The following is a 68,691-nucleotide window of genomic DNA, read 5'->3' as shown; positions in this document are numbered from 1 at the left end:
AAGAGCAGCCTTGGGATCCTCTTTGATTAGAATAACTTTGGATACTTTGTGATGATGACTAATAGTGATGATTATAATTATGATCTCAGGTATTTCCTCTTGGAGGGAGCACTTTTGGTTACTAATTGGGTTTATTACTAAAACTTGGCTTAATACTAGTAATAAATACTTGACCAACTAAAAGCAATTGCTTTAACCTTAACTCTACATATAGCTAGTCCACTTTAGCCAAACGGGATATTTGATGAGTATGTTGATGTGTACTCACCCTTGCTTTAAAAATCACCCAACCCTAGGTTGTCTCCATTGCAATCAGTGCTCAGGAGGACATGCAGGCAACATGGAGGACTTTGACGAGTTTTAGGACTACGATGAGTTCTAGTTGTGTTAGTGGCAAACCCCCAGTCAGCTGCCTGTGAAGGTCTTATCTTCTACGTTTTGTATTCCGCACTTTGATCACGTTAATGACTATGTTATGTTAATGACTTTGTGATGTCTTGGACATCTTGATGTAATAAAGTACCTTTTCCGTAATTAATTTGAGCAATGTGTGATGATGTCCAATTAGGTAATCATTATGTACGTGAGTTTCTGATGCTGGCACATACATGGTTCGCATTCGGTTTGCCTTCCAAAACTGGCACATACATGGCACCCAACGAACATGCCACTCTCGGGAATTCTCTAGGCGCGCTTTGCTATAATTCACCGAACTGTCCGGTGTGCACTGGACATGTCCGGTGAGCCAGCGGAGCAACGGTTACTACGCGTCAACGGTCGACTGCAAAAGTGAACAGTAGTGAACAGTGCGTGGCAGAAGTTAGAGCGCAGAAGTTAGAGGTCACCGGACATGTCCAGTGTGGCACCGGACTGTTCGGTGCAGCTATAGGACAAGGGTTCCAACGATCGTCTGCTCCAAAACCCCAATGGGCATGCTGACGTGGCGTGCACCGGACACTGAACAGTGCATGTCCGGTGCGCCACCGGACTGTCCGGTGTGCCCATTGCCAGTAGACTTAGCCAACGGCTAGGAAGTGGTTGGAGGCTATAAATACCCCCAACCACCTCATTCATTGGCATCCAAGCCTTCTGAACTCCATATTCATTGCAAGAGCAAAGTCCAACACTCCAAGACACAATCAAAGCATTCAATCCACTCCAAGTTCCAAAAATCAACTCTAGTGCTTAGAGACTTGTGAGAGGATCATTTGTGTTCATTTGTGCTCTTGTTGCTTGGATTGCCTTTCTCCTTCCCCACTCTTATTCTCTTAAGTGCTTTGTAAAGCTAGCAAGAGACACCTAAGTGTGTGTTGGTCCTTGCGAGGTCTTAGTGACCCAATTGATTAAGGAGAAGGCTCATTCGGTCCAAGTGACCGTTTGAGAGAGGGAAAGGGTTGCAATAGACCCAGGCTTTGTGGCCTCCTCAAAGGGGACTATGTTCTTTAGAACCAAACCTCGGTTAAACAAATCATCGTGTTCATTTGTGTTGATTTCCATTTGATTTGTTTTCCCTATTTCCTCTCTCTAAAGTTTCCTTGCTAATAATGATTTGAGTTTGCTCCCAAACGTCATCCGCATCATTTGAGCAACTCATAGCAAGAGAAACAATCTTCCAAACTCGGATTTAATTCTAATGCTAACCACGGCCTTAGTGTGTGTTTAAGTTTATAAATTTTAGGTTTCGCCTATTCCCCCTCCCCTCTAGGCGACTTTCAAATTTAGTTGGGGGGAAAGTTCAGTCCGATAAGATGTGCTCGAATCTAAGGATTGAGATAAGGGGGGTAGATTTTCACGTTAACCTAGTAGTAATGGGTACTCAAGGGTTATATGTCATCCTAGGGATGAATTGGCTGCACAAAAACCAAGCCACTGTCAGCTGTGACAAGATGACAGTAAAGTTAGTGTCCACATCCGGGAAAGAAGTAGTAACTGAACTGTTCATGCCTGATTTAGAAGGAGCCTATCACCATATGTCCATAGATGGTAAGGAGACCAACCTACTTGAGGCTATCAGAGTTGTATCGGAGTTTCCCAACGTGTTTCCTGAGGATTTACCAGGCATGCCACCCGAACATAAATTGAGTTTGCCATAGAGCTTGAAGCTAGAACCGCCCCTATTTCCAAGAGAGCTTATAGAGTGTCTGGACCAGAATTGGTGGAACTCAAGAAGCAGATCGACGGGTTGTTAGAGAAAGGTTATATCCAACCAAGTACTTCACCTTGGGCCACTTCAGTTCTGTTTGTGGAGAAGAAAGATGGGACAAAGAGGATGTGCATTGATTACTGAGCTTTGAATGAGGTCACCATCAAGAACAAGTATCCTCTGCCAAGAATAGAAGATTTGTTTGACCAGTTGAGAGGAACCAGAGTGTTCTCAAAGATAGATCTAAGGTCAGGTTACCATCAACTCAGGATCCAACCTTCGGATATACTGAAGACAACATTTATCACCAAGTATGGGCTATATGAGTACACAGTCATGTCATTCGGGTTGAAAAATGCACCAACTTTCTTTATGTACTTGATGAATAGTGTGTCCATGGACTACCTCGACAAGTTCGTAGTGGTGTTCATCGATGATATTCTCATATACTCTCAGAATGAGAAATAACACGAGGAGCATTTGAAGATGGTATTGCAATGGTTATGAGAGCATCAGTTGTATGCCAAGATGAGCAAATGTGAGTTCTGCATCAACGAAGTCCTGTTCTTGGGTCATATCATAAACCGAGATGGATTAGATGTGGATCCAAAGAAGGTAGCAGATATTCTGGACTGGAAAGCACTAAGAGATGTTCAGGGAATCAAAAGTTTCTTTGGAATGGTAGAATACTATCAGCGTTTCATTAAAGGTTTCTCCAAGATTGTCAAGCCAATGACAGCCCTGCTAGCGAAGAAAGTTGAGTTCAAGTGGACCCCAGCGTGCCAAGAGTCCTTTGAGACGTTGAAAAAGAAGCTGACTACAACACGTGTGTTGATTCTGCCAGATGTTCATAAGCCATTCTCTGTGTACGGTGATGCTTCGTACACTAGTATGGGATGTGTGCTAATGCAAGAAGGGAGAGTAGTGACGTACTCATCCCGATAGTTAAAGATTCATGAAAGAAATTATCCAACACAAGATTTGAAGTTAGCAGCAGTGGTTCATGCACTGAAGACCTGGAGGCGCTACCTATATGGGCAGAAGTGTGATGTTTACACAAACCACAAGAGTCTTAAGTATATATTCACCCAGTTTGAGTTGAACATGAGACAGCGAAGATGGCTAGAATTAATCAAAGACTATGAGCTAGAGATACATTATCACCCAGGCAAAGCTAATGTGGTTGCAGATGCTTTGAGCAGAAAAAGTCAAGTCAAGTTGATGGTTGCTCACCCGATGTTGTATGAGCTAGCAAAGGAATTCGACAGGTTGAGTCTCAGATTTCTAAATAGCACCCAAGGAGTGACAGTTGAATTGGAACCCACCTTAGAGCGAGAGATCAAGAATGGGCAGAAAGATGATGAGAAGATCAATGAGATTCAGCGGCTGGTCTTAGATGGAAAAGGCAAGGATTTCCAGGAAGACACGGAAGGCATAATATGGTTCAAAGATAGGTTGTGTGTTCCTGACATAAAATCGATTCGAGAGCTAATTCTCAAGGAAGCTCATGAGACAACTTATTCCATACACCCTGGTAGCGAGAAGATGTACCAAGACCTAAAAAAATACTAGTGGTACGATATGAAAAGGGAGATCGCGGAGTATGTTGCCATGTGTGACAGTTGTCAGAGAATCAAGGCAGAGCATCAGAAGCCCATAGGTTTGTTGCAGCCGTTTCAGATTCCATAGTGGAAATGGGATGAGATTGTGATGGATTTCATAGTTGGTTTGCCTCACACTCGAGCCGATTATGATTCCATCTGGGTAGTAGTGGACCACTTGACAAAGGCGGCTCATTTCATACCAGTCAAGACCACCTATAAAACTGAAGTGTTGGCAGAGCTATACATGTCCCGGATTGTATGCTTCCATGGAGTACCAAAGAGAATAGTATCAGATCGGGGAACCCAGTTTACTTCTCATTTTTTTGTAGCAATTGCATGAAGCTTTGGGCACACATTTGAAGTTCAGTTTATCACCCGCAGACAGATGGTTAGACTAAGAGAACCAACCAGATCCTTGAAGACATCTTGAGGGCTTGTGCTTTGCAAGATAAGTTAGGTTGGGACAAAAGGATACCTTATGCGGAATTCTCCTATAACAACAGTTATCAAGCCAGTTTGAAGATGTCACCGTTCCAATCACTTTATGGGAGGAATTGTCGAACTCCATTGCACTGGGACCAGCCCAACGAAAGGCAGGTGTTTGGTCCAGATATTTTGCGTGAAGCAGAAGAGAACATCAGAATGGTTCGAGAGAATATGAAGACAGCTGAAGCGCCCCAATCCTCTGGGACTCAAATGTGATACAATTACTAGTCCCAGGAGGCTAGTAAACACATTTATACAACAGATGATTCTAGATCTGCTTAAACGAGACAAACCTATAAACAGGAGAGGGAGAGGGTAGCTAGGTGTATTTATAGCTGGGTACGTGTATGTGGTGTAGCACAGTGAAGTTCACTGTTGGTGAGAATAGCGACGAATGAATCGTCTGACTTAGTATGAACAGGAGAGTTATAAGCCGAATATGGGTCAGGAGTATTTTGGGAGTTTTCTGGAATATGAACCATGCTTAAGGGATGACATGGTTGGATAGGGAATAGTTTGATAAGAATTTAGAAACACTACAAGAGCTACAGTTATTTTCGGCGACCAGGAATCGCCGAAAATAAGGCCTTTGCCGCCGAAAATAAGCTATTTTCGGCGGCTTTAGGCTTATTTTCGGCGGTTCCTGTCCGCCAGAAAAAAATAGCCGAAAATAAGGCCATATTTTCGGCGGCCAAGGTGCAGCCGCCGAAAATAACAGGTAATTTTTGGTGGCCCTCTGACAGCCGCCGTAAATAGCAAGTGCCGAAAATAGTTTTTACTATTTTCGGCGGCCAAGGAGGCCGCCGAAAATTAACAATTTCAGAGCAAATTTTTTTTTGAAACAGATGCAAAAATAACAGAAAATTCATACAATAACAGAAAATTCATATAATAACAGAAAATTCATACTTGAGTCCACAACATAAAACTTGAGTCCATACAAACAAAAAGTCCACAAATAGTCCATACAAACATAAAGGCCACAAATAGTCTATTACAACGCACAATGCGGCACAAAGCTAACTCCATCACATATCGGGATCATTGGAGTTGTGTCCACTACCTCCAGAAGCGAAAAACTCGTTGACGAAGTCGTGTAACGGGTTTGGATTCTAAAGAAAAAAGAAGACATTAATAATGGCATTGGTTACATGTATGACCACTATTCAAACAAATTGTGTCTCAAATTAACCTCTCCTGGAGTAGCTCCCTCCCCTGCATAAGCTCCTCCTGGTGCTGGTATGACCGGTGGTGGCGTGTTGTGGCCCATGACCCCGGATCTCTACAAAATCAAGTTTAGTAAAGATTTGAAATTAGATTGATACAAACGACAAGTCTTAACTAAATTGAAGAACTTGAGGTGGAGGTGGAGGTGGCGGAGCATGTAATCCCCACTGAGGCATCGGCGGCTGAAACTGAGGGAAAACAAATGGTTGTTGTTGTGTCTGCTGTGGAAACTAAGACTGTTGCAAATATAATATATTAGTTATAGAACCAATATCGAGCGTGTTGAGAAAAAATAAGACACTCACGTTCATTGCTTGTTGCGCATGTGCGTTGTAAGCAGTCATGTACTCTGATTGTTGTTGGAGGAATGCCATTTGTTGTTGCCGTAGCTCTTCACGAAACTTTTCTTGCTGCCCCCTCATAGCTTCCTCCATGCTAGATACAGAGCGGAGACTACGGCTGCTACTACCACAGCCCGCCTGCGACGAAGAGCCGCCACGAGAACGCAACTCCGTCAAATCGATAACACCGGTAAACATAGAATATCTTGAAAAACAAGAAAATTAGCTATTCGGTCATAGTTCCAATATTATTGAAAAAATTCACAAGTTCATACCGTCCATGTACCTTGCCTCCAATAGAATGCACAACTTCAGCGTCGATGGTAGGCGCTCCTCGCCAATCGTAGTCTTCTCCATACTTCCTAACCATCTCATGTCTGTATGTCTCCTGCAATACAATATGAAGGTTCAGCACACATGTAATTTATATATATATGGCAAGAAAACATTAATCAAAACAACAACTAACCATACGCTCAACGGCCGCTTGACTACACAGCTCATCGGAGATTTCACTGTTTTTCGCTCTATGCCCTCTCCTATAAACATCGATTCGGCTCGGGACAATTCCAGTTTGAGCCTCCTGCAAATATATGAGTTTAATCCGGTTTCATTTCTGAGTAAAACAGAATGCTACATGCTCACCATTCGCTTAGCCAACCGAATGTGTCCATCAGCCCCATAGGTATGGTTGGCTACGACCTAATCATCGTCCTCGTCCTGCTGATGGCGCTGCCTATGTCGATTCCTGTTAGACTTCTCGATCCACTCGGGCGAAGCCCATATCTTACACAGAGCCTTGTAAGCCTGCGGCCAGTGTTCCATCCATGGAAGAGTTACCTGCATATAAAGTGTTAGCTCAAAATTACATTCACATCTGAATGAGTTGCTAAATTAGATTTTTACCTCCATGTACTGGTCTATAGTCAAGTAGACATCCAAATATTGTCGAAAGTTGTTGATAGAATGACCTCAGCGCTTCATGTACGCGTTCACAACCTGTAGACGAGCATTGGAAAATGCATCCCTGCACACCTTCTTCGCATTTTTCTCTAATACTCGGTCTGCATGCTCTTGAGCCTCAGGTTCCACACGATAGCATCTCTGTCCAACATCGAAAATAAAATTAGTTTGAAAACAACTAATAAATGTTAGTTTGAAACATTACTCTTACCCAAAAGTCGTGCTTGACGGCGCCTTGAGCGGTTCCATATGTCGCATGTGGAGCTAGTGCAAAGTGCGACCAGCTAGTGCAAGGAACCACCACACCTTTCGGGTCGGTGACAATTCCTGGATTATGTAGACGATAGAGGTTACCTAAGACTTGATTAACCTGTCTATGGTGACCTCGACCGTCAAATGACATCTCTTCCCATTAGCTGCATGACAAAAAACAAGGAAGTCATGTCATATATATAGTGTACAATAAACAAATAAGTAACAACAAAGCGGCCAAACGTGAGTACCTATCACCAACCGGGATGATCAGTACCCGAGCTTCAGATTGTGCAGGCGCCGAAGGAGGTAGGACAAAGTGGCCCTTCCGAGTGCCCCTTCGTCGAACGACTGGAGCCTCGGTGGTATCGTCATCCGCCTCAGCATCTATGCCCACCTCCTCCTCCTCATGGGCCTGCACCTCCTCCTCATGGGCCTGCTCATCCTCCTCCTCATGGTGTTGCACCTCCTCCTCGTCGTCCTCCTCTTCCTATGGACATGAAATAGAGACATGTAAGACACATTTATATATAAGTGACTGACAAATAAGATCAATTACATAAACATTTACATCAGTACTCCGTTGTAGAGCGATAGGTGTATCACGTAGTTCTGGCCGGGCGTGTCTCAGCAACGCCTCCTGTCTGCTCTAGCTAGAAGAACTCCCTTGTAAAAGGGAACGTGCACCAGGGAGTATACTGCTAGCCGCATTAAGAAACCCCCTAGCAGTGTGCTTTGTTTTCCGACCACTCATCTGGTTCAATAGAAAAACATTAAAGGTATTAGCTCCATAAAATTAAGTGAATTAATAAAAAAATCAAATAATACATCACATAAAATGGAATTATGCATTACACATCAAAATTCATCGGAATCACGATCAAGGAGTCTTCTTCGATCCTAAGCTCGCAATGTGGCTTTTTTGTTCCTTGGATTTCGTTTTCGTTTCGGTGCAACACACTCATCAGCAGTGACATCGTTACGGTCTCCGACTAGTGAGTTCAGTGCAACACCCTCATTGATAGTAAAAGTGGTTAGCAATTCTTCTTCTTGATAAACATCATCGGCCTGTTCATCTTCGAATTGATAACCAGCAGTGCAAGGAGTATGTAAACGTTCCCTAGGGTTCACCTTATGAACTACCCACCATGCTTTAAACTTCGGATTTGGGTACGACATATAGTACACCTGCTCGCACTAGTGTGCAAGGAAAAAATTATCATGGCCTCGAAGTCGTTCCTTGTGCTTTACTTCAATCATGCCATATTGACTTTGTCTTATCCCATTAGTGATGTCAAACCAATCACATATAAAGAATACTAAAGGGGTGTTTCAGCTGAGCATATATTTCATTTAGGACTTGTCCCCCTTTTCATTTAGGACAAGGTTGTTCAGCTGAGCATATATTTCTGCTGCGTTAAGACGTTTAGGCGGTCCTTTGGTGACCACAGTGTTCTTTATAAAGTTTTTCTTATCGCTCCTAAAGGGGTGTTTCCTGGGCAACCAGCGTCGATGACAATCGAAGTAAGTGATCTTTCCACCATGAGCAAGACAGAAGCAATCTGTATCTGAACCGCAATATGGACATGTCAATCTACCATGTGTACTCCAACCGGTAAAAATAGCATACGCCATGAAGTCATGCACCGACCACAAATACGCAACTCGAAGTTTGAATATCTGTTTTGTAAAAACATCGTATGCTTCAACACCTTTCCAAAGCTCCTTCAACTCTTCAATCAAGGGTTTTAACATGACATTAAGGTTCTTTCCAGGATAGTCTGGGCCAGGAATGATTAAGCAAAGAAATATAAATTCATATTTCATACAAAGAGAAGGTGGAAGGTTGTATGGAATAACAAAGACGGGCCAACATGAGTATGATGATGCCATTTGACCAAAAGGTGTGAAGCCATCGGTCGCGAGGCCGATTCGAACATTCCTCGGATCAGCTGCAAAGTCGGGATCAAACGTGTCGAGAGCCTTCCATGCATCCCCATCAGAAGGGTGCACGATTAGGTCATCGTTATCACGGACACCTTCTTTGTGCCATCACATGTGCATAGCGGTTTTTTTAGATAGAAACATCTGTTTCACTCGAGGAGTTAGTGGCAAGTAGCGGAGCTACTTATGTGCAACATCTGTCATCACCTTCTCACCCTCATCATTAACAACTTCCACAAATCTAGATTGTCCACATTTCAGACATTTTTTCTCTTCCGCATGCTCCTTCATGAAAAGCATACAATTACTTTTGCACACATCAATCTTCTCATAATCCATACTGAGACCTTTGATAATTGTCTTTGAATGGTACATGTATTTAGGCAACTTATTGGGCTTTGGGAGCACATCTCCTAATAACTTAAAATCTCATTGTAACAATTGTTCGAGAAAAAGTACTTGGACTTAATGGCCATGAGTCGAGTCACAAAAGCGAGTATACTCACATCTGTGTGTTCATGCAACGGCTCTTCAGAGTCTTTTAGTAGTTTGAAAAATCTGGAAACTTCTGGTGTGGCAGGATCCTCAGAGCTTAGGTTTAATTCTGGACGTAGCGAATCTAGCATCTCATGCATCGCATCATCGCCAACCCAATCATTGTTCTCCTCCTCTTCTACATTCCGGTTGGGTACTACCTCACCATGATGTTCCCACACCTCATCCGGGCATAAATCCAAACTGACAAAGATCTAGACTAACTCTTTCCTTTTTAAGAAATATATTGTTTTCGTGCCGCCTACAAGGGCATCTGACAGTGCCGGTTAAGGACAAGGAGAATACGTGGTCCACAAAATCTTTGGTCTTGGCTACCCATTCTTCAGAATGATGCCCATTTCTACTCCAGCCATTGTACATCCATGCACGATCTTCAGCCATGCCTAAGACTGTTAAACCGAACCATATCGTGAAAACATTATTCAACTACGTTAATGGTTTCAGTCCTATATGTATAGGCAAGAATAGGTTCTAAACCCATAGCAAGCTAGCAGGACCAAAAAAAATTCAGCAGCATAACCTCGCTGCCACTAAACAATATAAGAATGAACCACATATACCACGTACATATGTCTTTCCTAAACGACATAAACCACATATATAATATGCCTCGAACTAAACAATAATACTAATCACACGCACTAATTAACAAACACATATATATAAACCACCAATACATTAATAAACCACATATTATACCACATATGCCTTCCATAAACATATAACGCATATACAATAAAAGATGGCCGAAAATACACAATAATTTCAAAAATATATTAAACAATAGTATTAATCAAACGCACTAATCAACAAACACAATTACAACAATATACTAATTTCGACGACAATTAAATAAAAGACCGTCGAAAATACAAAATAAAATAGGCAAAAAAATACCTTAATGGAGTCGAGGTCGATCCGAGCGTCAGGGCTTGCGTGCGGCGCGTCGGCGAGGCGTGGGCGGCATGGCTATGAGTGGCGCGGGTGGCGCGGCTTGGCTGTGGGCGGGCGGGCGGTGCTGTTGTGCGGCCGGGCGTCTACACGACGCGGCGGGGGCGGGAACCGTGGGCGGACCGCGGGCGGCCGGTGGGGGCGGACGGCGGGGGCGGCCGACGGGCGTCCACGACGCGGCGGGGACGGCCGGCGAGGGCGACCGTCGGGCGCGCGGCAAGGGCAGGCGGCGACGGCGAGGGGCGGACGAACGACCGGGCATGATCGAGCGAGAGAGAGAGAGAGAACAGAGAAGGAGATGCGCACGCGGTTTTAAATATTTAATTTTCGGTGGCCGTGCCAGTTAGCCACCGAAATTAGTGTTATTTTCGGCGGCCATGTCAGGACACCGCCGAAAATAACACTAATTTCGGCGGCTGTGTCAGAGACCGCCGAAATTAGTGCTATTTTCGGCGGCCTGCTCGGACAGCTGGAAATAACGTATAATTTTCGAAGGCTAGGGTCCAGCCGCCGAAAATAACCCTGACCGCCGAAAATGGTATACAGTGTTGTTGTGAAACAAGAATTATTAGAATCTGAATTTGGAAGCCTGGTTTGAAGGAATCTCAAAGTTAAGTGTGCTGAACTTGGAGAAATCTGGGATGGGTGACCAGATGGGAAGTTCTTATTGGAAGGAAAACCACAGTCACCGGAGTTCGTATGACTGAAATATTGGTCTGGCTGGTCTTAGGTGGACTAGACAACATGATGGATGAGTAGTTGAAATTTGGGGTGATCGGATGATCGATGACCAGATGAGTAGTTGAAAAACCCTAAACCCTTGCCCCTCTATTTATAGGCTCGATGGGGGATTAGGGGGGAGGGATGAGAGGATTAGTGGGAGGATGAGAGGATTAGTGGGAGATTAGCATGTATTTGTCTTGTATAAGTGTAATTAGCTTGTAGAGCTCAGTGTATGACACCGGAGGCGTACGTATACGTATGAGCATGAGGAAAATTATGATGAAAATATTTGTATGGACTTTAAAAATGATTCGGAAGGTATTTCTCAGGAGGAAATTATTTGAAGGATTATCGGTGGAATATTTGGGCAGTATTTCTGGAAAAGAACTCGAGAGGATCACTGAGGAAATATCTGGGCAGTATTTCTGGAAAGAATTTGAGGGTGATCCCTGGGAAAATATTTGTAGGATATTTTGAGGGGGATTTTGGAGATAATATAGACCACTATATTTTATTTGTCGATATCAACTCGCAAACAAACATTTTGAAATAAAATTTGAAATTCATTTTGAATTTAGAGCGAGTTTGAGAAATTTTTAAGATTTGAATTTTTGGGATGCTACAACAACGCAGTCCAGGCAGCGAAGCTATGCTGACACAAAAAGAAGAGAGTTGAGTTTCGAAGTGGGATACTATGTTTACCTGAAGGTGTCACCCATCAAGGGAATCAAAAGGTTCGGAGTCAAGGACAAGCTAGCACCTCGATACATCGGATCATACCAAATTCAAGCAAGACGAGGAGAAGTGGCATTTCAGCTTAGCCTATCGAAAAGTCTGTCAGCCGTGCATGATGTGTTCCATGTGTCTTAGCTGAAGAAGTGCTTGCGAGTGCCAGAAGAGCAATTGCCAACCGAGGATCTCGAAGTTCAAGAAGATTTGACTTATATCGAGAATCTAACTCAGATTCTAGAGACAGCGGACAGAGTCACTCGAAGAAGCACCATCAGAATGTGCAAAGTCAAGTGGGGCCATCATTTAGAGGAAGAAGCCATCTGGAAAAGAGAATATGATCTGAAAGCCAAGTATCCCGAACTCTTTGCTAACCAACCCTGAATCTCGAGGGCGAGATTCTTTTTAAGGGGGGTAGGTTTGTAACACCCTGAATTTGGTGGTATAAAATTTCTTCTCTAATATCTACCAAATTCAGGTGTTACCTCTTGTTTCTCTCTCTAGACTTCTCTCTTTTATTAGAGTTATGTCTAGTTTGTAGGGGATTAACTATTTATTTAATATATCAAAACCTATGTGACTCAAAATGTTGCATCATGCTGAGCCTAAATTATTCTTTTGTTTAATGCACATGTTTGAATTGGTTTGAATTTGATTTGAAATCCATAGAGAAAAATAAAAAGAAAAGCATTTAGAAATTCCAAGAAAAAGAAAAACTCATTTCAGCCCAGCAGGCCCAGTCCAGCCTAGTTAGGCCGCACGCGCGCCCGCTTCGCCTGACAGGTGGTCCCACCTGTCAGCGACGACCCGCGCTCTCTCCCTCTCTCCCTCCCGCTGCCCGGTGGGGCTAGCTTTTCGGTGCCAATTTCTTTGCGCGTGCGCTCGCTCTCTATCGCTGCTCAGTGGGTCCGCCCTGTCAGCGCTGACCGCTCGTTCGTGTGTTTGCCCTCGCTGGCTCGCGGACCCCACCTGTCAGCCTCCTCTCCTTACATAACCTCCCGCCCGCGCACTTCGCCGTGGACGCGGCCACGTTGCACGTTTCCCGACCACTCCCCCACGCGCTCGATCTCTTTTTGGAGCCCGCACTCACTCGCTCACTCCGCTCGCTCAGTAGCGCTCCCCTGCAGACCCCCTCGCACCCCTCTCTCGCACTACGTGCACACCCGTGGAGCACCGACGTCGTCCGTCGTCTGTTCCGCGGACCGTGCCCTCTAGTGCCTCAGCGTCGTTGTCGTGTCCATGACCGAGTCCGCCATGTCACCCTGAGCTCGCTTGAGCCTTTTCCCAGAGTCCCCAAACCCTCGTTGTGGCCGCGCCCTCGCCTCCAGCGAATCTCCATGGCAGAATCAGGTGGTGTTGCCGCGAGCAGCCCAGCAACCCAACCAGAGCTCGCCATCAGATCCTAGACATCCATCCAAGATCTGACGACCTGACTTCAAGTAAACCCGATCAGATCATGCCCGTCCGATTTAGATCTGGCCGCTCGAATCCGCCCCCTCACCCGCACCCTACAGTTGGGCCCGGCCGATCAGTCCGCCTCGTCCCCCAGGCCGCTGACTCCCCTAGCCCACCTCTCATCCCACGTTCGCGCGCTCGCTCGCTTAAATCTAATCATGGACGTTCATCTGCGATGGGATGGATGAGATTAACCCGTACCCCTTCGCGTGGTAGTTTTGCTAAAGAGACCCTTGGCTTCTTGAAAATCAACCCACCGTCCCTAGTTTTCGTGCGCAGGCCCCTATATTTTTGCAGAAAGACCCCTAACCTTTTAGTTTATTACAGAATTAGACCTAGTTTTGTATCTTGAATTCCAAAACTTGTTTATTTCATATCTTTTGCATATGAACTCCAAATTGAGTGGTTCAAATTGCAATAATGTTCATAAAATTATTCTCTATCTATTTAAATTATAATCATTCACTGTCTGCATATATTAATTTTATGTCTAGGCTATAGGTGCACGTAGAGTAATGACTTAGTTATTAAAAAGGGGAACACTAATAATAATTAAGTGGTTAATTTTGTGAAGTTAATGTCGTGTAATGTATGATCTCACCTCTCTAATAACTTTAACTTGGTAATTAGTTCCTTAAGATAAATGAGGTTAAGTTATGTAATCTATCGAGATAAGCAGTACTTAGAGAACCACGTACCTCTAGGTGTATTAGTCCACCCTAGAACTTAGGTTTACCTCTTGTGTTTTTACTGTTCTTTCGAGATTGCGTTCACTTGATTGTACAGGTTTGGTGTATTGTTTCTTTTTTATTATCCAAATGTGTTGAATGCATAATCGCTTTGCGTAGACAACGAGCTGCCCGTGATTCCTGAGTGTGTTGCCGAAGATCTCCCTGAGTAGCAACCTGGTGAAGGAAAGTGTACTCTGACCTATTATGTCCTACTTACTTTATAATTCATTGTCCCGCATTACTTAATTGAAACCTAAGGATTGACTAGTTTCTATTTACCTTGTCCTTGTTCACCTTTTTGGTTATTATGGTTAGCTTCATGATATTGCTCTACTTTAATCAATAAACATGAAGCGAATATTTATGATACGATGATGTTATCTTGATGATGATGATCTTGTGATACTTTAGGGGACTTGGGTTGTTTCCTAAGTACCTCTCCGTAAGGACCTGTTCGTTGAGTGACCACCTGAGATAACAGTACAACCATGAGGGTGGAATGGGATGCCCTTAGTTGAATAATTAGAGGAACTTGAGGTGTAGTCGGCTTCGCCGTAGGGCCATCAATGGGGCCCAGGCACAGTACTTGCTCTCTCGAGGGTGGCTGTCAAGGTTCTTTTGATTTGATTTTGTTAGTCACCCTTCCTATGGGGAGAAGTACTATGTTTATCAAACTAGAGAAACCTAACGGGCAGCTATGACCTCTGGGGAATCTTTGTAAAGGCTACATAGTGAAACCTTGCCTACTCACCTTGGTAGTTTTTGGGGGTTTGATCGACCCGAGGCAAAAAGGGATCACGACATGGGTAAAGTGTGCAACCTCTATAGAGTGTTAGAAACTGGTATATCAGTCGTGCTCAAGGTTAAGAGCAGCCTTGGGATCCTCTTTGATTAGAATAACTTTGGATACTTTATGATGATGATTAGTGGTGATGATTATAATTATGATCTCAGGTATTTCCTCTTGGAGGGAGTACTTTTGGGTAATAGCTGGGTTTATTACTAAAACTTGGGTTACTACTAGTTGACCAACTAAAAGCAATTGCTTTAACCTTAACTCTACATACAGCTAGTCCACTTTAGCCAAATGAGACATTTGCTGAGTACGTTGATGTGTACTCACCCTTGCTTTAAAAACCACCCAACCCCAGGTTGTGCCCATTGCAATCAGTGCTCAGGTGGAGATGCAGGCAACATGGAGCACTTTGAGGAGTTTCAGGACTACGATGAGTTCTAGTTGTGTTAGTGGCAAACCCACAGTCAGCTGCCTGTGAAGGCCTTATCTTCTACGTTTTGTATTTCGCACTTTGATCACGTTAATTACTATGTTATGTTAATGACTATGTGGATGTAGGGGTGGATAACGAGCCAGCTCGGCTCGGCTCGTCCGAGTTCGAGCTGGCTCGTTAAGCTAACGAGCCAGCTCGGCTCGGCTCGTTAAGGTAACGAGCCACAGAGTCAGCTCGGCTCGGCTCGTTTACGAGCTCGAGCTGGCTCGTTTAGCTCGCGAGCCAGAGCAGAAAAAAATAAAATGTACATAATAATTATTTTTTAGTTAATTTCAAACTAATTTAACAATAGAAAATAATAATTATACTCATAATTTCACACACCACGTCAATATAACACCAAATTAGCACAATTCATCACTCATTAATTCACAATTCACATACATGCTCATCAGTTTAACCCATAATTATATTTGCATAAACCAAATTAACAAATAGACATAGTTCATTAATCATTAGTTTAATTCATAGGCCATAAACACCTCACATATATATAACATGTTCATCAATTATTTTGTAAATGATATGCATATAGTTAAGTTTTACTGGAATATGGTAGCTCGTTTAGCTCGCGAGCTGGCTCATTAACGAACCGAGCTGGCTCATTAACGAACCGAGCTAGGATGTTAGCTCAGCTCGTGAAAAAATTCAAACGAGCCGATCCGAGCCGAGCCGAGCTGACCACGAACCGAGCGAGCCAGCGAGCCACGAGTATTTCGTCCAGCCCTATGTGGATGTCTTGGACATCTTGATGTAATAAAGTACCTTTTTCGCTATTAATTTTAAGCAATGTGTGATGATGTCCAATTAGGTAATCACTGTGTACGTGAGTTTCTGATCCTAGCACGTACATGGTTCGCATTCGGTTTGCCTTCCAAAACCGGGTGTGACAGGATCACCCTGTTCCTGTCCTTTGCTTGGGTTCATGATGATCTTCTACTCGAAGAACTCATGACTGCGATCGTCACCACCGACACTGCGACAGCCCTCTACAGCACCAAGACTAGAGGACAGGCCTTGCGGGCCCTACTCTTGCCTCCGGGGGTGCCCCTCGCCAGAGCGGCTCCTCCACCACCCTCTGGCGTCCCCGCATGACTACCACCTTTGGTGGTGGTGGTCGTCATCACTAGGGAAGTCGGGATCGTGGCGGTGGCCCGGTGGTCCACCTGTGGCTTAGGGCTCTATCCCCTAGCCATCCTTCTATAACCCGTGGACTGGCTCCATCTCCATGTGGCCTGGACCACCTATGGGCCCTTCTAGGCCAGGCCTGCTATGGCGGAACCACCCAGATTATTCCATCTTAAGTGCCCAAGTCCCACCTTAGAGGAATGACACTTAAATCGAAATAAACTGACAATCCATGAGATCTAGTCCGATAAAACCACTTACACCTGATCGAATACCACTTGCTCACTCGAAGGTGAGACACAGAGAAATACAATAATGCATAATACTACAAATTAAGGAATACCAAATGCTATTACATCATCGAAGTTTTAAAAGTAGTAAACCATAGTTTTCATGAAATGGAATTAACTAACGAAGATAACTGGGTTGCATGGCGAAGCCTGGCCAAGCTACTCCTCCTAGTCCTTCCCACAGAGGTAACATCCCACTCAACGGTTCAGCCCGGTGGCAGGGTAGAAATCCAAGTCACATCATCAACCATGTCTTGCAAAAAAAACCTAAAATTTTTGGTGTCACGAGCATGGCTAAGTATACTAATACTCAGTTAGACTTATCCGGTGTGAGGAGTCTACTCTACCTCTAGACCATGAAGTTGTTTGGCTGAGAGGTTTGGTTTGCCAAAAGCACTAACTAAGTCTAAGTCAAATTTTAGCTTTTTAGGTTCTAGAATAATACCTTAGACTAGATGAGCACCTAACTATCCACACATGGTACCAAGCATTTATAACAAACAAACTTCATATCATGAAACCTCATTACACTTCTTACTCGATGCAGCAGCACATATCAAGCAGTCTCATTAGCTGCAGTAGACGATTCAAATCGAGTTTTAACCTTGCAAGGTAAATCTAAACACACAACATGTAGGGGCACTTTGTCCCCACACATGTCAATCGTCCCCATTGATTCCCCGTCAACAGATTGGAGCTCGCTGCATTGGATACAATGCCCCACTACCCCGGTCGCCGTCGTGCAGTGACTGCCCTTGTACCCAACATAATCCGGCATGGGAGACCACTTCTCATGACATGTGAGGAATATCGTCTGAGCCCAGGTTCACTCAGATACTAGGCTTGTCGATTTACCATATTTCTCGGTATGTGCATAGTACTTAAACGCTTGACACACGACACCACACATTAATCCTTATTCCAATTCCATTCCACAGATAGGGCATCCCCCAGGGATCCATGTCCACAGATAATCATAATCCCATTATTAAAATGAATACAGTCAATTTCTGACCTCGGACGAGTGCTAGAAAAATTACTCGGTTTCTATTGATATCCCTAATTAGCATAGCAGCTACTTAACTTAGCATTCTAGTATTCATCTCAAAAAGGAACCTGAGTTCATGCATCTAGGGTTTCAATCAATTCCTACATGTTAGTGCACAATACAAGCCTACAAATAAATTGCAGTAAAATATCATATATAATGGTTATGCATAGAACCGAGTCTTGCTTAGAATTCAGACTATGATAGTGTTTGTTAGAGGATACTTGCTTGGCGAGCATGTCCTATCTTGGTCTTTGTCTCGTCTGTCTTTAGGCTTGTCCACCGACTTTGTCTTGTGGTAAACTCCACTCCACGTCCTTCATTTCACATGATCATCATCTCTCGGACTTTCTTCTCCAACGAAATTATTCATTTGCTCACAAGCATGACATTAGCCAAATTGGCGAGCGTCGCACGGGGCCACATCCCACCGTATTCTGACTAGAAAATCCTCTTCTTCTATTACAATTACAAGTTCCATTCCTAATGAAACTACTCAAATCAAAAAGTATGTGTACAATACAGAATTGTTATATGGGAAGTTTACTATTGGATATAACATGAGAAGAGCAAGCGGAGAACATGTGTCCTTTATCATAAGTTTTGGGAAAATAAATAGGGGTACTTCTTTTCTTTCATATTGGGTGTCAAATGGATCCTCTAAGAATTCCCACTTCATAGATACGGGGTATAAAGTTTATCCAAAAACTTCCAATTTCAAAACACATATGAGTAATGAGTAGTAGGGGCATATCCTGAATGTGCCTGATAGACAAAAAATCATGAAAATAAAGATATTAAATTTGACTGGACTTGACACTTTATTTTTTGTTTTCTAAGAAAGAAAAAATGCTTAGAAATGCATCTAATCTACGAGTTCATAAGAGATAATTATTCTCTTTAATAAACTTTTGTGTCGTGCAGGGCACAATACGATTCTATCTTTCGCTTCATCAGAAAAATCTAGGACGAAAGGATTCGAACCTCCGAGTAACGGGGCCAAAACCCGCTGCCTTACCACTTGGCCATGCCCCATGTCATTTCATTTTATGAGACAATAATAAACCCTATTATTTTTATATATTATTCATCAATCTCGCTTCAATTACCTAAAAATGAGGGATATTTTCTTGCTAGGATTCTAGACATGCAGATATGCGCAATAGCGAGCGGAGGGGTATCATGGTTTGGCACGACACAGAGAAGTCGACAACGCGCTGATGACCTAGTCGTGCACTTCATCGTGCAACTGGAACATGAGGCACCACGCGGAAAGGACCACAGCAACGACGCGGCACGATGAAACCCGCAACGAGAACCATGCATTTTCTCGGCTTGAGCATCATGTCGAATAGTTGGTGAACACCAAAAGCAACAGGTGCGGGACAACGACGCTACATACCTTGGTGCAGCACGACGCGAGTGACAGTGTTGTCCACAACACGCTGCACCCGTTGGGCATTACATCGAACACATGGTGCGCATCACGGTGCGGGGCTGCAGGGAAACGATGCTTGGCTGCACAAAACATCGAGCTATTAGAGCGCGAGTCACGGCAGCATGGGGCGGCATATGTGTTGCTGCGTGCATCTTTGGGGATCAGTGGCATGGAGAGGCGGAGTTCATCATGTGCAGATGGAGGGCTCACGACAGAAGAAGCCAACTAGGGGAGGAGGACAGCCAAAGGGCTCCTTTGCTTGAGGACCACAGAGGAGGGAGCTAGCCGACTTCCATGCAAGACGAGCTTAGATGTGAGGGCCTCCTCCTGGACGATGGTGCCTGGCCTGCTGCTACCGGAGGGAGGGCACAAGTCTGGCATAGCTGGTGGCTTGAAGGAGCGGCGTGGCCGGCCATGGGGCGAGCTCACATATCCGAGCTTGGACCAGAGAAGGGCCCTGCGCGTTCAGTAGCTTGGGGGGAAAGACCGTGGGAGGGAATAGGGATGAGACCGATGACCTGGGCACCACAATGGAGGTTGGTCGCGCCCCCTAGCGACAATGTGTGGCATGGAGTCCTTGGCAGGACTCGATGGCCTGCCAAGCCTGGTGGCCAGAGGCCGAGCACCACGAAGGGCGCAGGTGACCCAGGGATGGCTGGTGACATCTGCAGAGGAGGGGGTGGGAATCCTGCCACGGATTGGAGATGGAGTAGGGGAGGAAGGGGGACTACGCACCGGGGATGGAGAAGACCTGGGCAGGTCTTACCGAGTGCCGCCATGGGGATAGCTTGCATGCGCGTGTGCTTTGTGAGGATGCAGGTGCGCCGACTAATGGGAGAAGGGAGGGACAAGAAAGTGGCGGCTAGGGGTCGGAGTGGAAAATTTCTAATTTGCAAGGGAGGGCATCCATATTTATAGAGGAGTCCTAGGGTTAGGGTTTAGAGGGGTTGCTTAAGGGAGAAGGAAATGATTTCTTCTAGGCTAAGGAATCGCTATTTAAGAAAATAAAATGCTCCCACGGGGTTGACCGGTGCGGAGAACGGAGAGAACCGGTGTTCGGACGAACGACAGACCAAAGAATTTACTGGACCAGAAATTTGATTTGGCATCGCTCGGAAATTCTCTTGCGCAATATTTTAAAATAAAATTTGGCTCAACTTGATCATGTTTTTGAATTAGACGTCGATAGTTTGGATTAATTCTTGTGGTTTGTTCTATTTTTAAAATCATTGTTGCAGTTGGTTCGAATTCGAATCGGATACGAGTATTAACAAGTCAGGTCAAAATAAGATTTAAACAGATGCCAACATATTAAAGATCCCTCTTGAGGATACGGGTTTAGATAAAATATTCAGACATGGATCGAATATCGAGGAATTAGACTCAGATACATATTTGATGACTTTTGTCGAGAAGTTCGAATAATTGGGTTTGGGTAAGAGTTGTAAGATTGGATCGACTTTTGAATTTGCATAAATTTTAATAGGCACAAGATTTGGCATTTCTCGAGATTGGATAACTCCAAATTTGGGTGAAACCTTTATGAATAATCTTGATAGACGGAGATAGACGTGATCAATAAACCATTATCTTTACTGACAATCCGTACTGAGGTCCAATCTCACGGCTTAACATGAAGTAAGCACCTGGGGTGTTACACCCGACTACCCCTCAGCCTACCTTCTATGTTGTTCCACCCCCATCGGCACTTCCGGTGACCCCGACACCGCCTCACCGCCAGTCGGGTCTCATGCCTCCTCCGCCCACCTCTCAAGCGCCCTCATGGGGCCCGTGGGGTGGTGGATGGGATGCATAGTCTCTTGTTGGGTCTTTCAACACGATGACCCTCACCCACCTCAGTCTTAGATTGGGTGGCTGAATCCGATGCTTCCTACCACACCACCTCTGATCCTAGTAATTTATCCACCACTCGTCCTCTTCATCCATCTCTCTCTTCTTCCATCGTCATCGGCGATGGGTCAGTCATCCCCGTCACCTCAGTAGGTGATGTGGTCCTTCCCGGCCCCTTCCGCCTAAAAAATGTTCTTGTTGCCCTCAATATCATTCAGAGTCTTCTTTCTATTTGTCAATTCACCACTGACAACTCTTGTTCTATGGATATTGACCCCTTTGGCTTGTCTATGAAGGATCTTGCTACGATGACCCTTCTCTCGCACTGTGACAACTTCGGGCCACTCTACACCCTTCGCCTGCCTGTCGCATCTTCCTAGACCACCACCTTGCATGCATTGACCGCTGCTACCTCGTCCATCACTTGGCATCGTTGCCTTGCCATCCTGGGTGTGATGTGATGTCAAAGTTTTCTAGCAGTTCTGTCATCCCTTGTAGTTAGGGTTCTTTTGATCACTTGTGTCATGCCTGTCAGCTAGGTAGACATGTGAGACTTCCTTCTTCTTCCTCCTCTTCTAGAGCAGCAAGCAATTTTGATCTGGTCCACTGTGATGTCTAGACATCCCCAGTACTCAGTGTTTCTGGAAATAAATATTATCTACTCATTTTGGATGATCACTCTCATTACTTATGGACTTTTCCCTTGCGCTTGAAGTTGGATATGTTCCCCACCCTTTCTCACTTTTTGCTTGGGTTTCCACTCAGTTTGGAGGAACCGTTCGAGCTGTCCAGTACGAAAACAGGCGAGTGTTTGACAGCTCCACATCCCATTCCTAATTTCTCTCACATGGCACTCAGCTTCGGATGTTGTGCCCTATACCTCTTCTCAAAACGGTCAAGCTAAACGCATGATCGGCACCACAAACAATGGCCTCCCTTCCCCCCAATACTAGGCCAAAGGGCTGGCCACCGCTAACTATCTCCTCAACCGCCTCCCCACCAAGGTGGTTCCTCACCACACCCCCTACTTTTCTCTCTTTAGCACCTCTCCCTCCTAGGATCATCTTCGTGTTTTTGGATGCGCCTGCTATCCTAATCTATCCGCCATTGCCCCTCATAAGCTTGCACCCTATTCCACTCATTGTGTCTTTCTTGGGTACTCCCCTAATCACAAGGGGTACCAGTGTTTAGACCTCTCCAATCATCGTGTTCTTGTCTCTCGCCATGCCGTCTTCGACGAATCTGACTTCCCTTTCTCCGTATTTTCTTCCGCTGCCTCCCCCTCTGAGTATGACACCCTCCTCGAGGCGAACCCTGTTACTCCAGCGATCATACCACGCGTGACCCCAAAGCCCTCTGCGCCACCTCGCGTGGCCCCGACGTCTCCCGCGTTGTCACACGCGGCCCCAAACTCTCCCGCGCCCTTGTCGCCACACGCGACACTGGCGTCCCCCACACCCGAGTCACCACACGTGACCCCGACATCCTCTGTGCTGCCACACGCAGCCCAGACGTCCCCCGCACCACCACGCGTGGCCCCACCGTTGTTCGTCGATGTGACTGCTTCCTCGCGCTTCGCAAATCCTGTCCACGTCTACCAGCGATGTGACTGAGCTACTACCTAGCTACCTCAAGCATGAAACTGCCAGTGTACCACCCCGTTACCCTCCAACCGGGACCTAGGCATGTCCACCTGATGGTCACACGACAACCCATTGGCGTCCTCCGGCCTGTCGACCACCTTGTTCTCTTGACATCCACCTCTCTTACCCTCTCCCCCGAGCCGTCATCCACACGTGGTGCGCTCGCCGTTTCTAACTGGCACCACGCCATGGTGGAGGAGTGTGTCGCCCTGCTGGAGAACCATACCTAGGACCTAGTGTCACGCCCCTCTGGTGCCAATGTGGTCATCGAAAAATAGATCTTCAAGCACAAGTTGAAGGTCAATGGCTCCCTGGATCGGTACAAGGTTTGTTGGGTCCTACAGTGTTTCACCCAATGTACTGGGGTGGACTATGACGAGACCTTCAACCCCATGGTGAAGCCCGACACCATCCGAACCGTACTAACTCTAGCCCTCTCATGGGCCTGGCTGGTGCATCAGCTCGACGTCAAGAATGCCTTCCTCTATGGCACCTTGACAGAGACGGTGTACTATTCTCAATTGATGGGGTTTGTGGACCCGGCTCACCCCGACATGGTCTACAATCTCAAATGTTCCTTCTACGGCCTCAAGTAGGCTCCCTACACCTGGTACAGTCGCTTCGCCACCTTCTTGCTCTCACAAGGCTTTGTTGAGGCCAAGGCGTACACCTCCCTGTTCGTCTTCTGCCATGACATGGATGTTGCTTACCTCCTCCTCTACGTCGACGACATTGTCCTCATGACCTCCACCGACCTCCTGCGACGCGTCATCTCTTCCCTCCAACAGGAGTTCGCCATGAAGGACCTAGGTGAGCTGCACCACTTCCTGGGGATCACCGTCAAGCGCAAGCCTTAGGGCCTATTCCTCCACTTGGCCAGTACACCATCGACATCCTCGAGCGCGCGAGCATGGCTGATTGTAAGCCATGCTCGACTTCGATGGACACTCAGGGCAAGGTCTCCACCGATGCCTGCTCCTTGGTAGCTGATCCGACCAGCTATCGGAGTCTTGCGGGGCTCTACAGTACCTCGTCATACTCGCCCCAACATCGCCTACACTGTCCAGCAGGTATGCATTCATATGTACGCCCCTCGGGAAACACACCTCACCGCTATGAAGCGGATCCTTCGGTACCTCTGTGTCACCACCGACTTTGGCCTTCTTCTTCGCTTATATGAGACCATCGACCTCGTTGTCTACACCGACGATTGGGGGTGGTTGTCCCGACACCCATCGCTCCACTTTCGATATCATTGTCTTCCTTGGCGACAGCCTCATCTCCTAGTCCTCGAAGCGGCAACCGGTCGTCTCCCGCTCCAGCGCCGAAGCTGAGTACCGCGTCGTGGTCAACAACGTCGTCGAGGCGGCGTGGCTTCGTCAGCTGCTCCAGGAGCTGCACAGCCCGCTGACGGGAAGTACCCTGGTCTATTGTGACAACGTCGACACCATGTACCTCTCCACCAACCCCGTCCAACATCAGCGCACAAAGCATGTCGAGCTCGATCTCCACTTCGTTCGCGAGCAAGTTGCCGTCGGAGACGTACGAGTTCTTCATGTCTCGACCACTTCTCAATTTATTTGCCGACATCTTCACCAAGAGTCTACCTACGTCGGTGTTCGAGGAGTTTCGATCGAGTCTCAACATCTCCTATGGCTAGAGTTTCAAGTGCGGGGTGTTAGAGTTACTATATATGTATTGTGTAATGTGTTTAGGGTCTACATCACTGTTATCCAACCCATTTATGGTTAGGATTTCCATTCTAATAATTTGGATAGCTACGCCTACGCTTACTGTACTGTATGTGTCTTAGCCACTGGCAGGTGCAGGTCCACACAAATCCCTCTCGACGCAGGACGAGGAAGTAAAGCAGCCACTTTCATCGCTGTCTCCGATCCAAATTGAAGGCAGCGAGCTGAGTGGCCACAACTGCTTGCTTGCTTTCGGCACGTCGATCGGTATAGCTTTCTAGCTTTCTGCGGACAACACATGGCTGGGTGGATCGTGCATGGCAATTGGCATGGTGTGGACGAAAGCAAAGGCACCGAACGAGTGTTGAGGCAGCCAACAATGCTAGCTAGCTGCTGTTCCGTCACCGTCATTTCCTTGGGCAGAGCGAGAGTTTAAACATTAAACAACACTAATACAATACGTATAATCGACCTTGAAAATTAAACAGCGTGTTTGGTTCGAGTAACAGGGAGTCTATCATATTCTCACTCCTTATTTTTTTATTTAATTTATAAAATAAAATAAGTTAATTTATCATCATCTCATTCTTTATATACTAATAATTAGTAATAATACGAGGAATGAGTTTATTCTAATAAATTTGTGGAATAGACTTATAATACAACACTAATCTAGAATAGATTAATTCTTTAAACCAAACACCTCCAAAGCGACTCAGATCCTCTAAGTAGGAGTAGGAATAGCGATTCCTTGCGCCTCACGCAGCTAATCTCCCCTCCCCTCCCCTCGAAGGAAGATTTCTCTGTCTCCTTTTGCATCCTCCCTCAATTAGCTTTTGGTCTCTTCTCCTTTTTCTTTGTTTCTTTCTTTCTGAGTCACCAGTAACACAAACCTTTTGTTTGTTTGTTTGTTTATTAATATGTGGCCACGAAAAGGCATACTAGTCCTTGTACATATGGGGTCATATATAAACACACAAGGAGGGGAGGGGACTAAGGAAGAAGCATGATCCAAGCTAGCAGCTCAGCTCTCCACTCCCTCTCTGTGCTGTGCTGTGTAGTCGTTCATTCATGCACTTGGCGTTCTTGCAATTGCAGCCCCCTTCTCCTCCTCATCCTTGTCGGGGCAGTTAGCTAGGTGAGAATAGTGCAGTGGAGCTCAACAGGCCAGCGATAAGCAATTAATGGAGGTAGAGGCTTGCTACAACTATGGCTTCCTACCTGCAGACAGAGGCAGGCACCAACCACCACCTGCACCACATGCCACCCTTCCTCACGCTGCAGGTATATGTGGTTTAGTTTCTGTTTACTTTGAGCTCGTCTCCTTGCTGATCTCTTGTTTGCCCATTCATGCTTCTCCTGGAGAAAGAAGAGAGAGAGAGAGAGAGACTACTCCTTTTGATTCCTGGATTTGGTTTCAGCCGATTTTTTGTGTATTTCAGAGGATGCAGGTGAGCTGTGGGAGTACTTCCCTTGCCCCTTTTGCTACATCGAGGTGGAGGTGCCCTTCATCTGCAACCACCTTCAGGAGGAACATTGCTTTGACACCAGGAATGCTGTAAGCATTACTACTTTGCAAACTTAGAACCATGATGATACATACAGTCTCTAATCACACTATATCTGTAGCCTATAATATTGATTCTGTAAATGATCTTCTTCAGGTTTGCCCCATCTGCGCCAACAATCTAGGGAAAGACATGGCTGCACATTTCAGACTGCAGCACACGCATCTTCTCAAGGTAACTAACTATGTTCATCCCCAGCCACCAGCTCAGCGTCTGGGAAACTAATAACTGATCATGGTTCATGATAGAGGAGGAAGCCCTACAGGCCAAGCTCATGCCCTGCGGCTGCCACCAGCCCAGCAACATACCAAGTGAACTCTTACTATGAAGAGGCAGAACCACAGCAGCACTACAGCAGGCCATACAAAGATCCTGCACCTGACCCATTGCTCTCCCAGTTCATCTGCAGCGTCGATGCGATCCCTGGTGATGACAACGCCCAGAAAGATGATCAGAGGTAATTCAGATCTTTTTCAGAGCGCTGGCTGTGCCAGTAACAGTATCACTATCCAGCCCCAGCTGGGTTTTTGTTTTTTTTTCCATCAGGCTGAAGTTGAACAACAAGGGAGCGACAGCGAGCGACGACGATGCATCATCCAAACTGGGGCTGGAGGAGAGGCTGCAGAGGATCGACTTTCTGACGGAGATACTCATGTCCACCATTCTTTGATGTCTTGTTACCGCTATCTAGGGTTTCTTGAGGATTTGTAGCAATGGCTATCAGGATGTGTCTCCATGTCACGTAAGCAAAAGCAATTCCATGTCCACATGTACACCATAGCCTTGGCTACCTATATATATATACAATGAAGTGCCATACTTTGGCCATCCTTGTCCGTCTGAAATGTTTTCTGCAGAATTTTCGTGTGCGCACAATGCTGTCGATTCTGAATGTTCATGTTCAGAGAATATAAGCTCTAAACTGAACAGACATATCATTCGCATTTCACCAGAACCCTAGTGAGAACAGCCCGCGATAAATACACAGGAAGAAGGATCAAAGGATCTATATGTATATATATCGTCACGTATGATCTACTTGTACCATTCATCAATATCTAACTCTATTCGAAGAGCCACTGCTGGACACAAAGGAAAAAAATGTGGGTTGAAACTTTTATCCTAGGAGACAAATGTTACATTCGGAGGTGTAATCCCCATCATCTCGTAATATGCTTTCTCAGCTTCTGCCATTCTTGTCTGGAAAAGCCCCCACTCTTTCCGGCAACGCTCTCTTACCTGCATACACAGCAACCAGGATAAAGATCATTCACAGCACCTCACACACTCACAAAAAATCATGATATTATCTATCAAAGTCGTCAGATTCATACCCCTTCCCATGGCGCCCTCCCATTCTCCGACTGCCCCTGTGCATTTTGAAGATGCTATTAAGGCGCTACAGTAGAATCTGATTGTACACATTTGTTTCTTTTTTTTCTTCCTTACCTGGTTCCCGAGAGAAGGAATCACTTGGTGTACAATCCATTGGGAATCAACGACACCGATTTTCTCGTGAGCAGGCTGCAAAGAGTTTCAAACGCTTTAATTGAAGGCATATACAAGGTGTCAAAAAGCTACTCTGCTGAAAAAAGGTTTTCTTGTAGCAAATAACTGGGGGGGGGGGGGGGGGACAACTGTCATCAAGGGCCAGCAGAAATAGTCACAGTTCTCTTCAATGCTGTGACTATGTTGTGAAGTGCGTACCTCCACACATTTCCGGAGAGCGAAATCGAGACCCCATCCATGAACTAAGTCATTCTGCAAGAACGACAAGATATCAACCAAACCAAGCCAAGTGCAGACACTGAAACTGTGTTATACCTGAATCATATGCCAGACACATCTCCACGCATCTCTGGAGAAAACTGGAGCCATTATTTCAACAAACCTGTACAGCAAACACATCAGGTAGGTTCCTTGATACAAATCAACCCGAGTAAGCAGATTCAGCTGACATGGGGGGAAACTACATACCCAGCGCACGGGGGGACATGAGGATCAGAGCACCAGCCTTCTCTCTCCTCTGTAACCCTGTCAGAACCAGTTTCATAAGATTCTTTTTTTCTTTTTCTTTTTCTTAAAAAAAAGAGTTTATGTATCCCAGCAAAGAAGCTGGACATTGTAGCCTAGCACCATGTCTCCAGCATCTTTATCTATACATGAAGTAACACATATTTCTAGAGGATAAAGCAAAAGGATGACTGCAGCTACAAAACCAGAGCCCCCACTTACATGTGAACTTGACGATCACCTCTTCTCTTGGTCATCTGCCATGTCAATCCCCTATCTGGCTCTAGACCAGGTTGTGAGATTTCTAGTCTATATTTCTTGACAAGTTTAATGTACCTGCAACCGAATCGTATTAGCAAGTCACCTACAAAACATGATATGGAGAAATGGTCAAATGAAGGTCGAAATTACATACTCCTCTCCATTAAAATGATCAACTCCAAGGTCCTCATCCCAGATAAATACGTACTCATAGGCTGCCACGATATCAGGGTGCAAGAATCTTTTAGCATACCACCTAGAGGCGCCATGATAATCATAAAACTTTTAGAACCACAGCCACCCTCAGTATTGAAACATGTAAAGAACAATAAAGAATCAGAGCACACACCACTTTGCTTGTTTCCGGACGCTTACATGGATAGCTCGCTTTGACCACTCAAATTCATCCCATTCAGTCACCCGGCCATCATAGTGAAACAACAGGATTGCAAAATCCTTCGAAAACTGCAACAGCAACCAGAGGGGGCCGGGGAAAAGTATCAGGTAATTTGTCAAGTTATTACTCCATGACATGTGTACATTTACAGTTGAATTCGAAGTTGCCAAAACAAAGGCTAAACAATAGAACCTGGGATGTAAGAGTAGCATCTAAAATTTACCTTCTTGACAGCCCTGTTTATGTTATCTTTCTGTGAAATGCCAACAGTAAAAGTAACAAGGTACTTTGGCTTGAAGGGTAGGTCCTGTAAATTCAAATATCCATACCAGCAGAATGAAATGTGCAAGATACAGAACCATGTGCGAGAATTAGCTAAAACATTGAGCTTAATTTTGACAGAGCATCATGGCTCAGGTGCTGAAATTGAGATGAAAATAATCAACTTTTATGGAAGATAAAGCCATAAAAAAAACAGGGCTAAAAATCGGCAAGAATACAGTGCATGTACGAGGTGGATAAATAATAAGACGAGTTCACAGCAACACTCAGATCTTGAGCAAAAGTTCTTTCGCCAACAGTGGGAGAACAAAAGGAAAAAAAAGATTGCATGAGAGCAGCACACAAACAACCTAAGAATTTATTTACAAGGAAAAGAATACGCTAATTCTTGATGACAATGTGAAGGGAAGGCTATAGCATAATCTCATTCTAGGAGCAATAAACCATAGTCTGTGCGAAGGAAAAGAGAAGGCAAACCCAGAACTGAAAACAATATATAATATAAGATGAGACGAGAAGTGCATACAAGAATGGTTACCTCATCTGGGTTCCCCCATAACCTGTGCTGATGAAAATCAGACTCTGGCACAACAATACCTGGCGCTAGGCTCTCTGCACCCCTGGGGTTTGTTGGTACATAGACCTACAAAGTTACGAACCAGGAACTCTTTTAGATCAACAGTTATACCGAAGGAGACAGGGCGTTCACTCACAGCACAGCACAGGAGAGCAAAGGAAAACACATATATATATCACAGGAGGATGAAGTGTATTGGGGAATTATTGTACCTTGAAGTTGTCAAGTGAGATTGGTTGGGAGCCATTTCCCCTTGCGTTCCTGGCCGCAGTCCAAGCATGGTTAAGTATAGCTTGAGCTGAGATGCCAGAGTTCTTGTCCTCTATGTAGGAGACGATGCTAGATGGAAAGTGAAGCTGCAGCATTTTTGTTTGGGTCGTTGAGATACATGTTATTGCCTAGATGCTGCATGTGGACAGAGCATGCACGTACTTTTGTTATGTTAACTGTCGGGAACGAGATTCCGATAAGGAATCCAAAGACCGCACCAACGATCGTTACTACAACGAGCCTCATGTTTTCGTTAGGCTTCGACCTGATGGAACTGTAAGTAAAAAGATATGCATCACAGATATTTATGAATGGATTGCAAGGGATGGATGGCGTGCAAACCTGCGTGCAAGTACCGGAAGTTTGGCCATTGCCTGGAACAGCGGGCCGGCGGGAAAAGTAGGGAAGAGCGAGACCTGCGAGCGGCGACTTCTACGCATCGCTCGGCGGGAGCATAATAGTGACGGGTACCTGGTCCTGAAAGATTGGATGGATTAGTCATGCATGGAATGGAATGGAACGACGGGATGGATGGATGGAGATGGGAAATCTCGAGAGGAGTTGTGTGCAGAAGTGATGATCTAAAACCTTGTTGTCGAGAGGAGAGGGAGAGGGAGAGGAGAGGAAGAGGAGATAGGGATTACTTACCTGAATCAGTGAAAGCTGCAAGATGGCAGGGAGGACGCGCGATCGAGATGGTGCAATGGCGCGTGGACGGTGACGACACGGCGGAGGAGAAACCCTAGGCGGCGCTAGACTAGAGGAGGCTCGCTCCGGCGCCGCGTGGTTGATGAAGGGAAGAATGGGCCACGCGTCAGTGGTCAGAGGATTCTCGTTCCGAAGAAGGAAATGGATTTCAAGGCCATCAGAACCAGGCCACGACGTCTCGTTTCGTTTCGTTTCGTTTGGCTTTGCCTCCCTGTCTGTGAGTCTGTCTGTCTGTCCTCGCCTGCCTTGTTGCCTCTCTGTCTGCAGAGCAACACAACACAATTGTCTGGCCTCCTTGCGGTTTGTCCTCTCGTCTCGTCCACCCAGCAAATTACGAGGGCTACCATTTTTTTAAGGATAAAAGGAATACAATTTCCGTCTCTATCTCCACATAAAAAACATTCAATTACTGCAGATTATCGACCACCTAACTGATCGCATATAAATCAAAGCAAAATAAATCATGAAAGACAAATTCTGGAGTATTATTTAATTTCTATCTATAGCCTGCTTAGACCTCCATGGCTATTATCTCTATGGACTCTCTGAATAGCTCTAAATAATTAAAAGGGGTTATTATAGCATTCTAGTACCAGAAAAAAAATTTGGTGAAACTTACTTCGCACAAAATCGTCAATTCAAGACATAGTTTATTGTTTAATTGTGAATGAGTGTAACCCTTGTCCTATACAAATGTTTAACTTAACAGTCTCCACCAAAAAATCCTGGTATATTAAAGAACCATGACTTTGAGATTGTTTAATACCTACCCTAGAATTTGGTGGACATTGTTAGTTATTATTGTGGGTTTGACCCATAAAAAATTTAAATAAATTATAAGACCCATATTAAATAAAGTATACATTATGGTTTATTATAATATGGACGTTGGCCAGATGTTAACTTAACTTGTACGATTATACTATATCTATCTGCATGGAGATGTTAAGAATGTGATAAAGATGTACCACGTGTGCGCACGTTGTCGCTAAGGCGAGGCCTGGTGTGTCATGGCGTGAAGCGGGCACAATTGTAGCGTGGTGGAGTATGATGATATTTTGCCACTCATGGAATTACTGCATGTGGAGGAAATAGGGGTTATTGAGAGTTTTCCCTCTCTTGATCTCCCTCGATCGGAACTCCCGGAGTTATGGGAGTTTCTCATCTCTTGATTTCCCGTGATTGGAACTCTTGGAGTTACGGGAGTTTCCCATCTCTTGATCTCATGTGTCCGCTTGGTTCTCCTAGCTCATGTATATAAGCTTCATTATGTCATTGTCACTTGGTTCGCCCCTACTTCTGCTATTAGTCAAGTTGCCCTCACGGTGCAGTGGAGCGTGACAGTGTCTAACCACTCAGGGAAATATTACATGTAGTGGAGGGGGAGTTATCGGGAGTTTTCGATCTCTTAATCTCTTATGATCGTAATGTTCAAAGTTACAAGAGTTTCTCATCTCTTGATCTTCGACGATCATAACTCCTAGAGTTATAGGAGTTCCCTGTCTCTTGGTCTCTCATGCCCATTTGGTTCTTTGGTCTCGCCTACATAAGGTTCATCATTTCATTGTTACTCGGTCCTCTTCTACTTCTATTGTGGGCCAAGTTTTCCCATTTCGTTTCTCGTGCGCACGATCATTGGGAGAGCATACCTTCTAAACGAGTGTCGCTCGAGAGTTCACTTGCTAAGGCGAAGGGCAGCAATCACGTTTTTGGGGAGTGTCCATAAGCGACATGACTGCTCACTCCATTAGCTTCTTCTCAAGGAATTGGCGGTGATGAGTGACATGCACGAGCATACCGGCTCTGACAACACGTCGTGATGCCTCGCGCTCCTCCTCGCTCTTCAGCACACACACACACACTTTATCGACAAGGTCGCTAGCAAGGTTATCCTCCACTATGAATCATTTAGGGCCCTTGGTGATGTTTTGGTAATTAATGACAACCATTTGTGCACTAACAATTCTTTGAGAAATAAGAATGCAGGTTAGACCACAGAGAACAGAAATTCTTGGAGACTTATAAGCATTGGTCGTGTTTTAGCTGAGCTTGCAGTTAATTGAAAGGCATGAGAGCCTAGTTTTTTTTAAAAAAATGACTTTAGAGCATCTCCAAGAGTCTTTCTAAATTCCACTTTTTAAATTATTATTTGAAGAGTCATTTACATAAAAACCATTTTTATATCTTTCAATTTCCAACAGCTTTTCTATATGTTGTTTACACTCTAAAGAGTTATTCACGTTTTATATCATTGGCTAGCGAGAAACTTGGAATAGAAGATAGCTATATTTAAATAATCATTTAGATACAATGTTAGAAGGTATTTTTTATGTAAAAAATTATATTCATAGTAAGAATATAGAGTCAGTTGGAGTACTCTTAGAGTTGAAATGCGAAAATAGAACTTTAGAGTTGAAATCAGAGATGCACAAGAGACTGAGACTGCACATGTAAAAGTTGCTCACGCACGCATTTCATACCACTTGACGGTGATGAATGTAGTGTAGGAGTACAAGAGGCTGCAGATCCGATCTGTTGTGGCCACACGGGCATCGCAGGCGTGTGCTGGGCGCACGCGATCCGATGCGACGAAAGGAAACGGGTGGGTGAGTGTAGCGGGGGTAGGTAGCTGATGACCTCTTTACATACCCAGATAGACGATGACTGGTGGGTCCCTTTTTCATTACCCCCACCTCCGTGGCGAGGCTCCCCCACCTACTAATACCTGTCCTCTCTCGCTCGCCTGTCGCCTTTGTATTCGTCTTGCTCCAGCCGCCGTCGGATCGGATCCGATCCAAAGCAAGCAGCAGCAGCCGGCTCCGCCTCCCGCAGCAGCCACACCCCGTCCGTCACCAGAGGAAGAGGAAGAGGAGGATGTCGGGGTCGAAGGTGTACACCCTTGAGGAGGTGGCCAAGCACAACACCAAGGATGACTGCTGGCTCGTCATCGGCGGCAAGGTTACTTCTCCCCCCTTTCTATCTGTACAGTATCTCTCTCTGGCTTTTGGGAATTCAGAAGGATCCCTCCCTCCCCTTGCCTTCCTGGTCCTGGGGTGGGAACCGTCGATCTTCCCCTTCATCGGATGTATCATTAAGATCCGTTTTCGTTAGCTGCCTGGAATCGAGCTCTGTCACCTGCAACGTTGAAACGAAACGATTCATTCCCTTGGGATCCGGGAACTCTGCCTGTCCTTTTTGGATTCCGATTCCGATTCCGGTTCAGCCCTATCCCTAATCCCTAGTTAGGAGTAACAACAAATCATGGAAGCGATAGGATAGCTTCTACTGTACCTACCTAACCTAGTACTGGTGTTCATAACCCACCCCCCTGGTTGCTAGTGCCAAAAAAAACATCGATCTTCCTAGTGGAGAATTCGATTTCATCTCACCGCCCTGTTTCATTCCGGTTCAGCTGCTTCTGCCGCCTCTAGTCTGGACGACTCATTTTCCTGCGACATCTAGTTAGACCACGATGAGTAAATCAAACACGAAACGCAACGATAACACTCCTGTGCTGTGCGTGCACAAGACCATCACTGACACCTGAAGACCATCCATCGTACCTGGTGTGGTATGTTGTTGGGGCAACCATGATTTCTCTTTACCATTTTGCTTGCTTATTATAGGTTATTATCTACTGCTCAGATGGTTCAGCCTCACTCTCTTCTTTAGAACATCTCCGCACTCTCTCAGGATCTCCAAGAACCATCCTTAGGATGTTGATTCACAAATGATAGGAAACATATACGCCTTTTACTGACCATATGCTTGCTGACCTATTATTACTTTCTCCTGGGTACCTCCGTCCATTGTCCAGATTTGTCTGTACATGCTGATTTAGGTGGTGGTTTTTTTTGGTGACCTCTCTCACTCTCTTTGAGCCTGACCCACTCCTTAAAGATTGTCATGTAGCCTATAATAATATCTGGTGCCTCGCTTCCGGAAATCATATCATTGTGGTACAACTGGAATGCTCTTGTTGCCGTCTTTTTTTGTTTCGTCTGGGATCCACAATCTAGGTGGAGTGTAATACTCAAGATCCCTGTTTTGTGAATACTGGCAAAACAAAAAATATATATACCTGTCTAGATGCGGGATGCCACTAATTTACCAAAAAAAAACTGGTGGTGATTGGATGTGATGAACAGAAAAGCTGTGCTAGTCATTCTCTAATTCAGCTGAATGGCAGTGGCACCATGATGTTTCTGCAGTAGCAAAGCTTCATTTGATGAAAAAAAATAAGGAAACCCTTTTCTGTTTGTGTTTAGGTGTACAATGTGACCAAGTTTCTGGAGGACCACCCTGGAGGTGATGATGTCCTGCTGTCTTCCACTGGTAAAGCTGCAATACTTGTCATACCAAGCGTTTGAAGCTGGTGAAGGTGTCATTTCAGCAGATTCTGACTGTTATGGGTGTTTTTGCAGCCAAGGATGCTACCGATGATTTCGAAGATGTGGGGCACAGCACCACCGCCCGTGCAATGATGGACGAGTACCTCGTCGGTGAGATTGATGCGGCCACGATACCCAGTAAGGTGAAGTACACGCCCCCCAAGCAGCCGCACTACAACCAGGATAAGACCCCGGAGTTCGTCATCAAGATCCTCCAGTTTTTGGTCCCCCTGGCAATACTGGGCCTGGCTGTTGCTGTAAGGATCTACACCAAGTCGGAATCTGCCTAGTCATCTGAACCAAGTTAGCGAGGGTTGCATCTTGTACCAGAGTCGCATGTCAGAAACTTGAGTCTTTGCTGTCATACGGTTATATTTATATGAGACTTCTATCGGTAAAATGAAATGGATGTCAGAAACTTCATTGTTGTTCGCTGTGGTTTTGTTCTGTTGTCCCCTTTTCTAACCGGGATATGTTTGGGAAATATACTTTCTGGAAGTGCCCTCATTAGTTTAACAAAACTACAAAAGGGTATTCACTATAAAGTTTGCATGCGTTCAGAACTTTATATTACTCATATGTTCTTTTTTTGTTTCTGTATTTTTTGTTTGTTTGTGACGTTTTAGTTTGAAAATGAAACAAACATCGAGAACGGAACGGAGGTAGTACAACATTGGCATACCATCAGTATCTAGAGATGAGCTATCAGGTGATGAGTCTGAATTGGCTGACAATTTATACTGCAGTTTTCTTGATCTGTTTTTTGGGGGTTTGTTTCCTCAATACAAATTATAAGCTGATCCGCATTCACCGATTTGCAACTAGTATTAATACTGGATACAAGACCACAGATTCATATGCACCTAATAAGGTGACATGACTGAAATCATATTTATATGCAAAACATATTCAGATATTCAACATATCTCATATTTCTTAGTTTATAACAAGTGATACTGGAGCACTAGTCCAAACAGCAGTATCTAGCTCAGTAGAATGGAGTATGACCACCGATGATGGAGAGATTTGGCGTGTGCTCACTGTATTCAACTATCGATGTAGGAGGCAACTGCCCAATACAGATCTCATGCACTGTTGATAACAGAGGAAACAGCTCCTGCCATCCTCGATAAGTCAACACTTCATAGACTTCCCTTGCTGTGGACACTCCCTGTAAAATTAAAGAGATCAGATGCACCCAGCAGAGTATTTCTCTATGCATTGCATGGCATCATATATATTTGCTTTACCTGGAGTTTTTGGCCACGCAACATCTCTGCCTCCAGTTCATCAAAAGACCTGTATCAGCAATATAAGATGGTATCACTATGCAACCGCAGCCACCATTTCGTGTAGTTTAAAGCAAAACAAACCTTTTGCCACCATTTCGTGCAAAGGCCTCAGCCACTCTTCTGTTCCTCCCACCAACTGTCATGGAGCACTCACTTTTCAGTATCCATCTGTTGGATGGTTAATTGGCAATGGTGAAGATACGTACGGCACGTGGTTATTAGGTCGGCGACACCACAGCTCTCGAAGAACGTGTTGTCTCTGACTGAAGGGAACAGAAGCTTAGAGAAAGCACGCATTTCTCGCAAACCAATCCTCATTATTGCAGCCTAACCAAAAAAAAAATGAAAGAAAAGAGGCCATAAGATCACACGGTGCCATCAAAACCATGTCTTTTATTCGAAATGTCTTGAATTGCAACCTTTGTATTGTTTCCCATATCCAAGCCATCCACAAGGCCTACAAGCAAGACAATTCTGCCACATGAGCCATTAATATGTTTAAAGCAAAAGAATGGATGTAAACACACGAAACACTTGATCCATTAAAAACCTGCTGCAATAGCCACGATATTTTTCAGAGTTCCACACAGCTCTACTCCTTCAATATCTTCTGCCTGCATAGGGAGGACAAGATGCATCGATAATTCAACGCTCATTTTATAACTGATAGATTATCTTCTATGCTTCTAATACTATTTGTTTTATATGAGGTGTTAAGCATGACGTTCATTGGTACCTATGTACCCGTACATAATTCTTTTATGAAAGGAATTCAGCATTTCCTAAGATGATGCTTTTCATGTTCCGAAACATAACGTGTATGTTCTCTGCTACATTTATTTATGAGAATAGAGTAGAAGAACTTACGACAGAAACTAGGAAGTAGGGTGTGGTAAAAAGTTTAGCCCATCGATTTGCCACTTCCTTATCTTTCCTATACCCAATTGTTGCTTCACTGAACTCTTCGACAGCAATCTGCACTAGAAAAATATATACATGTAACCATCTATTATTTTTGCTTACGAATGAAGACTACATGAAACTAAACTCTGCAGAGCAAGTCGAAGGAATGGTTGCCTCGTTTGCAATGTTAGCACCCATGAGCACACAGCAATTGATTCCAAGTGTATCCGCGATTAACTTGGATATCATGCATGGCCCTTCCATCTTGACCTCCATGCCCTTGATGAGGGAGATAGCCTCAGCTCCTGGTGTTAGCTTCCCTACAAGCTTCTTACATATACCCTCCACAAATTGATGGGGCGTCACAAAAACCAGCATATTCGCGTCTTTGACTGCGGAAGGGAAATAAAAGCTTTATTCCATAAAATTTATGTGACAATATGCAAGCAGCTTTATGCTGTAAGTTTTTTTTATGATAACGACAAGTCATCGTTTGCTAATGCATGCTCGTTCGTTGTCTTTTGCGTTTTATGAGAGAGATTATATGACATACTCAACTGTTGTTTACGAGTAGCATCTACCCTCTAAACCATCAGAATAGCTGGGTGACACTGTGATTAATTGATTACCTGCGCTCTCCAAGTCAGGGTCGGCAATAACATTCGTTCCAAGCTTTATACCTGGCAAGTATTTGCAGTTCTCCTGAAACCAATGAGAATAAAGTCTTTTTTTTATTCGGTGCATCATTACTAGTGTCATGACATATGTAAGCCATTTTAACATAATTTCATCATCTAGAAACAAGATAAGGTAATGTGCTTGAACTAATTCTTACATTCTGTTCGTTAATGGACTCAGATAGCTTCCTGCCTGTAGGCAGTATTTCCTCAAACACCCACATCCTTACTTCATCTTCAGAGAGAGAGAGAAAAAAAAAGAAATTAAAAGAGATGTGTACGTAGGTAATAATAATAATACAGGGAGTACCTAACATCAAACTCTGCATTGATCAGTCATAGCATTTACAGCAGTAGTGCTTATGCAGTTAGTGGGCAAAAGATGCAGATAGTGGCATGGACCATGCCCAATTGTCCATGCATAGAGGGAAGATTGGTGCATGACTGCATGTCTACTGTATATGGATGGAGACGTCCCACAAATTTATATGGATCGAGACCCCCCACAAAATTAAAAGATAAGATAAGATGTAGGCAAAACAATCTTAGTATGCTGGTACATAGGAGAGGATTATATGTATGCATCCAGAGAAAGGAAGCAAATTAGATATAGAATGATATAAGCGATCGAAATGGCAGCAATTGAAAATATTTGAAACAGAAGGAGACAGAGAATGCGCGTACCATAGAAGGAGGGCAGCTTGGCGGTGTTGGAGGCGATGAGGCGGGAGGCGACGCTGCCCCAGTTGCCGCTGCCAATGACGGCCACCCGGTACTTGGCGTGCCCGTTCTCCATCTCCATCTCCGGCAGGCGGGCGGGAGGACGGCGGGGGAGTGGTCCGAATTAAATAATGCAGATCAAGAAGCCAACCACACCGCCGCCCGGCCGGCGGCAACAGCTAGAGGAGATGCAATAATCGGGCAAATCAAGAGCAATGACGGACGGCCCGAACCTAGTAGCAGCAGGAGGAGAGGAGAGAAGGAATGTGAAATTGAAATTGAACGGAAGGGCAGGCAGAAGAATATAATGTCCTGCTGCCCGTGGTTATGGTTCGCTTAGATAGGTCGGAGGGGCGGAATCCCCAAGAAATAATCGCATGTGGTTGCTGTTTCCTTTCCTCCCCTCCCTTCACCGCTGCTTTGTTTTTGTTTGTTGGCAAAAAAACGAGGCGACAGTCGCTGCCATTTCGTCCTTGGGATTGAGGAAGACGGAGACGGAGACGAAGAGGAGGAGCAGGAGAGGGAGAAGATCCCGTCTCGTCTCGGGGGTATCGACCGACTAGGCCGCCCCGCCACTTGGCCCAGCAAAACCAAAGGGATCCATCATCGATTCGGGGCCCAAACCACCTCACCTCATCTTTTTTTTTTATTTATGGTTCATTCAACGCCGCAGCAAATAAAGCCAGACTTTGTATGGTCATGCTGGTATCCTCCAATTAGAGATGGCAATAGGTAAATACCCACCGGGTATTACTACCCCATACTCATACCTACGACACAAAAATAACCCCACCGGGTCACCCATATACACTGGCGGGTATGGATTTACCCTCATACCCATACCCATGTGGGTATGGGTCACCCATCGGGTCACCCGTACCCACAAAAATTATACAACTATCAAAATATTATACTATACAAATGGCAAGTATATCCATATAACTACCATTACAAAATTTTCTAGCATCATTTAACCATCCATTCAACACACCAAAGATAATTGGATAAAGTAGTAACACTATGATAATACTACATAGCACATTACATGTTCCATTACATGGTCATTAAATTGTTGTTAAATAGTAAAAAAGTTGGATGACTAAAGTCCAAGTTCATGCTTCGGATAAGTTTATATTGGGTATTTTATACCCACGGGTTAACGGGTATGGGTGAAGGCAGAACGTTCTAATACCCGTTTACCCATTGGGTGAAAATTTTTGCCCAATAACAGACCCACGGGTAGAATATTTAGCCCACATACATACCCTAATAGAGTAAATACCCATTGGGTATCGGGTCGCGGGTACCCATTGCCATCTCTACCTCCAATATGCACAGCATAGTACTATGTATGTGATTGCACCCCAGGCTCGGTTACCTCTCTCCCCTCCGGACTCCCCTTCTTCCTCCCCACGGTTTATGCAATGCAAGTGCCGCCTCTGGTTGTCTTGAACATACATACATACATACATACATTATATATATCTGCATACACAATACATAAAAGGGGAAAAAAATCGATAGAATTTTGGTACAAGCTTGTTAACATGACAACCCCAAGCAAATTAGTGATGATTGCCAAGCAACAAACTCAGGACATCCATCAGCTGTTGACATGTTTTTTTTTTGGAGAGGTAAGGTAGTACGTGAGCTTCGTACAGTTGCGGCGTCAACATCCATCCTCTGCTTCTGCTAGAGCTGCAAAAAACCACCGAATGCTGAATGTTCTGTGGCGACCTGCTGCTGTTATGTGGACGCGCTTGGTAATCAAGAAATTGGGTGCCTTCTGGATGTCGTAATAATAGTATATCCAGCAGCAGCTGGGAAAGTTACCTCGTGCTGTAATCTCTGGATCCTCCTATTATGTGCTTGTTCTCTGATGGAGACAAGGTTGTTCTTGATCTCGCTACATATCCTTCCTTCAAGGAGTCTCACTGGAACCCAGAGCTTGGGCTCCAGCTCAACCACGTAAGACAGTGTTGTCTCCAATTCCTGCTCCTCAGAATTCTCCCCACCAGCCTATGCAAAACGCATGACAGCGGTGTATACTCTTTGATCAAAATAACAATGGCGCACTCACATTTGCGACCAAAATTATGCTACAGTTATAACAACAATGACAAAACGCACGACAGCCGTGTAGACTCATTGATCAAAATAACCAATGCCGGTTGCGATTGATTTAGGACTAGACTGTACCAGAGCACCATTGATAGGTTCAGTTGCATAGCTGGGGATCGGGGAGCAGCAAGCAATAAGGGAGAATAGCTAGGACCACACATGACACTACAGTAGGGTATACATATTGGCGACGACCAATGAGGACGGATCTAACGGTGGGGCGGGTGAGGCTCGAGCTGCTTCGGATTCCACGGAGCCCAGCTATAGCCTCCTCTAATCTAAAATGTACTACTACACAATCCGTCCGTCGGTCCCTGATGAGGACGGAAGGAAGGATCAATGAAGGAAAGGAAATGTACCTCTTCAACAGACCATTTCCCCTGGAAGAGCTTGAAATCGCCGTCGATCATGTTGAAGGCGATCTCCCTCCTGCGCGCCCCGGCGGCGGGCAGCAGCTCAATGTCCCCCTCGTAGCAGTCTACGGTGCCCTTGGCGTTGAACTTGAAGCCCAGCGCGAGGTCCTGCTCCCCGACCTGGCCTCCACACGAGAAATCCCCCCGTTCATTCAAGGACGCATTTACAGGCTGTATACAAGGAAGATGAAGAATCGAATTGGGACCTGGTAGAGCCGCGCGAAGCCATCGTGCCGGTCCAGGAGTCGGCACTCGGAGAGCCCAGGGATGAAGTCAGCGAGGCCCTCGTAGTCGGTGAGCGTGGCCCACACGGCCTCGAGCGGCGCGTGGACGCGAACCCGAGCCCGCACGAGGCGCCGGTTCCGCTTCCCGACCTTGGACACCTGGATATGGAAGCCGATGCCCTCGTCGCGGTCCTCCTGTTCCTGGTCCTGGTCGTCGTTAGGCGCGGGCCAGTCGACCTCGCCGGTCGCGTCTCCGGCGGCGACGTCGAGCGGCGGGTCGGGCGAGGCGGGGATTCGGCGGGAAGAGAGCCTCGGGGAAGGGGTGGAGGGGAAGACTAGGTGGAGGTGGAGGCGGGCGATGCGGAGCCGAGCGGGGCCGGCGCGGGAGAGGCCGTGGCCGTGGGAGGAGACGCAGTAGCAGGAGGAGGTCGCCATGTTCGTCGTCCGGTCCGGTTCCGCCGGCCGCCTTCAACTTCAACCCTGTCCTGTCGGATTTTTCGTTTTATTATTATTATTTTATTAATCACTACCCTCTTTATATTTAAAAATTATAACTTCATCACAGTACCGTATAAAATCAAATGCACTCTACAATATTTTTGCAATTTCGTGTTTTTTTTGAAACCCTGCTCTCGTCACACACCAGTTCCACGTGGCTGGAACAGTTCTCTATTTTACGGTAACAAAGAATTATTAGTGACTCAATTAGCTAGTTAACATGTCAGAACCAATATTAGCTGTTCGAATTAATTAATGCAGTAGTTTTGAATCTAAACATGACCTCAATTCATACTATGCAAGTGGAACCAATATAAAAGCTCGTTGGTCGGCTTTCAGGCATTAGGATTTGGTGCTCCGTCACCTGTATCCGTGGCCTCTCCTCCTCCTCAACTTTAAAAAAATCACTTTGTGTGGTTTTCTCCGTTTTTTTTCCAACAAAAACAGAGAGAAAAGAACCGCAGAGGTCAAGGTCTCCATCCGATTCAATCATGAGTCCTGACCTTGCAGGCAGCAAGCAGTGCGAATGGTCTTATCCTATCAAAATCTCCGTTTTTTTTATTTTGCTCTTTTTCTTCAAAAATCGTGTTAAGGACATCCATATGAACTAATATTTTATTTTGATCTCTAAATCAACCATTAACCTATGGCACTAAAATTACACGTCTTGGCCACAATATGTCATAACACCAAGGTGTCATGCTAGATGTCCCAAGTGATATGGTGACTTCTCGGTGTCATAATATGTGGCATCGAAAACGACATCAAGATCTCATGTTGAGCTTGGCGCTATGGATCATGGTATCGATCTCAACACATAGTTTTTTGTCTCAATGTCTTTTATAGTACTTATCATCCTTATTCTCTCTCCTTTTTTCTTCGACCATAATCGCTCGCAACTGTCCTTCACTTATCGTTGTCGTTTTCCCTCACGTTGCGTGTTGTGTGCCTCGTGTCGCCCCCAATTTCCACACTCGCTATCGACTGCTGGGCACAACCTCGCTTGATGTCGCTCTAGCCCTGTCGTCATCCCGCCTATCACTCCAGAACTTGCACCACACACATTCAATGAAGGTGGGTTTTTTAATTCATTAATAACTTAGTTATTAACTTAATTAGTAACATACTTATATTAGTTAGCTATACAACTAGTTCGTGATTTGTGAGTGACCTAGTGATGTTTACCCATATACATGGTACCTTGAAACAAACATATGGAAATCGCTTAAAGGGATAGAAAAGCTCTAACAAAAACAAACTTCAAACATACCATCTCTGTCCAAGCCACCTCACAACACATAGGTCTAGCGGTGGTAACCCAACCAAAATCTTCCGACCAGACCCTCCTCGACCAAATCAGAACGAGCTCGGACACCCCAACCAACCTAGACCCAACCATAGCACACCCGGTCAATCTAACCTAGCCCCCGACCAAACTACCCTAACTAGGATAGGTCCGAGCAAACCTAAAGGATCCCCGACATAGTTTCCTCGACCAAGCACCTTGATCAAATCCTAGTCCAAGTCTCATCTGTCGACTTGGCCTAAAAAAAACTCAGGTGTGTCGGGTTAGGACAGTCCGGATCATGCACCTCTGAAGGGACTTCACATGCTAGGAGCGTTGTAAGCCTTTGAAAAGAGGATGGTGTATTAACAATCCCTTAACCAATCGATGCGTGACTACAAGAGAAAGGTATGGTGCAAAGGATCGAGGGGTCTCACCTACTCTGGCTAAAGGGTACCGCAAGATATGGAGGACCTCACCCAAGGAGTAGGAAGTCAATAGGAACGTGCGGAACGAAGGTAAGGAGGAGGACTCCAAGACAATCATCTTACAATATTGCGACATAACTTATCTTATTTATGCAAAACACTCATTACTCATAATAATCTTATATTATCATTAATCGCTAAAACTAAACTAGGGTCTAAATGCTTTCAATCTCCCCATTTTTTTGACAACCTATCTTGAGTACACGGGAAAAAAGTTAAGGTTTTAAAAGGAATCTTGTTTATACGAATTCTTAGCGCTGAAAATAAGAGTTGTTAGTGTAAGCTCGTATAATCAATGTCCATGAACATGTACCATCTCTGTGTCTCCTCTGCTTTTGCCTCAGCTATGTCCAAAGCTCCACCTCTGCTTTGGTTAACGACTGTGCGCAGCGTTTTCTTCTTCTTTTATTGTCTCGATAAAAGAATCATGAACATTCGTGGTTCAATCATCAAGGAAGAAGTGAAGGGCATTTTTGTTGAAAAGGGAAAAGAAACTTATCTTTCTTTCTTTATTTCTTAAAAGAGATCCATTTACCGCTCACACGAAGAACTGAATTAGCAAGAGATCCAAAACCAAAAGGATCGATGGGATTATTGAGGGATCCAATCCAACAGAAGAGTCATTTGTGGGCGTGGTGGTAGTGATGGTACTGGTACTGGTACCCTCCTCCTCCCATTCCGTTGTGGTTGTGGTACGCCTGTCCGCCGCTGGCCATGGTGCCGTACATGGGCACCTCATGCACCAGGCTTTGCGGCACCGGCGTGGATGCGAAGATGTGGTCGGACGGCGACGGGCCCTCGTCGGAGAGGCCCTGCATCCGCTTGACGTAGAGGCGGTACTTCTGCAGGTGGCTGGCCACGTTCTCCCGCGTCAGCCCTTCCACGTTCATCAGCTGCATGATGGTCTTGGGCACCGCGTTCTTCATCCCCAGGTGCGCCACCACGTCCACGAACCGCTTGTGCAGCTGCGGCGTCCACACCAGCCGGGGCCGCTTGCTGCTGCTGCTCATGTTATTGTTGCCGTTCGTCGTCGCCGCCGCCCCGCCGCCCGCCGCCGACGAGTCCGCCCCTTCGTCCCCCCTCGCCGCCGGATGGAAGGGCGCGAAGGAGGAGCTCCCTCCGCTGCCCGACGACGACGGCGGCGGCGCGCGACGCAGCCGGGACACCGTGGCAGCCGACGCGCGGTGCACGTCCAGCAGCGTCCGCCCGGCCTCCGGCGGGATGCGGAACGCCGCTGCCAGACCCGCCGGCACCAGCGGCTGCGACAGCGGGGTCAGCTCGTCCGCGCCCGGGAGACCTGACTCCCACTCCATCACGCGCTCGTCCTCGCTGCCGCCGCCGCCGCCGCCGTAGCACACCATGTGGAGCTCGTAGTCGTCGACCGCCTCCTCACCCATTCGCTTACCTTCCTCCCAAATCGTAGTCGTCGCCGGAACAGGGGTGGAGATATTTGTGTGTCGGGTCGGATCGGGTCGGAGATAATTTAACGGGCCAAATGGGAATAAAGGGCAAAAGCGCACTTGAGGATAGGATTTTTAGATCCCCTCCGCCTCCACGTGGATCGCGATATTTTCCCGTGGCACCCAACCTCGAGATATTTCCTTTCGCCTTTGCTTTCTTTCTTTCCTCTTCTTTCTTTCTCTATACACACGGTACACTAGATTGGACTAGAATCAGATTCTAGCAACTCCAGTATTAGCTTCGCTTCAGATATTTTTCATCATCCAATAAGCCTCGTACTCTCTCCAATTTTTTTATTTGTCATATTTTAGTTAAAAATTAATTAGCGGATAACAAATATTCAATAACGGAGGTAATAATATATTATTGAGAAAAAGAGAAAATCAAACGACCACCGGTACACAACAAAAAATATTCAAACAGGAAGGAAATGGGCCTTTTTCTTATCCATTCACATAGTCACCCTAAGTAATTACATATCTGACATAGAGAATTCTCCACCAGATTTAGATACCTCATCCCCATCCTCATGAAGCTGTACTCATCCTCATACCCATCATTGGTATAAGATTCATCACATATACATCCCTATTCGGGTATTAGGTTCCCAATAGATTCACATCCCCAACGAGAAAAACATGATCACATCTATACTCCTTTAAAGCACCAGTTTCGTGTGCCACGCACGAAGCGCGTAGGTCTGTTCCTCTCTCCTTCCTCTCGTTTACCAATAGGCTGTTAGAAACCACACAAGCCCAACATGACACGAAGTCACACGCAGAGCAACGCTCCCATATAATACCACCTCACTAACTGAAGGATGACGAGCGACCGAGTGATCTATAAAAAAAAGAGATCGAGTCCCTTTTCAACTCATATGTTTCTCTGCCTTTTGGCTAAGATAAAGTGTAATGTTTTGTCGGAGAGGGAATTCTCCGACCAGGTGGCGGAATGCACCCGCCCTAAATCCTAAGAGGAGGAACGGGCTTAAGCGTTTTGCCGGTCTTGCTAAGCGATCACCGAGCACATGAACACGCGAGGATTTAGAGTGGTTCGGGCCGCCAGAGCGTAATACCCTACTCCACTATGTGTTGGATTGCTGTGAAAGCTTGAGAGCTGAGAGTCTCTGTCTATGTTTGGTCTAAGAGAGCCTGTGTTGTAACGTTGCATGCCTCCCCTTTTATAGCTAAAGGGGGCATGTACAAGGGTACTGAGCCCCGACATGTGGGCCTAGGAATATAACAGATGTAGTACTTGGAGCTACTAATGTTCGCTACTGGAGCAATCTTCTTGCGCCCTGACATCTGAGATCTGCGTAGCACCGGCGTGCAGGGGAAGCTTCTCGTATAAGGGATGATGGACGCAGTGTGCCGCGCAGCACGGACACACTGTTTGACGATGGACTGGACAGGAGCGCCGTCTGCAGGATGGCCCTGGCGCCACCTGCCAGCGGAGTGGACATGACACATTAAATGCTGAGGGGGCACATCGCCTGTCAGCAGGGTGGACAGGCGGCGCGTCCTCTCCGCAATAAATGCAGAGACCGCGCGGCCTAGAGGCCTTACGTCAGGCTCCGCCCGCTGCCTTATGTCACGGGCAACAAGCCACGTGGCAGCATCAGGTCTCCGCCTGAGCGGGGAGCGCAAGCGCACAGGATAAGGCCTGGACACGTGTCAGTACCAGACCCTTGCTTACGCCAGGGTATCCCTTGTCCCGGGACCTCGTTGTGGCCCGGACCTTACTCGGAGGGATCTGGACCCCATCCAAGGGACCCGGCATGCTCACTTGTGAGTCTCAGACCGTAATCGGGGGTCCGGGTTGTGCGTACAGGGGTCCGGGGCTTTCTCGCGGAGGTCCGGTCCGACTGATACATCTTGGGATGTATCATCTTTTCTCGCCACGTGGTGCCCCTTGAGCCGTCCACGTGGTGGGGTCAGGTGCTGTTCACCGTGCGGCTAGAGATCGCCGTATGGGCACCGTGTCTTCATACTATAGTAAGGGGTACCCCTGATTCAGGGTACCAACAGTGGCCCCCGGGCCCGCCTCAGGGGAGGATACGAGCCTGCAGGTGGGGCCAAAGTTTGACTGATTGGCTCGCTGCTTCTGCGCGCCCGTTTGGTGCAATTACTACCGGTCCACCCTTGGTCACGCTGACTGCCACGCCTGTCCCCGTGGCTGACTGACCCGCGACCTCCGCACTTAATGGTTTTGTTAGGCCACACACGGGGTGCCTCGAGACGCTGCATTGGTTTTGAAAATTTAATTTTTCCGTCTTCTGCGGCGGTCCCGAGGAGGCGCGGTTCTGGCGCGAGTGGCGGTTCGGCTTTTCTGTACCCAGGAACCGACACCCAAGGAGGATGACTTCGTGGGCCTCGGCCCCCGTGCTAGAGACTGGGCTGTCGGTTTCGGCGGGGGCGAAGAGGCGCACTATCGCAGGCGGTGGCGTGCTTCTTCATGCGTCGGTTCGCCTTCTCCGCACATAGAAACCGGCGCACCAGGTGCATGACACGTGGGCCTGGGCCCCCATGCCAGAGGTTGGACGACTGGTTGCGGCGAAGGCGAGGGGGTGCGCTACCGCAGGGTGGTAGCATGCTCCCTGTGCGGTGGTTCGCCTTCTTGACCGTTAGTCGCGGCGAAGATGAAGGGGGCGCACTACCGCGGGGCGGTAGCACGCTTCCTGTGCAGCGGTTTGCCTTCTTCGCACTCGAAGGCCAGCGCGCCAGCTGTATGACCTGTGGGACCGAGCCTTCGTGTCATGGGATGGATACCCCGGTGTGCATTGGGGGAGGCTTCTCGTGGCGCTTCGAGGCGGGAGCAGGGGAGTCTGCCTTTAAAGAGGGGTTCATCCCTCGAGTAGCAGCCATGCCTTGCTTCTCTCCCACTCGCGGTGTCCTTTCACCTCCGAGCTCTCTGTGCCCCTTTGCCTTCAAGGTCTCTGCTTCGCGTTGCCGTAGTTTGCCATGGCCTTGTGACTTCATCCCGAGTGCGCCCAGACTGAGTGAGTGCTCAAAATGGTATACCGCCTGCTTGGATGGAATGCGCCGGCGCTCGGCGGAAGGGTTTGCGCCAGCGTCATCCACCCCGATGAACTTGCCGCTAGAGAGTTCGTGCCTTTTGTCCTCCCTAGCGGGCCGGTGCTACCGGTCTTGTCTTTCCTCTACTAGAGGTGCGCGACCTTGTAGGAGCGGCGCTCTTCCACCGGTGCTTGGCTTCAAGGGTGTTCATTAGCCTCACGGTGGTGGAGAGCGAGCTGAGCCGCGGCTTCACCTCCCACATGGGCTGGTGGCCCGCCTCTTCCCCTAGCATTCATAGGAAAAGGATGATCACCAGCCTTATGAAGGAGGCAAACTTCGGCTACGTGGTCTCGGCCAGATCGCAAGCACCGCCTTCCGCCGTGCTCCTAGCTCCATGGCTTGGATGGTCTTGTCCTCACCCCCGTAGGAGGACGGAGGCGAGGACCTCTTCGCCATGGCGCGCACGCTGAGGTGGTCGCCACCACTGGGGAGGCTGTCCGGCGTAGAGGTGGTCGCCGCCGCTGGTGAGGCTGCCCGGTGCAGAGGTGGTTGCCTCTGCTGGCGAGCCGCTCGGAGCTGAGGTAGTCGTCGCCGTTGGCGAGCCGTCGGTGCAGAGGTGGTCGCCTCCGCTGGTGAGCCGTTCGGAGCTAGCTTCCAATGCGACCCTACTGGTGTGGAGGTAGTTCATACCTGTAGAGTAGAGATGGAGCTAGGACTCCACTTGAAGGCGGATGTAATACTTTTGCTTTTTGTAAGGTACTTTTGAGTACTATTTATCAAGCAGTATTAGCACTTATCTGTGTACCACTTGTCCCTGTTGTGTGTTGTGTAACCGATTCCTCCTTGGTACCTGGCCCCCTAGGATGTAGGCTCGATTTGTCGAGGCTACAGACCAGCATACCTAAGAAATAGTTGGCAATGGCCCCTAGGAGGTAGCCTTGACTGGGACCTGGGCCTGCACATAGCTTCGGCTAGGGAGCATTAGTAGTACACCCACAGAACCCACCATCTGACACTAGCCATCCTTTGATACATGCTCGGGACCTGCAGGGTCTAGTCTGGGAGGCCAAGTTGTGCGTCCGGACCCCCTGGATGGTGGTTCTAGGTACTAGGACACCCATCGCAGAATGGTGGAGCGTACAGGCCCACAGTAAAGGGACCAGACTGAGCGGCTACACGGGCTCCGGACCATCCTAGGAGACAAGTGCCCATTCTCTAGTTCCAGACCCCAGGTTACCGGACCCACAGGACTTATAGCTCCAAATACTAGGGTACCTGTCATGGAGTGGTGGAGTGTGTAGGCTTTCGGGTACGGGACCAGGCTAAGCGGCCACACAGGCTCCGGACCACCCCATGGAACGGGCACCCGTTCTTTAGAACCGACCCCCAGGCTGTCGGGCCCTCCTGCTTTCGCAGAGAGGTCCTAAACTGCAAGCCTGGCTGTTCAATTCGGATGTCATTATGTCTGATGGAAAGGGGACTGTTTGGGTGGGTTAGATAAAATAACATCCAGAAAACTGCAAGGTAAGACCATGGAGCAGTAGGATAAAACTATCATAGAGGCACATCTGAGGGGGTAAATCTTTTCTTTATAACTTGTCATGCATGGGTGCAGACCAACAGGCCGGGCTTATGAGGGCGGACCTCACCGGATTGACGTACACGTATGCGTTAACTAGTTACAAAAGGGAGAAAAATTCGACCCCTCAGATTTGCTCTTATGGATAGAACTTACAGAGATGCTCCAGTGGTCAGGAAGAGGTACTCCTTCAGTCATAGCAAGGTAGTCACCCCCGGGTCGGCGTATTCCCGTCACCTTGAAGGGTCCTTCCCAGCTGGGGGAGAGTTGCGGAGCCCTTCTTGGTTTGGTATTTGCCGTAGGACTAGGTCCCGACCCTGGGTTCCCATCTGCGTTTGATGAGGGAGCCCTCGTCCTCATGTTGTAGCCATTTTTGCATGGACTTGTCAGAAGCCTGGAACCGTGGGGAGTCCAGAAGGGTTTCCAGGGGAAGGCAAGCTTCGGCCCCGTAGACCGGGGAGTACGGGGTCCCTCTGGGGGTCCATCTAGTTATCGCCACCGGAGTAGGAATCTCCGGCTAAGACATCCTTTAGGTCCCTCTCGGGTGACTGATACCCGAGGTCCCGGTCAGCCGCGGCCACCTCGCCGTCGTCGACCCTTTCCTTGCCAGGTCGACGACGAGGTGGGGAGCCGTCCTTGGAAGACTGCTCGTGCCGCTCGCTGACGTGTTTCGCAAGGTCAATGATCTCGTGACACTCCGTGGCGCTGTGGCGACCATTGGGGTGCACAGGGCATGGGCCGCTGTTACCCCTCTGCGGCCGTGGGCGTTTGTTGCAGTCGCCCCGGCCCCCGGTCGCGGCTGCAACGACTAGAGCGGTGGACCACGGCTTCTGGTGGTCGTGGTCCTTCTTCTTTTTCTTCTTACCGTCCCAGGGGATGGCACCCGAGCCACCCGACTGGGCAGCCCCGGTCTGTGGGGCTGAGTGCCATGCACGGACCTCAACGACTCTAGCGCATTTGTCAGCCAGGGCGAAGAATGTGGGGACAGTCTCCACGTCATGCGTGGCCAACTTCTCCAACATTTTCTCATCACGTACTCCCTGGCGGAAGGTCGTGATGATGGAAGCATCGAAAATGCGAGGTATAGTACCTCGCACGTTGGTGAAGCAGGAGATGAACGTTCGGAGAGTCTCCTTGGGCTCCTGCCTTACCGCATCGAGGTGGGCCTCCACACCGTGCTACTGGTAAGCGCTGGCGAAGTTCGCAATGAACCACGCACAGAGCTCTTCCTAGGAGTAGATTGACCCTAGGGCGAGGTTCATGAGCCAAGTCCGGGAAGGTCCAGACAAGGCGACATGAAAATATGTCGCCATCACATCGGTGTTTCCACCTACTGCTATGATAGCGGTGACGTACACCTGCTGGAATTCCGATGGGTTTGACGTACCGTTGTACTTTTCCGGCAGGTGTGGCCGAAACTTGGATGGCCATGATGTCGCGCGGAGATGATCCGCGGGAGCGGCGCAGCCTACACCGGCCAAGGGGACACCCGCTTGGGACCGGGTGCCCATTGGGGCCTGCGGTGCTACCACAGCAAAGTCTTGATCGAGGTTGCGACCCTCGATGTTTTGGAGGCGCTCGCGCGCCCTCTCTAAAGAGACCCAGGCGTCCTCTCCCGCACGCCTGCGGTTGAGTTCTGCCCGGAGGTCGTTGGTCTGTGCGCCCCTCATTGAGGGTGAGTGCACAGACCCCGACGCCTCATGTTGGCACCGGGATGACTGTGGCCTCGACCTGGTCGAGGTAGAATGTGCCATGCCGAGCAGCCGGTCGACGTCGTCTCGCCACTGCTTCATGGCCCCCAGTGAGACCGTGGAGCTTGGAGGGTGATGCAGCAACTCCCTGGCTGCTGACAATGCTCCCGGAGCCGCTCCCGACGGAGTCCGGGATGTCTGCACAGTTGTATGCTGCCGTGCAGCGTGCACAGCAGCAGTGCCCGACACTGGGCGGTTGGGAACCTGTGGCGTGGAAGAAACAACTTCTTCCTCCACCAGGAAATCCGTTGAAGTCTCGGCGCGGTGCTCAACGATTTGCACCATTATGCTGAGCGAGGAAACAAGCAAAAACCTAATGCCTAGCCCCCTACCTGGCACGCCAAATGTCGGAGAGGGAATTCTCTGGCCGGGTGGCGGAATGCACCCGCCCTAAATCCTAAGAGGAGGAAGGGGCTTAAGTGTTTTGCCTGTCTTGCTAAGCGATCACCGAGCACATGAACACGCAAGGATTTAGAGTGGTTCGGGCCGCCGGAGCGTAATACCCTACTCCACTGTGTGTTGGATTGCTGTGAAAGCTTGAGAGCTGAGAGTCTCTGTCTAAGTTTGGTCTAAGAGAGCCTGTGTTGTAACGTTGCATGCCTCCCCTTTTATAGCTAAGGGGGGCATGTACAAGGGTACTGAGCCCCGACATGTGGGCCCAGGAACATAACGGATGTAGTACTTGGAGCTACTAATGTTCGCTACTGGAGCAATCTTCTTGCGCCCTGACATCCGAGATCTGTGTAGCATCGGCGTGCAGGGGAAGCTTCTCGTATAAGGGATGATGGATGCAGTGCGCCGTGCAGCACGGGCGCACTGTTTGACGATGGACTGGACAGGAGCGCCGTCTGCAGGATGGCCCTGGCGCCACCTGCTAGCGGAGTGGACAGGACACATTAAATGTTGAGGGGGCACATCGCCTGTCAGCAGGGTGGACAGGCGACGCGTCCTCTCCGCAATAAATGCAGAGACCGCACGGCCTAGAGGCCTTACGTCAGGCTCCGTCCGCTGGCTTATGTCACGGGCAATAAGCCACGTGGCAGCATCGGGTCTCCGTCTGAGTGGGGAGCGCAAGCGCATAGAATAGGGCCTGGACACGTGCCAGTACCGGACCCTTGCTTACGCCAGGGTATCCCTTGTCTCAGGACCACGTTGTGGCCCGAACCTTACTCGGAGGGATCTGGACCCCATCCAAGGGACCCGGCATGCTCACTTGGGAGTCTCGGACCGTAATCGGGGGTCTGAGTTGTGCGTACAGGGGTCCGGGGCTTCCTCGCGGAGGTCCGGTCCGACTGATACATCCTGGGATGTATCATCTTTTCTCGCCACGTGGTGCCCCTTGAGCCGTCCACGTGGTGGGGTCGGGTGCTGTAACACCACAAAAGCCATCAACTAAAAAATGAATTAGTTATTATATTAATTAGGGTAATAATTTTTTAAGTGTTTAATTATTTATTTGCATTTTGATCATTTTCTTTGTATGCGTTTGATTGATTATCGGATGTTTATTATTGATTCTTTTTAAAGAAAAATCCTAGTGAATAATATAATAATTAAATAATATAATAATTATTAGTCTAAAAACAAGTATTTTATTTATAGATAACTTTGGTGAATTTTTAGGGATTTTTGAGCTATCTAAAAATGCATTTCGGAATTAAAAAAAGAAAAAAAACCCTAACCCTAGCCGGCCCAACTAAGGGTCCATCTATTCCCTAAGCCGCCGGCTCCCTCTCCCAGCTGAAACAGCCGTCGCCGCCCTGTGTTCCTCTCTCTCTTCTCTGATTCTCTCTCCCTATCTCTCTCCTCCGCGCTCTACCGCGCGCCATCCGATGCCGCCCCGCGTCGACCGCACCCGAAGCCCCGCGACAGAGCCAAGCGCCGCGAGCCCGACACCTAGACGCGCGCGACCCCGAGCAGACCCGCACGTCCGTTCGCTCATTGCGTTAAGGATCATCACTGCGACCGTTTCTTCCTCCCCATTGCTCTCCCCATTAATGCCTTGGGAAGTAACCGAAGCCATCAATGGCGCCATGAAGTCCGACGACGCCCCATTGAATAGCCGACCACCCCTCCCTCTCTCTGGCCGACTCTCCTGCTCTCTATAAAAGGCAGCAGAGTCTCTCTCCCTTCTCTGCCTACCCAAGCTCGCCCCATCTCTCTAGCTCGCCAGTGCACTGGTCGACGCCGTCGTTTGTTGCCGTTCATCGCCGCAGTTCACCGGAGCCCGCAGTTCGTCGCCGGAGCCACGTACTCGCCATCCGCCGTCCGTAGTCGAGCCCCTGCTTTTCTCCACCCGACCGAACCCCGTCGAATCCTCCCCGTCACACGCACGAACCCAAGGTTGAAGATGACCCAAATTATTTTGTGTATTTTATAAAATACTTTTTGATTCGATTCATGAGTTGTATATTTAGTTTGTTGTAATATGAACACGTGTGATTCGCAATTTATGTGTATGTGCGTTATGGAATTTTTGATAGATATATGCGATTGTTAGTACACCGTGATATTTCATGTTAGTCGTGGCATTGATTTTTGGATTAGAAAAATATGATGTAGATTTAGTAGTCACACGTTGGTGATAAAAATACTAGATAGGAAACTTTGTAGTCGAATTTGGTCACAATAAACTTTAGAATCTATTTGGAGAATTATAGTTATAGGTGCATTTTAATGGATTTAGAAAATGGTATAGAACTCATGTCATATGAATAATATAGGATTTCTAGATGATTTATCTAATTATTTTATTATCATTTTCTTTTTATAAAGAAAGGAGAAAATATCATTAGTAGGATGAAAAATAGATTTTTGCTAGTCAAATAAACATGTTCGCAAATTGAGCACTTAAATTTTTAGAGTAAGCAAAATACTAGTTTATGTCAAAATAACCTCACTTGTGTTATAAAAAGTTCAATTAGTATTTATAGGGATTTTTAGAATGTTAAATTCATTTTTGGCTATACTCAATAATTTAAGTTAGAAATAAAAAGGATAAAAGTTATTAATTTATTTATTAGTATTAAAGACGATAATTATCATTTAATTTCATTGATGATGTTAAAATATATTAATACTAGTTAAAACTGTGTTTATTGCACCTACTCATAAATTCATCATTAGGACTCACAATAATAGCTATAATTGAATTAATAAGTATTTACGTGTTTAGGACGTATTTAAAGTGTGATAAGTGCGATATATGTTAATGTGTATGTAATGGTGTATGTTTATGTAATGGTGCGTGTTTATTTATTGGTGTATGTTTTATTTTTGTATGTGCGATGTGCGACTCTATTAGAAGCCGACTGTGTGGTAGAGGATCCGAATTCGTTTGAGGACGATCCACCAAACACTTTTGAGCAAGGCAAGTGGATTCTCCCTCTGCATATTCTTTTTGTACCCGCTCATTGCATATAATAATGTTTACTTTTTGATATAATGTATAATTTGATGGGTTTTACCTATTTAAGGATTTCCTAGATTTACCAACTGTATTCCTTGTTTACCCTAGGAAATTATTAAGCTTTGCAAATTGTGCTACCGCTCAACTTAATGATTTTAATGTCACTCGTTAATTGTTATTAATGTTCCAAAATTGAAATTGGCAATTATGACATTAACCTAATGGTTAAGATAACATTATTTCAAATTAATTGGAACATGAAGTGACCACCCAGGATAACAGTGCAACCACGAGTGCTATCATGGCTCTGGCTTTGGTAATTAGCTTTATATGCTTAGTGCCTGGCAACCTTACCTGAAATATGGGCAAGAGGGGGAGAGGTAGGTGCTGGCAGCCCACGTTAACATGGGGACGTATTCTTGTCTAAGGTACCTCACCCAGGGGGCCACCACCATCGTCTTTAGAAACCTTAGCGGGTTGCTTCGTATTAAGTGTATTTTGTGAAAGCCTCATAATGGATCCCTAGCCATTCACCTCGACAGTGTTTAAGGGTCCGATCAACCCGGGCTAGATAGGATACATGACTTGTGGGTAAAGTTGTACCACTTCTACAGAGTGTAAAACTGATATATCAGCCGTGCTCCCAGTTATGAGCGACCTAGACTCCTCACATGATAATTGAACTTGAAGATGGAATTAAATTGAGATCCGATGATCTGCCAATAATTTGCTTAAGTGGTTTCACTTAAGTGTTTTTGTTATATTCATATTCCTTTGTTTAATGGGATATTCGGGATTCACACTTATTAGTAAGACAAGTGTTGTTAATAAAATGTTGACCAACTAAAATGCTTACTGCTCAACCTTAGCCTCACCTTGTTATACCTGCATTAATTTTCCCCCACTTGCTGAGCCCCGACCATAAGTGAGATCACCCTTGCCAATATTTTGATCAGAGGGTGATGCTGGAGACTTCGATGGAGATTTTATCGACGAGGAATTCTAAGTCTAACGATGCGCCGGTCATCTTCCTGTGGGAGATTGCCCCTGTTATTTATTTCCGCTTTATTTTGATGTGATACTTGTTCAAGATACAATGATGCAGATGATGTAATAAAGTATTATACTCTCTCTTTACGCCTTTATTGCATTGTCTTTTGATATATTACACTTGTGACGTCAACATATGTGTGGAAATGGATCCTGACACACATATGGTATGCGCTCGGTTCTACCCCCTGGAACCGGGTGTGACAGAAGTGGTATCAAAGCTATGCTGACCCTAGGTCGTTAGACTAGTTAGAAATGGAAAGCCTAGTTAGTCTTTCAAAAATTGAGTTATTTTCCTCCATAAAAAAACTTATTTTATCTCAAAACTGAACTCCTTTATATTCAACTCTTCTAGTCTGATTTTCTCTCGTCTATCGGAAGGTTGCTATCAGAAGAACTGCTTACAAAAGTATCGCCTATGTTGCTCAAGATCGGCCAGCACCCTCTACCCCGCCTTTGGATGATGAAGAAGAAACGTCTTTCTCTGCCTTATCCTCATTCTTTTTGGAAGGCTTTGTTATGGAACCCCTGAGTCTATCACCATACTCCTTTAGGTTGATAGGATAGTTTATTGAAATAAGCTAGACGCGGTAGACGATAAAATTGTGTTATACTATAATAATAACAACAATATAATGGTGATGTTTGATATGTTTGAGTTGGATTTTTGTTTGAGTGCAATGGTCTGATAGCCATAAGAGCATTAAAAAAACATAAACTTAAGAAATTCCCCTCTAGAATCTTTTCTACTCCCCACTTCTCTAAGGATTTCACTCCCTAACCAATCAGATGGTGAACGCACGTTAAGGACCCAACAACAACCGGAACCAGCGTGGTCAACAGATACCACCACCACCACCGAACCCCAACATGGAACAGTTCATTGCCGCCCAGATGCAGATTCTGCAAGGAATCACTGCGGTTGTTCAACAATTTCAACAGAATCAGCAACATCAGCAGCAGCAGCAGTATGCACCCCGACCAGAGATAAACATCGAGATTTCATGAGTCATCACCCGCCAACATTTTCTCATGCAGTTGATCCTCTGGATGCCGATGACTGGCTCAAATTCATTGGAAAGAAGTTGGATATTACCCAGTGCAACGACCGGGAAAAGGTCTTGTACGCCTCGGGAAGACTCGAGGGAGCCGCGTCCGACTGGTGGGATGCCTTCACAGCGGCACACCCCAACGCGGATACAATAACCTGGCAGGAGTTCCAAGCGAACTTCCGCGCCATCATATTCCCTCGGGAATTATGAAGTTGAAGAAGAAGGAATTCCTTTCCCTTACTCAAGGGAATATGCCTATCAGTGAGTATCGTGATCGCTTTACTCAGCTTTCACGCTACGCACCAGAAGAGGTGGATACAGATGAGAAGCACCAAGAGCATTTCTTGGAAGGACTGATTGGACCTCTAAACTACCAACTTCAGAGTCATACCTTCCCCAATTTCCAGACACTGCTGAACAAGGCAATTGGCCTTGAAAGCAAAAGAAGGGAACTATCTGGCCACAAAAGAAAATTTCAAGGTCAGTCCAGCAGGAACACCCACCCGAACAACGCTCAAGGTTCGCAGTTCCGCTCTAGAAATCAGGGTGAAAACAATTATCAGATGCAACGCTCTGGACAGCAAGGCCAGAGAAATAATCAAAGCCAGAACCAACAAAGGAGCAACTCTCAGACCAACCAGAGGTCTGGTGGGAATTCACAGAATCGTCAAGGTGGCGCCGGTAACGCGCAGGCCAGAAACAACGCACCTGTCCAACCCCAATGGCTGCTTCAAGTGCGGTGAGCTAGGCCACTATGCTAATAACTGCCCAAGGCGCAACCAGCAGACACCCCAGAAAAACAATAACCAGAGAAATGACCAGAACACCCCCGCTCGTGGATCTGCACAGAGCAAGACTCCGCAGAACCAGAGTAGAGGAAGGGTCAATCACGTCACCGCAGAATCAGTACCTGAGGATGCCGACGTGGTGTATGGTATGTTCCTTGTTAACTCCATACCCGCATCAGTTTTATTTGACTCTGGAGCATCGCATTCATTTATAATTGAGTCATTTGTGGAAAAACACAACATACCTAAGTACCCCCTTAAGAAGATGTTACACATTAGTTCACCGAGAGGTGACATGAAGGCCACACACTCATGCCCCCATGTTAATCTCAAGATTCAGGGAATAGATTTTTCAGTCAACCCAGTGGTCCTAGGATCCAACAGTATTGTCGGGGACCATAATTAGGGGTACCCTCAAGACTCCTAATCTCAGCTGGTAACCCCCATCAGCACAAAGCTGCAAAGGCCTGATGGGTGCGATTAAGTCAAGGATCGGTCCACTCAAGGGACATGATCTCGCCTCGCCCGAGCCCAGCATCGGGCAAGGGCAGCCGACCCCGGAGGATTTACGTCTCGCCCGAGGACCCCCTCCAGCAAAGGACACACCTTCGGCTCGCCCGAGGCCCAGTCTTCACCAAGAAGCAACCTTGGCCAAGTCGCCACGCCGACCGACCGTATCACAGGAGCATTTAATGCAAAGGTGGCCTGACACCTTATCCTGACGCGTGCCCTTCAGTCGATAGAGCCGAAGTGACCATAGTCACTTCGCCGCTCCACTGACCGGCCTGACAAGAGGACAGCGCCGCCTGCGCCGCTCCGACTGCTGTGCCACTCGACAGAGTGAGGCTGACAGCAGCCAAGTCCGGCCTCAGGCGCCATAGGAAACTCCGCATCGCCCGACCCCAGGGCTCGGACTCGGGCTCAGCCCCGGAAGACGACAAACTCCGCTTCGCCCGACCCTAGGGCTCGAACTCGGGCTCAGCCCCGGAAGACGACGAACTCCGCTTCGCCCAACCCCAGGGTTCGGACTCGGGCTCAGCCCCGGAAGACGACGAACTCCGCTTCGCCCGACCCCAGGGCTCGGACTCGGGCTCAGCCCCGGAAGACGACGAACTCCGCATCGCCTGACCCCAGGGCTCGGACTCGGGCTCAGCCCCGGAAGACAACGAACTCCGCTTCGCCTGACCCCAGGGCTCGGACTCAGCCCTGGCCTCAGCCGACGGTCTCCGCCTCGCCCGACCCAGGGGCTCGGACTCGACCTCGACCTAGAAGGAGCCTCCACCTCGCCCAACCCAGGGCTCGGACCGACCACGTCACAGGAGGCGCCATCATTACCCTACCCCAAGCTAACTCAGGCTACGGGGAACAAGACCGGCGTCCCATCTAGCTCACCCTGGTAAACAAGTAATGATGGCGCCCCGCATGCTCTATGACGACGGCGGCTCTCAGCCCCCTTACAGAAGCAAGGGGACATCAGCAAGGACTCGACAGCCCCGACAGCTGTCCTTCCGCCAGGCTCCAGCGCTCCTCCGACGGCCACGACACCACACGAATCGGGTGCCAAAACCTCTCCGGCTGCCACGATGGCATGTACTTAGGGCACTAGCTCTCCTCCGCTAGACACGTTAGCACACTGCTACACCCCCCATTGTACACCTGGATCCTTTCCTTACGCCTATAAAAGGAAGGTCCAGGGCCCTCTTACAGAAGGTTGGCCGCGCGGGGAAGGACGGGACGGCGCTCGCGTAAGCCGCTCGCTCCCTCCCGCGTGGACGCTTGTAACCCCCTACTGCAAGCGCACCCGACCTGGGCGCGGGACAAACACGAAGGCCGCAGGTTTCCCCTTTTACGCCTGTCTCCCTCCGGCTTCTTCCCCCCTTCGCGCTCCGTCTCGCGCCGACCCATCTGGGCTGGGGCACGCGGCGACAATTTACTCGTTGGTCCAGGGACCCCCCGGGTTTGAAACGCCGACAGTTGGCGCGCCAGGTAGGGGCCTGCTGCGTGTTGACGAACAACTTCCCGTCAAGCTCCAGATGGGTAGTCTCCAGCAACCTTTCCAGCCCGGGACGATGCTCCGTTTCGGGAGTCTTGAGTTCATGTCCCTCGACGGCAGCTACGACATGATACTCCTTCCCCCGCCGCGCGATAGCGACAATGGCGGCCGACAACCCACCCGCCGGCGGCGGAATCGACGACGTCTTCCCCACGTGGTGGAAGAACAACATTCGGGCTTGTCCCGTCCCCTCCCCCGCCGACGGAGGAGGAGGCGGGGCAACCAAGGCCAAGCAGGAGGCGGCACCTCATCGGCTGTCGAGTGAGTCGACGGCGCCGGCGCCCCAACGGGGGGGTACATCGGGCATCGACCTCGCGTCTGAGACGAAGACGAGCGCCGTCTCCCCGCAACACACCAACCCCAAGCAAACGGACGACGCCAGCACGCTCGCAAAGGACTTGCTGGGCGTCACCCTCGTACCTGAGACGACGGTGCAGTCTGCCCCTGACGTGACTTCGTCACCGCCCGTCGACCAAGAGGTACCGACCGATTCCCATCTCGTGCCTTTTGGATTCAGCCTCGACCCACCAAGCGACTTCGCTTTGGTGGACGCTCTCATAGAGGCGAGTCCAAACCCTCTGGGGTATTGTATGCGGTCACCCTGGGACCGGCTGACGGCCGTCTCGACCTACAGGCCCTCGGGTTCCGAGGAAGATGATGAGCCCGACTTTTGTTGGGATTTCTCCGGACTTGGCAACCCCAGTGCCATGCGGGACTTTATGACCGCATGCGACTACTGCCTTTCCGACTGTTCCGACGGTAGCCGCAGCCTCGAAGACGAGGACTGCGGCCCAAGTCATGAATGTTTCCAAGTCGATCTAGGGGGTCCCGACGAAGGCAACCATCTTGGTATGCCGGAGAGCGGTGATCCCCCTAGGCCTGTGCCTCGCGTTGACATCCTTCGGGAGCTAGCTATGGTCCCCGTCCCGGCGGGGGGTCATGACCCACAGCTCGAGCAAATTCGCGAGATGCAGGCCAGGCTCGACGAGGGAGCAGGAACACTTGAGCCGTTCCGCCGGGACATCGGGCAGGAATGGGCGGGCCAACCTCCGGCCGAAGAAGTGCGTCATCTACCCCAGGGCATCCAGCACCGCATTGCCGACGATGTCAGGGTATGGCCGCCACCGGTTTCCAGTGGAGTCGGCCAAAACCTGGCTGCAGCGACAATACTTCTCCGTGCGATGCCGGAGCCATCAACCACCGAAGGACGGCGTATCCAGGGAGAGCTCAAGAATCTCCTGGAAGATGCCACGGTCCGACGGGCCGAAAGCTCTGCCTCCCGCAGGCAGGGCTACCCCTCGGAGCATCACGCCGCGACTTCCCGATTCATGCGGGAAGCCTCGGTCCATACCGAGCGCACGCGCAACACAGCGCCTGCGGCCCCGGGTCGCCCCGACAACGAACACCCTCACCGCAACCGTCGAACCCACCTCGACGAGAGGGTGCGCCGAGGCTACCACCCCAGGCGTGGGGGACACTATGACAGCGGGGAGGATCAGAGTCCCTCGCCCGAACCACCCGGTCCGCAGGCTTTCAGCCGGGCCATACGACGGGCGTTGTTCCCGACCCGGTTTCGAACCCTGACTACTATCACAAATTACTCGAGGGAGACGAGGCCAGAACTATGGCTCGTGGACTACCGGCTGGCCTGCCACCTTGGTGGAACGGACGATGACAACCTCATCATCCGCAACCTCCCCCTGTTCCTCTCCGACACCGCTCGAGCCTGGCTGGAGCACCTGCCTCTGGGGCAGATCTCCAACTGGGACGACCTGGTCCAAGCCTTCGCCGGCAACTTCCAGGGCACGTACATGCGCCCTGGAAACTCCTGGGATCTCCGAAGCTGTCGCCAGCAGCCGGGAGAGTCTCTCCGGGACTACATCCGGCGATTCTCGAAGCAGCGCACCGAGCTGCCCAACGTCACTGATTCGGATGTCATCGGCGCGTTCCTCGCCGGCACCACCTGCCGCGACCTGGTGAGCAAGATGGGCCGCAAGACCCCCACCAGGGCGAGCGAGCTGATGGACATCGCCACCAAGTTCGCCTCTGGCCAGGAGGCGGTTGAGGCCATCTTCCGGAAGGACAAGCAGCCCCAGGGCCGCCCACCGGAAGATGTCCCCGAGGCGTCAACTCAGCGCGGCACCAAGAAGAAGGGCAAGAAGAAGTCGCAAGCGAAATGCGACGCCGCCGACGCGGACCTTGTCGACGCCGCCGAGTACAAGAACCCTCGGAAACCTCCCGGAGGTGCCAATCTCTTCGACAAGATGCTCAAGGAGCCGTGCCCCTATCATCAGGGGCCCGTCAAGCACACCCTTGAGGAGTGCGCCATGCTTCGGCGCCACTTTCACAAGGCCGGGCCACCCGCGGAGGGTGGCAGGGCTCGCGACGACGATAAGAAGGAAGATCACAAGGCAGGAGAGTTCCCCGAGGTCCACGACTGCTACATGATCTACGGTTGGCGAGTGGCGAACGCCTCGGCTCGGCACCGCAAGCAAGAGCGTCGGGAGGTCTGCTCGGTAAAGGTGGCGGCGCCTGTCTACCTAGACTGGTCCGACAAGCCCATCACCTTCGACCAAGACGACCACCCCGACCGCGTGCCGAGCCTGGGGAAATACCCGCTCGTTGTCGACCCCGTCATCGGCAACGCCAGGCTCACCAAGGTTCTCATGGACGGAGGCAGCAGCCTCAACATCGTCTATGCCGAGACCCTCGGGCTCCTGCGGATCGATCTGTCCTCGGTCCGGTCAGGTGCTGCGCCTTTTCACGGGATCATCCCCGGGAAGCGCGTCCAACCCCGCGGACAACTCGATCTACCCGTCTGCTTTGGGACACCCTCCAACTTCCGAAGGGAGACCCTCACGTTCGAAGTGGTCGGGTTTCGAGGAACCTACCACGCAGTGCTGGGGAGGCCATGCTACGCCAAGTTCATGGCCGTCCCCAACTACACCTACCTCAAGCTCAAGATGTCGGGCCCCAATGGGGTCATCACCGTCGGCCCCACGTACCGACACGCGTACGAATGCGATGTGGAGTGCGTGGAATACGCTGAGGCCCTCATCGCCGACCTGGAGAGCCTCTCCAAGGAGGCACCAGACGTGAAGCGCCATGCCGGCAACTTCGAGCCAGCGGAGACGGTTAAGTCCGTCCCTCTCAACCCCAGCAACGACGCCTCCAAGCAGATCCGGATCGGCTCTGAGCTCGATCCCAAATAGGAAGCAGTGCTCGTCAACTTTCTCCGCGCAAACGCCGACGTCTTCGCGTGGAGTCCCTCGGACATGCCCGGCATACCGAGGGATGTCGCCGAGCACTCGCTGGATATCCGAGCTGGAGCCCGACCCGTGAAGCAGCCTCTGCGCCGATTCGACGAAGAAAAGCGCAGAGCCATAGGCGAGGAGATCCACAAGCTAATGGCGGCAGGGTTCATCAAAGAGGTATTCCATCCCGAATGGCTTGCCAACCCTGTGCTTGTGAGAAAGAAAGGAGGGAAATGGCGGATGTGTGTAGACTACACTGGTCTAAACAAAGCATGTCCGAAAGTTCCCTACCCTCTGCCTCGCATCGATCAAATCGTGGATTCCACTGCTGGGTGCGAAACCTTGTCTTTCCTCGATGCCTACTCAGGGTATCACCAGATCAGGATGAAAGAGTCCAACCAGCTCGCGACTTCTTTCATCACACCTTTCGGCATGTACTGCTATGTTACCATGCCGTTCGGTTTGAGGAATGCGGACGCGACATACCAAAGGTGCATGAACCACGTGTTCGGCGAACACATTGGCCGAACGGTCGAGGCCTACGTCGATGACATCGTAGTCAAGACGAGGAAAGCCTCCGACCTCCTTTCCGACCTTGAAACGACATTCCGGTGTCTCAAGGCGAAAGGCGTAAAACTCAATCCTGAGAAGTGTGTCTTCGGGGTCCCCCGAGGCATGCTCTTGGGGTTCATCGTCTCTGAGCGGGGCATCGAGGCCAACCCAGAGAAGATCGCGGCCATCACCAGCATGGGGCCCATCAAGGACTTGAAAGGCGTACAGAGGGTCACGGGATGCCTTGCGGCTCTGAGCCGTTTCATCTCGCGCCTCGGCGAAAGAGGCCTGCCTCTGTACCGCCTCTTAAGAAAGGCCGAGTGCTTCACTTGGACCCCTGAGGCCGAGGAAGCCCTCGGGAACCTGAAGGCGCTCCTCACGAACGCGCCCATCTTGGTGCCCCCTGCTGCCGGAGAAGCCCTCTTGATCTACGTCGCTGCTACCACTCAGGTGGTTAGCGCCGCGATTGTGGTTGAGAGACAAGAAGAGGGGCATGCATTGCCCGTCCAGAGGCCAGTCTACTTCACCAGTGAGGTACTATCCAAGACCAAGATCCGCTACCCACAAATTCAGAAGCTGCTGTACGCGGTGATCCTGACGCGGCGGAAGTTGCGACACTACTTCGAGTCTCATCCGGTAATTGTGGTGTCATCCTTCCCCCTGGGGGAGATCATCCAGTGCCGAGAGGCCTCGGGTAGAATTGCATAGTGGGCGGTGGAAATCATGGGCGAAACGATCTCGTTCGCCCCTCGGAAGGCCATCAAGTCCCAGGTCTTGGCGGACTTTGTGGCTGAATGGGTCGACACCCAGCTCCCAACAGTTCCGATCCAACCGGAACTCTGGACCATGTTTTTCGACGGGTCGCTGATGAAGACAGGGGCAGGCGCGGGCCTGCTCTTCATCTCGCCCCTCGAGAAGCACCTACGCTATGTGCTACGCCTCCACTTCCCGGCGTCCAACAATGTGGCCGAGTACGAGGCTCTGGTCAACGGGTTGCGCATCGCCATCGAGCTAGGGGTCCGACGCCTCGACGCTCGCGGTGACTCGTAGCTCGTCATCGACCAAGTCATGAAGAACTCCCACTGTCGCGACCCGAAGATGGAAGCCTACTGCGATGAGGTACGACGCCTGGAAGACAAGTTCTACGGGCTCGAGCTCAACCACATCGCCCGACGCTACAACGAGACTGCGGACGAGCTGGCTAAAATAGCCTCGGGGCGAACAACGGTTCCCCCGGACGTCTTCTCCCGAGACCTGCATCAACCCTCCGTCCAGACCGACGACACACCCGAGCCCGAGAAGGCCTCAGCCTAGCCCGAGGCACCCTCGGCTCGGTCCGAGGCACTCTCGGCTCGGCCCGAGGCACCCTCGGCTCGGCCCGAGGTACCCTCGGCCCCCGAGGGTGAGGCACTGCGCGTCGAGGAGGAGCGGAGCGGGGTCACGCCTAATCGAAACTGGCAGGCCCCGTACCTGCAATATCTCCACCGAGGAGAGCTACCCCTCGACCGAGCTGAAGCTCGGTGGTTGTCGCGGCGCGCCAAGTCGTTCGTCTTGCTGGGAGACGAGAAGGAGCTCTACCACCGCAGCCCCTCAGGCATCCTCCAGCGATGCATTTCCATCGCCGAAGGCCAGGAGCTCTTACAAGAGATACACTCGGGGGCTTGCGGCCATCACGCAGCACCTCGAGCCCTTGTTGGAAACGCCTTCCGACAAGGCTTCTACTGGCCGACCGCGGTGGCCGACGCCACTAGAATTGTCCGCACCTGCCAAGGGTGTCAATTCTATGCAAGGCAGACCCACCTGCCCGCTTAGGCTCTGCAGACCATACCCATCACCTGGCCGTTTGTTGTGTGGGGTCTGGACCTCGTCGGCCCCTTGCAGAAGGCACCCGGGGGCTACACGCTCCTGTTGGTCGCCATCGACAAATTCTCCAAGTGGATCGAGGTCCGACCCCTAAAAAGCATCAGGTCCGAACAGGCGGTGGCGTTCTTCACCAACATCATCCATCGCTTTGGGGTCCCGAACTCCATCATCACCGACAACGGCACCCAGTTCACCAGCAGAAAGTTCCTGGACTTCTGCGAGGATCACCGCATCTGGGTGGACTGGGCCGCCGTGGCTCACCCCATGACGAATGGGCAAGTAGAGCGTGCCAACGACATGATCCTGCAAGGGCTCAAGTCGCAGATCTACGACGACCTCAACAAGTTCGGCAAGCGATGGATGAAGGAGCTCCCCTCGGTGGTCTGGAGTCTGAGGACAACGCCGAGCCGAGCCACGGGCTTCACACCGTTCTTTCTAATCTATGGGGCCAAGGCCATCTTGCCCACAGACTTAGAATACGGTTCCCCGAGGACGAGGGCCTACGCCGACCAAAGCAATCGATCTAATCGAGAAGACTCACTAGACCAGCTGGAAGAGGCTCGGGACATGGCCTTACTACACTCGATGCGGTACCAGCAGTCCCTGCGACGCTACCACGCCCGAGGGGTTCGGTCCCGAGACCTCCAGGTGGGCGACCTGGTGCTTCGGCTGCGACAAGACGCCCGAGGGCAGCACAAGCTCACGCCTCCCTGGGAAGGGTCGTTCATCGTCGCCAAGGTTCTGAAGCCCGGAACGTACAAGCTGGCCAACAGTCAAGGCGAGGTCTACAGCAACGCTTGGAACATCCGACAGCTACGTCGCTTCTACCCTTAAGATGCTTTCAAGTCGTTCATACACCTAGGTCACATACAAAGTCTAGTCATCAAGGAAGGGTCAGCCTTGCCTCGGCAAAGCCCAACCCTCCCTCGGGGGCTAAAAAGGGGGAACCCCCTCTGTGTCAAAATTTTCCTCGGAAAAAGATCTTTTCTACCAGAATGTCTTTCGTGCTTTTCGACTACTTCGAAAGTGGATCCTGAAAACGATGGAGTACACGTAAGCAGCCAAGGCTGACCGAGCCGAGGGACTCCTACGCCTCCGGGATACGGATACCTCACTCATCACCTTCTGCGATAAGTAACTCACGCTCGGATAAGTGATTCCGCGGACCGAACAAGTCTTCACGCTCGAAAACTCCTCTGCCGAAACGATTTTTCGGGCCTTCTCGACTACGTCAGTGACAGAACCCTACAGACGAGTAAGAGTGCACGTAAGCGGCAAGGCCGACCGAGCCGAGGGATTCCTACGCCTCCGGGATATAGATACCTCACTCATCACCTTCCGTGAAAAGTAACTCTCGCTCGGACAAGCAATTCTGTTACCGACAAATAAGTCCAGATACTCGAAACAACAGGAAAAGGAACGCAACTTTACAACACGACGGCAGTATGTTTGGGCCTCGGCGGCCGCAGAAAACATACGCACACTACAAGATAACCTGATCCTGCAGGCTCAGATCTTGACAGTTGAAGGGAGCAGCAGCACCCTCGGCGTCAACTACACCTTCGGCGAGGTCCGGCCTAGCCTCGAACGGCGACGCGGTCGGAGGATCTCCACTCCGAAGGACGACATTAGCACCACGCCTGGGCCATCGCCGCCAGGGTCTTCTCCAGGAATCCGGCTCGAGCAAACGGCTCGGTCGGCCACCCCGAAGCCTCAGCCAGCTGTCCCCCGAGGACATCAGCCCGGCTCGTGGCATCGGCGACTCAACTTCGGCGTCGGTCCCGCCAGTGGACGACCCGGCCAGGCTCCGGCCGACCAAGTCTTCTTTTCGAGCCAACTCCGCCTCTGTCCGTGCTGACACCGCTACCTCCGGCTTCGGCTCATCGAAGAGCGGCCGAGGGTCCCTTTAACTAGGCAAGAGAAGCCTCGGACAGCAAGGCCGACCGAGCCGAGGGACTCCTACGCCTCCGGGATACGGATACCTCACTCGTCACCTTCGCACGAGGCGACTCACGCTTGGTGAAGCGGTTCAGATAGCCGACAGGCGAGTCTTAGTGCTCGAAATGAGGAGAAAACACGGCTCCGTGCCAAAAATACATACATGTTCAGGCCCCGACAGCCATAATGAACAGACACCGGCACTCAAGGTGCCATTACAAATGGAACTCCGGTTCCACCTCCGCAGGTACGAACAACCCCACACGATTGGAGGGCCTGCGGAGCAACAGAAGGCCGACGGGTGGCTCGCCGCCGCTCGCTCCAACAGCGACGACGACGACTTCTGCTCCGAGGGGCCGAACAACAGCAGCGATGACCTCAGGGCGGATGCTGCTGCCATAAGGCCCTCGCCCACGCCCTCACTCGAGAGGCAGGGACGAGCAGAAGGCCATAGAGTTGGAGGTCAGTCCGCGGGCGGCACCGACTATCTCGTCGGCGGAGAAACCTCTTCCGGCTGCCGCGGCGGAAGGTGGCACCGGAAGCGGCGCCGAAGCCACCCGGACCGGAGAGCCGGACATGCGGCAGCTGCCAGTGCCACGAACGGCGAACACCCTTCCCCCCGATCGCTGAGGGAAGGAGCGGGCCGCTGCCCGCGCGGAGACTGACCCCAACTCGGCGCTCTCCCCTCCCCAGCACTGATGATGAACATCCTTGAAGCTGAGGGAGGGGCAGAGGCCGCAGCTCGGCTTGCTTCTCCCCACCCAGGAGCTGGTGGTCACCGTCTTGGGTGACCACCGGCGAGGGGATGCGGCCGGGCTGCCTGATGAAAATCCTTGAAGCCGAACGATGACTGAAAGGTACCAACTTCCACAAAGTTGCGTTCCTCCAACGACAAGGAGGAATGATTGCGGGTGTTCCCCATCCGGGGGCTCGGAAGGTGGAAAGACGCGATGCATAAGGGAGTGCGAATACATGGTCGCCTTTCAAGGGGGTCACCCTCCTTTTAAAGGCAACTCTCCCCACTTGTGTCCTCAGCCATCGCAGGCTGAGTCTTCTCCAACACGCTCCAAGGTCCTCCCCCTACGACACGGGGGCTGGGTCCCACGCGTCATGCAAGTTGGCCCAAGGCAGAAGAAGCCAAACCGTCGCGCGCGGTGCATGCAACGGCCCAGCGGTTACAAGCATTCCTCCACTTTCGCCCAGACCAGCGGGTGAAAGGGCGGACAGCCATGCAGTCGGCATGCAACCGCGCCAAGTGGGCGCACCCCTTCGACTCCAACGCGCCCAACATGGAGGCCCAGGCCCACACGTCATGCAACCGGCGCGCCAGTTGCTACGTGCGAGCAACTGCACCGCC

The 68,691-nt window shown here is 48.9% G+C and overlaps 6 protein-coding genes and 3 long non-coding RNA genes across 15 annotated transcripts; 2 read left to right on the top strand and 7 right to left on the bottom strand.

Moving 5' to 3' along the window:
* Positions 1-5,259: 5,259 nt before the first annotated feature.
* On the bottom strand, positions 5,260-5,939 carry LOC118476705 (uncharacterized). Its single transcript, XR_004857206.1, has 3 exons — positions 5,766-5,939; positions 5,426-5,696; positions 5,260-5,345 (listed from the first exon to the last, which is right to left on the bottom strand). It is a non-coding gene; the product is annotated as an uncharacterized lncRNA (long non-coding RNA).
* A 925-nt stretch (positions 5,940-6,864) lies between these two features.
* Positions 6,865-7,311, bottom strand: LOC109945292 (uncharacterized). The gene is made up of 3 exons (XR_002268422.1): positions 7,268-7,311; positions 6,976-7,180; positions 6,865-6,905 (listed from the first exon to the last, which is right to left on the bottom strand). It is a non-coding gene; the product is annotated as an uncharacterized lncRNA (long non-coding RNA).
* Positions 7,312-17,774: 10,463 nt separating this feature from the next.
* On the bottom strand, positions 17,775-20,184 carry LOC109944851 (uncharacterized). Of its 2 annotated transcripts, XR_002268100.2 has the most exons (3): positions 20,033-20,184; positions 19,262-19,377; positions 17,775-18,624 (listed from the first exon to the last, which is right to left on the bottom strand). It is a non-coding gene; the product is annotated as an uncharacterized lncRNA (long non-coding RNA). The 2 variants fall into 2 exon arrangements; XR_002268099.2 differs by having other exon boundaries at positions 17,775-19,377.
* Positions 20,185-25,431: 5,247 nt separating this feature from the next.
* On the top strand, positions 25,432-26,903 carry LOC100282272 (uncharacterized). 2 transcript variants are annotated; one of them, XM_020549718.3, is made up of 5 exons: positions 25,432-25,766; positions 25,925-26,040; positions 26,147-26,224; positions 26,299-26,507; positions 26,570-26,895. In XM_020549718.3, exons 1-5 carry the CDS (start codon positions 25,667-25,669, stop codon positions 26,718-26,720), a joined length of 654 nt encoding a protein of 217 aa, XP_020405307.1. In that variant the 5' UTR covers positions 25,432-25,666; the 3' UTR covers positions 26,721-26,895. The 2 variants fall into 2 exon arrangements, with proteins under 2 accessions (XP_020405307.1, NP_001148656.2); NM_001155184.3 differs by having other exon boundaries at positions 25,478-25,766; positions 26,597-26,903.
* A 58-nt stretch (positions 26,904-26,961) lies between these two features.
* On the bottom strand, positions 26,962-30,719 carry LOC109944850 (uncharacterized). Of its 2 annotated transcripts, none has more exons than XM_020550337.3 (15): positions 30,499-30,719; positions 30,193-30,327; positions 30,013-30,115; positions 29,793-29,936; positions 29,542-29,646; positions 28,945-29,028; positions 28,674-28,789; positions 28,479-28,580; positions 28,286-28,399; positions 28,028-28,084; positions 27,875-27,941; positions 27,758-27,811; positions 27,500-27,574; positions 27,385-27,420; positions 26,962-27,289 (listed from the first exon to the last, which is right to left on the bottom strand). In XM_020550337.3, exons 2-15 carry the CDS (start codon positions 30,288-30,290, stop codon positions 27,173-27,175), a joined length of 1,272 nt encoding a protein of 423 aa, XP_020405926.1. In that variant the 5' UTR covers positions 30,291-30,327; positions 30,499-30,719; the 3' UTR covers positions 26,962-27,172. The 2 variants fall into 2 exon arrangements, with proteins under 2 accessions (XP_020405926.1, XP_020405925.1); XM_020550336.3 differs by having other exon boundaries at positions 30,013-30,124; positions 30,499-30,718.
* A 2,587-nt stretch (positions 30,720-33,306) lies between these two features.
* LOC100216924 (uncharacterized) lies at positions 33,307-35,391 on the top strand. Its single transcript, NM_001370802.1, has 3 exons — positions 33,307-33,516; positions 34,827-34,893; positions 34,983-35,391. The coding sequence occupies exons 1-3, from the start codon at positions 33,433-33,435 to the stop codon at positions 35,237-35,239; spliced, it is 408 nt and encodes a 135-aa protein (NP_001357731.1). The 5' UTR covers positions 33,307-33,432; the 3' UTR covers positions 35,240-35,391.
* Positions 35,392-35,674: 283 nt separating this feature from the next.
* LOC100284124 (glycerol-3-phosphate dehydrogenase) lies at positions 35,675-39,179 on the bottom strand. Its single transcript, NM_001157021.2, has 11 exons — positions 38,506-39,179; positions 37,980-38,056; positions 37,774-37,846; positions 37,319-37,536; positions 37,109-37,216; positions 36,792-36,855; positions 36,661-36,698; positions 36,448-36,568; positions 36,323-36,377; positions 36,200-36,248; positions 35,675-36,120 (listed from the first exon to the last, which is right to left on the bottom strand). Exons 1-11 carry the CDS (start codon positions 38,621-38,623, stop codon positions 35,938-35,940), a joined length of 1,104 nt encoding a protein of 367 aa, NP_001150493.1. The 5' UTR covers positions 38,624-39,179; the 3' UTR covers positions 35,675-35,937.
* An 805-nt stretch (positions 39,180-39,984) lies between these two features.
* LOC100193309 (uncharacterized) lies at positions 39,985-41,808 on the bottom strand. 4 transcript variants are annotated; one of them, XM_035965642.1, is made up of 4 exons: positions 41,282-41,807; positions 41,022-41,195; positions 40,375-40,560; positions 39,985-40,284 (listed from the first exon to the last, which is right to left on the bottom strand). In XM_035965642.1, exons 1-4 carry the CDS (start codon positions 41,732-41,734, stop codon positions 40,234-40,236), a joined length of 864 nt encoding a protein of 287 aa, XP_035821535.1. In that variant the 5' UTR covers positions 41,735-41,807; the 3' UTR covers positions 39,985-40,233. The 4 variants fall into 4 exon arrangements, 3 of the variants coding, with proteins under 3 accessions (XP_035821535.1, XP_035821536.1, NP_001353949.1); XM_035965643.1 differs by having other exon boundaries at positions 39,985-40,281; NM_001367020.1 differs by having other exon boundaries at positions 39,985-40,239; positions 41,282-41,752.
* A 2,232-nt stretch (positions 41,809-44,040) lies between these two features.
* Positions 44,041-45,073, bottom strand: LOC109945291 (transcription factor PCL1). Its single transcript, XM_020551135.2, has one exon. The coding sequence runs from the start codon at positions 44,965-44,967 to the stop codon at positions 44,191-44,193; it is 777 nt and encodes a 258-aa protein (XP_020406724.1). The 5' UTR covers positions 44,968-45,073; the 3' UTR covers positions 44,041-44,190.
* Positions 45,074-68,691: the final 23,618 nt, after the last annotated feature.

The sequence above is a fragment of the Zea mays genome, chromosome 3 (assembly GCF_902167145.1).
Source record: "Zea mays cultivar B73 chromosome 3, Zm-B73-REFERENCE-NAM-5.0, whole genome shotgun sequence".
Classification (NCBI taxonomy): Eukaryota; Viridiplantae; Streptophyta; class Magnoliopsida; order Poales; family Poaceae; genus Zea; species Zea mays.
This window is presented reverse-complemented; position numbering and strand designations above follow the sequence as displayed.

Coding starts and splice junctions, on each gene's coding strand:
- LOC100282272 (XM_020549718.3), top strand. CDS start 25,667: ATGGAGGTAGAGGCTTGCTACAACTATGGCTTCCTACCTGCAGACAGA. Junction 25,767..25,924: donor CACCCTTCCTCACGCTGCAG/GTATATGTGGTT, acceptor TGTGTATTTCAG/AGGATGCAGGTGAGCTGTGG. Junction 26,225..26,298: donor AGCACACGCATCTTCTCAAG/GTAACTAACTAT, acceptor GGTTCATGATAG/AGGAGGAAGCCCTACAGGCC.
- LOC109944850 (XM_020550336.3), bottom strand. CDS start 30,290: ATGCGTAGAAGTCGCCGCTCGCAGGTCTCGCTCTTCCCTACTTTTCCC. Junction 29,029..29,541: donor TATGGGGGAACCCAGATGAG/GTAACCATTCTT, acceptor TTGAATTTACAG/GACCTACCCTTCAAGCCAAA. Junction 27,812..27,874: donor GTGTCTGGCATATGATTCAG/GTATAACACAGT, acceptor TCGTTCTTGCAG/AATGACTTAGTTCATGGATG.
- LOC100216924 (NM_001370802.1), top strand. CDS start 33,433: ATGTCGGGGTCGAAGGTGTACACCCTTGAGGAGGTGGCCAAGCACAAC. Junction 33,517..34,826: donor GGCTCGTCATCGGCGGCAAG/GTTACTTCTCCC, acceptor GTTTGTGTTTAG/GTGTACAATGTGACCAAGTT. Junction 34,894..34,982: donor TGTCCTGCTGTCTTCCACTG/GTAAAGCTGCAA, acceptor GTGTTTTTGCAG/CCAAGGATGCTACCGATGAT.
- LOC100284124 (NM_001157021.2), bottom strand. CDS start 38,623: ATGGAGATGGAGAACGGGCACGCCAAGTACCGGGTGGCCGTCATTGGC. Junction 38,057..38,505: donor CAAGCTGCCCTCCTTCTATG/GTACGCGCATTC, acceptor CTCTCTCTGAAG/ATGAAGTAAGGATGTGGGTG. Junction 36,699..36,791: donor TATCGTGGCTATTGCAGCAG/GTTTTTAATGGA, acceptor TCTTGCTTGTAG/GCCTTGTGGATGGCTTGGAT.
- LOC100193309 (XM_035965642.1), bottom strand. CDS start 41,734: ATGGCGACCTCCTCCTGCTACTGCGTCTCCTCCCACGGCCACGGCCTC. Junction 41,196..41,281: donor GCTTCGCGCGGCTCTACCAG/GTCCCAATTCGA, acceptor TGTGGAGGCCAG/GTCGGGGAGCAGGACCTCGC. Junction 40,561..41,021: donor GGAAATGGTCTGTTGAAGAG/GTACATTTCCTT, acceptor CGTTTTGCATAG/GCTGGTGGGGAGAATTCTGA.
- LOC109945291 (XM_020551135.2), bottom strand. CDS start 44,967: ATGGGTGAGGAGGCGGTCGACGACTACGAGCTCCACATGGTGTGCTAC.